This window comes from Marmota monax, unplaced genomic scaffold (genome assembly GCF_021218885.2).
Source record: "Marmota monax isolate L192 unplaced genomic scaffold, Marmota_monax_Labrador192_F-V1.1 WCK01_AAM20220418_F8-fsc00045, whole genome shotgun sequence".
NCBI classification, from domain to species: domain Eukaryota; kingdom Metazoa; phylum Chordata; class Mammalia; order Rodentia; family Sciuridae; genus Marmota; species Marmota monax.
The window spans coordinates 8,608,445-8,680,533 of NW_026692132.1; the positions used below are offsets into that span (position 1 = coordinate 8,608,445).

Below are 72,089 nucleotides of genomic sequence, written 5' to 3' on the forward strand. Positions count from 1 at the left end.
CCTCTGCTCCTCTCTTCCTCCTTCTTCCCTCCTCCTCCTCCTCCTCCTCCTCTTCCTCCCTCTCCTCCTCCTCCTTTATTTGGAGGTACTTGGGATTGAATCCAGGGGTGCTTTACCAGTGAGCTACATCCCCAATCCTTTTTATTTTTTTAAATTTTGAGATAGGGACTTCCTAAGTTGCTCATAGTCTCACCAGTTGCTGAGATTGGCCTCAAACTTGTGATCCTTCTGCCTCAGCTTCCCAAATTGCTGGGATTTCAGGTGTGCACCACTGTGCCTAGTCTTACAGTGCCTCACTTTCTAGTTGTCTTTAAACCTCCCCAATCAGTAGGGTTCATATACTGAGTGTAAGATCTGTGAAGACAACTTGGAGAAGACAGCATCTGCTTCTGCTGCTAGGAGGCACACCACATTCAAAACCATGTGTGTCACCTCAAAGTTTGACCCAATTCTAATCTTCTTTTCACATTGTGGAAAGTCCATAGGTCAATATTTTCTATACTTTTGGTGAAAAAATCAGTTTCAGAGAGACCACAGCCCTCCCAGCCTACAAATCCTGACCAATTTTCTGCTGCAACCCAAATCGCTAACTCTATAGCTCCTTTATACAGTCAATCCCAGCTCCTAGGCACTTTCACCCTTCCTCTTGGCCCCAATACTCTTGAAGCTCAGGGCTCAGATCCTGGATAATTTGGAACTAACAATGTCTCAAAGAATATGTTCATTTTAAATCTAGCTACTGCTTGACATAGTGGTACATGCCTGTAATCTCAGAGACTCTAGAGCCTGAGAAGGATGGCAAGTTTGAGGCCAGCCTCAGCAATTTAGCAAGACTCTGAGCAACATAGTGAGGTCCTGTCTCAAAATAAATAAAATAAAAAGGGCTGAAGATGTGGCTCAGTCATTAAACATCCCGGGTTTAAACCCCAGGAATGAATGAAAAAAAATTATATATATATATAATTTTATAATTCTATATAATTATATATATATATATATATATATATATATATACACACACACACACACACATACAAATCACTTAGGAATTTTTTTATATAGCCATAATCCTGAGCTTCTCCCTTGGAGATTCTGATTAGATAATCTAGGGGAAACCTGAGGGTCAATATTTTTTGAAAGTTTTGTCTAGCAGAACAATATAAACTAAGTACACATTTTAGAATCTAAGACTTGTTAAGCACTCAAAATAAAGTAGCTACTTTAAAAGAAGCATGTTAGTTAATATGACTTTTACTGAAAAAACTGTATCATCTCCCCATTGCATGTCACATCTGTTAAAATCCCTCACTGAGGCTGATTGTCACAAATCATCACATTTAGAATCCAGTATCTCTCTCAAATTTTAGATTCCACTCATCCTAAGCAAGCTCTCTTTGATTTAAGAAAAGTTATATTTCTAATTTACCCTTCCTCTCATGACTGTCCTCTACAAACATTTATATCATTCTCTCACACTAAACTGCACTAGTCTCACATCTCTACTTTCACAGATTAACTACAAACAAAAAACTTGATTTTTGGATAAATCTATCAAATTATATTTTGTATTCATGGATTCTGCTCTTGGAAAGGAGATATCCATTCTGAAAATTAACTTACTGATTTCAAAATTGAAGACCGATAATAATTTTCTAGCACTAATTGAGATGATCCAAGGAACCATCTCAGTACTCAGAACACAGAAATGTCTCAGCAGATTAGTTTCCTTCTCTATTCACTCATACTGGCCCAGATGCCATCCCTTTGACAGCTGCAGATTGTGTCCCTCCATCCTGGAGCAGCATTCTCTGTCTGATCCAGGCCATATATATTTGACCCTCCTCTGATATCTTATAGCGCTTTTGTCTATGTCCTTCTATTGTCATTATACCTATTATCTATGTGTATACTTTATGTCCTTCAAATTATCTTCAGTTTCATAAGTGCACATGCATAATCCTAACCTCTGCTTATACAGTCCATAGTACCTAGTGTGGTGCGAGTGGAAGAGTGTCCTTTCACAGAGGTAAGTGTCAGGTAAGAATGACAGCCAGCTTTTCACCCAAATTCTGCAACTTGTCCTAGCCAAATCTTTGAACCAACATTTTACTTAGACTTCTTATTCATAAATGGAATTAATACTTATTTAATCTATCTAATTTGCACAGCCATTGTGACAAGCCATGAAATAAAACATATGAAAAATGTAGATGCACTTCAGAAAGAAGTGCAATTTGAAACTGCCTTGCTTTCTGGCTCAGGTCTGCTATGGATGGAAGGCACTGTCATAAGGTCTCTCCACCTGTCATTTCACTCTAGAATGTAAGCATGATTATGGGCTCCCTCATAAAATAAGAGAAAAGCTCGGAGATATTAAATAACTAGCCCAATATCTACATCTAATAGGTAAAAAAAATCTATCCAAAATGTGAGAACTCACATTCAATTGAAGTGTTCATACATTTAACAGATTTCACTTCATACTGATCATGTAGATAAGCTTTATAGAAGTGAAAGTACTAGACACAGAAAAAATAAACTTTTATGAATGATTAGTTCTCTAAGTTGTATGAATCAAAATGTCTTATGAATTCAAAACAGATGATGAACATGAGATTGATAAATTGAGGCAGTAAGTGACATTCTAAGGGCTGAAAATGGCACAAGCTTAATTCCAGTACGTGGATCATCTGCTTTCTATGTCAGAGCTCTTCATTATTCCTATGAGTATTATTTAAAATGAGGATTTTTAATATCATTACTCTTCATTTAAATACAACTTATCACTGAACTGATACATTTACATATTTCAAGTTGCCTTTATCTATGTAAAACTATTTTCTAAAAAGTGACCCATGATCCCTATAAATTATTTTCATTGCATCTATAAATCTCAGTAGGTAGAGGTAACTCTATTTTAGTCATTGGAAGAACCTCTTCCTCTTTAGCAGAGTTTTGCCTGATATGAAGCCTTGAGTATGTCTAGAAAAAGAAAGAAAAAATCTTCTCCAGTCATTATACATATTGATCTTTTAGTTTAAGAAATTGATATTATTATAGCAAATGAGCTAAATATAATGTATCTTAAACACAATGCATTCTTTAAAAAGATACAATGAAATATTTTCTATTATTAATATCCAATTTCTTTTTCTTTATTATAGAGTGAAAATCAAAAATCACAAAACACAGTGCAAAATTCCATAATTTTAAGATTCTGCACCCAAACTTTTAGAATATGTCACCTATACCTCATTTAATGACCCATTTTTAAACTTTACCATAATGAATCTAGACAAGTATTCAATCAAAGTGTTCATAGATTTAACAAATTTCTTTTTATACTCATAAGGTTTATATGGATTTACTTAATATCTAATCAAATAATTATAAGAACTAGTATACCTGTTATAAAATGTTTGAAAATAAACATAACTGATCTGATAAACATAATTCAAGTGGTGAAAGTGGAAGTTTACGGGCACTTAGAATTACAACTTAGCCTACTGTCCCCAAGAACTTTACCTACCACAGGCAGCAATTGATATTAAGAAGAAACACATGAAATACCAGAAAGCTGGCATCATTATGCAGAAAAAGCTATACTATTGGGAAAATTTATAGAAATAAATATTTATATCAAACAAAATTAAAAATTTCAAACAACCTCATGATTTAATTCCAGGAATAAGAAGAGCAAGAACCAATGAAATTGAGTCTCATGCCTGCATTTTTTAATTTTACTTATCACAATTTTAAGTCTCAAGATTTCTGTTTATTACTATTCCTGATCTCTATCTCTTTGCTGAATTTCTCATTCAGATCATGAAATTAATTTCCCAATTTCATTGAGTTATTAGTTTGTACTCTTATCTCTTTATCCTTAAGATCATAATTTTCCATTTCCATGCAATTTCCCTTCTCTCTCCCTTTCCCTCCCACCTCTCATCTCTGTTTAATGTTAATCTTCTTCTCATGCTCTTCGTCCCTACTCTGTTCTTAGTTACTCTCCTTATATCAAATTTGGCATTTGTTTTTTAGGGATTGGCTAGCTTCACTTAGCATAATCTGCTCTAATGCCATCCATTTCCCTGCAAATTCTATGATTTTGTCATTTTTTAATGCAGAGTAATACTCCATTGTGTATAAATGCCACATTTTTTTTTTATCCATTCGTCTATTGAAGGGCATCTAGGTTGGTTCCACAGTCTTGCTATTGTGAATTGTGCTGCTATGAACATCGATGTAGCAGTGTCCCTGTTTACAGTGGAGGGGGTAGAGAGAGAGAGGAGGGGAGGGGAGGGGAGAGGAGGGGAGGGGGGATGGTGGAGGATGGGAAAGGCAGCGGAGCACAACAGACACTAGGATGGCAATATGTAAATCAATGGATGTGTAACTGATGTGATTCTGCAATCTGTGTATGGGGTGAAGGTGGGAGTTCATAACCCACTTGAATCAAAGTGTGGAATATGATATGTCAAGAAATTTGTAATGTTTTGAACAACCCACAATAAAAAATTTAAAAAAAAAGATCATAATTTTGAATTCATTTTCAAACAATTCAACACTTTATTTTTTTTGCTTTTAGTGGAGAAGTCCTTTGTTATAGAGTTATTATATTTCTTTAAATCATCACTTTACCTTGTGTTGACATGCTTCTTTTGTCCCTATGTTGATATTTGTACATATGGCAGACCAGTTGCCTCTACCAATTTTGCAGGGAGTCTTTCATAGTAAAATACTTTCTCCTAGATATATATGTCCTTGAGGATTGGTTTCATGGGACACATTGGCTTTAGTTCCAAGTGAGCACAGTAATGGAGGGTCCATATATCTTCCTTAGCTGGTAATCAGATTAAGCAATGTCTGTGAGTCTCTCTCTGGCTCAGGTTATGATGCATGTAGGATTTCTCTGCTAGCTGGGCTATAGCATTTGTAGACGTGGTAGATTCACTGGTGGCTCTTGGCTTGACACACTTGGCTACAGGTATGGTATACCTATCAATTTTCATGAATTGTGTCATGGCAGATACACTGTGGCCAATCTAATCAGGAAAAGTGTGGCTGTCACAACAGCAGAGGCAAGACATCCTTCAGTTTCCTGGGAATTTTTATATGACACTGAAATAAAAGAAGGATTAATAGCTGCATTTTGTATTTAGCCCATTAAATATATTTATAAAAAAATAGGCTAAATTTTTGGGTTTTATTCTGGGATGATCAATGAAACATGTACTTAAAAACAGTGATCTCTTTGGGTCTTCCTTATCTTCCCTGTGTATACTTTCAAAGTCTTCTATATGTCATCACCCACTTTCCAATTTTTTTCTCCTTAACATTTAGCGTCACTCTAACATTAACAATATTGTAGTTGCATATTGGATTCTATGTTTTCTTCTCCTCTTGAATATGAGACCATGGGGGCAGGAGATCAGGGCCAGGTTTGATGGAACCGTCAGAACCTAGAACAGTGTCAGGAATGCAGTATATGTTCTGTGTACATTTTCCAGATGCATGAATGAATGAGTTATATGAGAATCAACAGTCATAGAATTTGCAAATAATTAATTTTGGTGAGTCTTCTAATGGTAAATAAAATTAAAAGCATCATACCACAGATCATGTGCCAGGCAATGATCAATACAATTTGTTTATTTTCACTAATTTATGTTCAAAAGTGTGTAAGTGTGTACCATTAATATAGTTATTTTACATATAGAGAAACACATAAGAAAGTCTAATACCTTGACTAAGAAGAAAATGCTTAAATGTTAAATCCCAAATTCTAGTTCAAAGTATGAGCTTTATAAAATAAATTGGGGTTTATTCTGGGATGGTCAATTAAACATGTACTTAAAAACCAGTGATCTCTTTGGGCCTTCCTTCTGTCCCCTGCATCACTATGATACAGTGTTACACCAAGGAGAGCCATCTGAAAAGGAAGAATATTAGATAAGACAAGATTCAGTTTCAGTGAAAAATGTTTCCATTCCTAACAGCAAAACAGCTTCACAGGGACAAATAACTTATGGGACTTGCCTAAGAGCTTCAGGGTAGGGCAAGGAAAGAGTGGTTCAAAGCCTCCAAGAATAAATCACTTTTCTGGATATCACTACTTAATGATTGGGTGATAGTACATTGTGTGAGTCTAATTGTATAAGTACTTTCTCATTCCTTATTCTCCAAGCTTCAGTCCTGTCCTACTCTAAGCTAATCCTGGTAGTAATGAAAAAAAGTTTCGAGGATGCACACCCTAATGAAGTCTGAATTTCCGAAATCTGTGTTCTTTACAGAAGCATGTATATGCACGTATGGTGGTTATTTCTCAATATGTGTGCACACCCTGCTGAAGAGGAAGGTGGAATATGCTTTCAGTTTCATATTACATCCGAGGGTAGGAACGAAAAGACATGGCTGGTGAGTTTCTTTTTTTCCCTTTAAAACAACTGGTCTTGGGGAAGAAATCATTTTGAAAGAGACTGGCTCTATGGAAGCTTGCATTAGGTTTTATGGATGCTTAGTGAGCAAAATGAGGGAGAGAGAGAAGGGACAGAAGGAAAGAAGACAAGAAGATTTTCAAAGTTGTCAGAAAGGAAAGGCAAGAGTGAGAAAGGAACTAGTGCTTTACCGGCATCCTGCTGTCATTTTGCAATCTTAATTCTCAAATGCCATTAAGCCTTACAAAGGGAGCAGAATCAGAACAGGATGAGTAACAGAAGCTGTTTTCCCCCAAAGATACTGGGTTATTATTGTCTCATTGTTTTATTATTCAGATTTGAGGAAACATGGGACATGAAAGGATGACCTCTGCTTTTCAGGTACTAAGAGAGGGACAGTAGCTCTTAGTCTTCAGGCCACTCTATGTGCATATATGGGTGATATTGAAGGGGAAAAGTAGCACAGCAATAGAATAAGAGGCAAGATTGAAGTGTGTGGAGAGGGAGGTGTTATTGATTAAGTCTAGACAATTCTTCATTAATGGTGAAAATGAGGCTGTTTCCTTGACTTGTGAAATTCCTGTGCTTCAAACAGACAAAATTCTGAAGGAGAAGAGAAAGCTATTTATCCAGTCAGTGGAAGCTGGCACAATAAATGGCTTGCTAGATGAATTATTAGAGAAAAGAGTGCTGAACCAGGAAGAGATGGAGAAAGTAAGAGCTGAAAATGCTACGGTTATGGATAAGGCCCGAGCTTTGACTGATTCTGTCATTAAAAAAGGGCCCATGGCGTGCCAAATCTTTATCACTCATATTTGCAAAGATGACTGCTATCTTGCAGGGACACTGGGGCTCTCCTCAGGTAAGCGTAAATGACTCAGGCTGAGGTTTGTATAGTCCAAGTGTCTTTGTGCCCAACATCTGATTTCTTTAATTAGTCATGCTTGTTTCCAAGCAGCTTCCTTGCCTTTGACTTCATGCTCCTATTGCATGTCAACAGACTGTTTGTTTCTATTTCTCATGCCTTACTGGTCTTTTCCTGCTTGGAGTTCATTTTCTATCCTTAGTCTGTGGTTCACTCATTTGTTGAAGTTCTTGAGAACATTCTTAAAAACTTCATATTAAATGCTCCAGTCTGTAGGCAAGGCACATTTTTTTGTTGTTTGTTCATTTTCTTTAAGTCCAGAGCTCTCTAGGCACTAATGTACTTGTATGACATAAAGGCTTAAGATCTGTAATAAATACTTTATATACATTTTCTCCAAATTTTTGCTTTCTATGAAGAATAAAATATATCTGGGAAATGGTGGAACACTCTGAATAATTTGAATGTTTTTAGCAAAGTAAAGATTTTTAAGTGATTTTTTTCTTTCAATTATGTCCTTGAATTTTCTCTCCTAATATCCTTACTAGCACAGTGGCCACCCAGTCATGGATCTCTGTTGCACTTCCCAAAGCTACTGCAGAGGAGAAGTACTTTGAGAGTCAGATGCCTTTTTTTCTAGGCATTTGGGGAAGTCTTTGCCTATCTAAGCTGACATTATGTATTTCCTGTGTGTAATTAAATTATTATTTTTCTTTTAATATTTCCTTTTCATTTTATGTCCTCTTCTATCCCTTCAATTAAAGACAACCAGTAAATGCCAATAGGGTTCGGAAATGATTGTAGAATAGCCAAGATGTCATCTTCTTTGCTCCTATCCTGTCAACCCATAGTTCTTGAATTTCAGAGCTACTTGCATAACTCACTGTGACTATTCTGTTATCTAAAATCTGCTGCTCTCTTGTCTTCAAAGAGACAGTACTATGGATTCTGGTAGAAGTATGAACAATAGGTTTGACTGATTTTACAAAAACACAAATAATTAAATTGTAGGTTTCCAACATTTTCCTCCTCAGAGTAGTTAGTGCTAATGATACTAACAAGGAGATTTGATTTACCTGGGAGACAGGTAAATGTGTGCCACCCTTTGTGTGCCACCTGGAGTGGCCAGCAAGAGTGGCTTAGTGATGAAAGCCCCAGGATTGGTAGTGAAGACAGACGTATGTTCACATCCTGGCTCCACCACTTTTTACACTTAGGAAATGATTCAATCCTTCTGAAATAATGTGTTAATGAGCTATATGAGCTAATGAATTAAGGGCCAGTCCATAAAATCACCATATTACTTATTATTGTTTTTAAATTTATTCTTATTTTTCGTCACAGTGACAGAATATGGAGAATACAAAGAAAATAGAGAATAAAGTACAGAATGTAGAATACAGTTGGGAACCTAATTCTGAGAGTCAAGTTTGTAGGGTATTTTCCTGTAACTTTCATTTATATCCTTTCACTAAATTTATCAAATGCTCTAACCCATGTTTCTCCAGTTTCTCTGGACTATGGAAATATCACTAGTTCACAAGAGTTGATATTATTAATTTAAGTGATGAACACATTTGAAAGAGTTTTGAGAATTTTGTGACAAAATTTTATTGATTTTGAATAAAAATCTGTGATTCTGGGTTGATGAACATATCTATGAGAAAACTAAAATACCCTGTGAGTCCAAGTATTTCTCTGACAACCTTCTTCCTAGGATGTAAGTAGACTGCTGAGAAATTCACCAACTTCTCTCACACTGAAACTAGGGTTTGTTCTTCCCTGATTTTGACAAAGGGTCACCTCACCATTTTCTGCTGTGGTAAAACCTAACAAGAGTAAGTGTTCAAACGTTAACTGTCTAGCATCATATTTTTCTTTAAAACCATAGTCTACTCTCAGACAACTTTACTTTGCACTCATATGTAATGCAGTAGAGTTAACCTCAGGAGACATCTTGAAATACACACATCAAGAAAATTATTGATTCTACAGCCAATGATGTCTCATTTCCACTTTTACTATAGAGCCAAGATCAAGGGAATCAGTTAGAAACATTCTTATGTTCTGCCTCAAATGCTAAGGAACTATACAGCCATCTATACCTAGAGGCCTTTTTCCCCCCAGTGATGAGTGTGGTTTCAGGTGAGTCACATGTTGAAAAGGATTAATTATCAATCAGGTCTGTGAAAGGAATTTTCATGGGGAGTATTCAACACCTGGGGCAAAGTTCTTCAAAGATTATGAATTTTAATATCCTTTATCTTTCTTCAGGTCCACAAACTGGAGATTACTTTAGTATGCAAGATTCCCGAGAAACATTTCTTTCCTTCTCAGGTAATCATGTTTTCAAAGGAAGAATATTCTGTAAACCCCATTTTCCTAGTCATTGACTTAATGCCATAAACCCAGGGTGAGAGTCCCACAGATTTATCCTGTGCTTTTTTCTCTTCTTAATCTACTCCTTTTTAGCAGAAGCATTTCTTGCAACTTCTGTATCTATCTCTCTATCAGTAAAAATGTACGAATCTATGCCTCAAATTCTAATTTCCCACTTGTGTGCCATACCTCACTATTAAAGTGCCTATTAAAGATATTTATTCACATCTTTTCTGGACTTATTTATCTAAACTTTGCCAGAGCTGAACTTCCCCTTCTCCCATCCTGAACTGCTTCCAGTTAATTCTGCCTTTGCTAATTGTGTCACCATCACTATTTGTTCACATCTGAAATCTAAGATTCATCCTTGGTTCTTTCTTTTTCCTTACCTCTAATCAAGCAGTGGCTAACTTTTATTGATTCCTCTCTCAAATCTGGATCCGTTTCTGCTTTTTTTTTTTTTTTAACTTCCACTGCTGTATTTCAAAGTCCCTATTCTGAATATGCCCAGTAATTCTCCAGTCATTAACTCTAACTACATTTTTCCTTTCTCACTACATTTATTCTTTCACTCTTTTGGACTTTTTGCTTCTTGATGAAATAAAACTTATTTATTTTTTCATAGTTATAGTTCTATCTAACCTTGGTTGGCTCATAGTGTGCAGGCAATAAATGTTAAAAGACCATTTCGTTAGATAATATATGTCATAATTATGATCAGATACTAGTCAATTAGGAAAATATTTCTTACATTAATTCTGTTCCAGATCCTGTACTGTTAGAGAATAATGAACATGACTAATAACGTTTTTGCTTGGATTGAATTTGCATGGGTACATAAATCTCAAATGAATAAGTATTTAGGAATCTATCATCAAATTAAAGTTACCAAAGTTTTAGGAATACAAAAGATACTACACATACCTGTATAAGTTAAGACAACATAGGATACAATAATAAAGTCAAAATTTTATAATGTCTCATATAGATAATAGAAAATTGTTTTCATTCCTGACAATTCTGAATTGGCCATTTATTGATCAGCAGCCACTCCCTTCCAACTGTTAACCCAGATACCTAGATATCTTCCATCCCATGGAAGAAAATATCTGTAACATACGATGCCAAAATAATGTGGCCATAACCATCAAGTTTGTGCCATAGGAAAGAATATGGAAGGTCATCTAGGTTCAGCCTAGGTGCATCGTATCAAATGTGCTCACATTACAGTCAGTCACTTGGCTACACCTAACTTCTGGAGTGATTAGCAACATGAACCAGCTGGGTACCATGAGGAAGAGAAGAGCATCTTGTGGTCTCTGTAGATGCTCAGAGTGTGCAGTCTCTGCCACAAAAATTAGTAAAACCTCTTTATTTTACACAATATTAGAGGTAGCACAGAAAAAACTCAGGTCTCAGAGGACAAGCAACATCTTAAGTATTTCAGTGCTGTACCTTGAAAATGGTCTCAGCCTTAATGAATCCTGACATGGTCAACAGGCACCCTTTTGTTCATTGGTTAAAAAAAGAAAAAAATAAATAAACCTAAAAACAAAAAGACAATTTTCCTTTTGCATGAGTCCATCCTCTTAAAAAAATTTAGTGATTTTATGTGCTAGAATGGTTTTCCATTCACAATTCTAGACTAATTTAATTCAAAGGTGATTCTTTTCTCTTAAAAATGAAAGGAACTTATATTTGGAAGAAATTTAGAAACCAGGAAAGTAAGTATTTCAATAAATAAAAACATTGCTCTGCTGAATCAAATAATGGAGAGTATCTCACATATGTTTTCTTAGATGTTTCATGGGAAGGGATACTAACCATAACCAATGCACTATCCCACTACTAAAAAAAAAAAGTAATTCAAACATTTCTAGTTTTTCCTACTCTTCTGTAGATTTCTTTATGCAGAAACAGACCACTCATCCCACATAAAAATTATTTCTATGTGTTTTTTTTTTTTTCAAAACATCCATTCTATTTAGCCCCTATTCTTGGAGTCAACACACATTATGATACCTTGATTTACTTTATTGAGTATACAACAGTTTAAGTTCCTCTTTGAGATTAAATGTAATTTCTCATTGTAACATTTCTCTTCCGAACTACAACAGATTGCATGAATTTTTTTAGCAAGTGCATCACATTGTTGGATGGTATTGAATTTGTGATCAAATGAAAGCCTCAGGAATTTTTGCACATCAACTACTGTGAAAACCCTTCTTAATATATTTGTGTGATCAGTGCTTAGTGAAATGAATCTATTTAGTGTGTATTTTGATTTTAGCATTTATCATTCTTCATTACAGTCCTTCTATTCAATCTTGCCTCTCTACCTTACATCTGTACACATTGGAAAATGATCCTGAAGAATGAAACAAAGGCTCATTTAAAAAAATATATATATCCCTGATGTCTATCATCATGCCTGTTATGTAAATTAATAGGCAAATATCTATAGTTTATAAAACATTTTAATATAGTTCCTTAAGTCCTCTACCTCTAACTCCCCACAATTTTATTGTAAGCTTTAAATCTTTCAAGTAAATTTATACCTTCAATATTTCTAAAATACTGATTGTTTTCTCAGTATTTTTTAATCATTCATGGCCTTAAGAAACTTCCTTTCTATGTATTTATCAAAAATATTTTTATTATAATGCTGATCCTGACCCCTATATCAAAGTACTGGAAGTCTCTGGCTTGGAAAGTGTTCCATTAACAGTGAGCTCACTCCACAACATTCCTGACTAACCTAGGATTGAATTTCTGAGACATTTCCTCAAAATTAGACCATCAGGGATGTAATTATTCATAGCTTCTTGTCTCTTGCAGCTCCTCAAGAGGTGAAAAGCCACCAAGTTGAGCTCACATCCTCAGGCCCAGGAGGGAGCCTCAAGCTTTGCCCCTTAGAAACAGCGCAAAGGATTTGGAAAGAAAAGTCAACAGAGGTGCTGTGCTCAGAAAATAAAATGAGTGAACTGAAAGACACCCTTGAGACTCTTCTGAAGTGCAGTGGTTCTTCCTTAGAGACAATTTCCTTGAGATGTTTTGGAGAATAATCGGGCTGCTCCCCTTAAATAGATGATTTCCATCTCTAGAATCCAAGGCTTATATAGAATTCCAAGTTTGGATCAATTTCCTGTGTAAATCATAATATAATAACCATAACATCAGTGTCTGGTATTGGCTGTGAGTCACACGTTGCTCTAAATTTTTTGCATGTAACAATACTTTTAACCATCAAAATAACTCAGTTTAGAGTGCTGAAACATGCAGGGATTTTAAAGAAATTTTTTCCAAAGTTACACAATCAGAAAATGGACAAGTCAGTGTTGAAATTCAGTAATCCTGGCATTAAAACCTTTGTATGTTTCAAAATCTCATATCAAATTTAGAGTAAGATGCTGAGCTGCCTTTTAGTCACTTGCAAACTCCCAAATTAAGATTCAGTTGCCTTCCCTATTCTTAATCTGGAATTCATGGGATTTGTTTTCTCAATAGGATTAGGGTATGGGAGGCTATTTTAAACATACAGGTTGAATATTGAATTAAAGAGAACAAAACTATTCATTCAATCTCCTTTCTTACAGATTTATCCAATAATGGCTAGGATGACCCGCACTCGTCTTGCCCTCATTATCTGCAATACAGAGTTTGACAGTCTTCCCAGGAGGGCTGGAGCTGATGTTGATATCAGAGATATGAAAATGCTGCTGGAAAATCTAGGATACAGAGTGGATGTGAAAGAAAATATCACTGCTTCAGTAAGGCTTCTAAACTATAAAATCAATAGTCTTATACTTCATACTCCTAAATAATGCTAGCAAGCATGCTTTAGTACCAGGATACTTTGTCTCTTGGCAGTGTATAATCTCAATTTTTCCTTGGAGGGTGCTTGATATTACATAGCTCCTTCCAACTTAGGAGTCCTTTAGCAAGACCCTGGTGTAAATTTTAAATGGAAAGTGTTCCATCTAAACCGTGCTCCTATGTTTCTACTAGAAATCTCAGTGACTTCCTATAAGCATTTCTTTCTTTACTTTATCAGAGAATTGAGACATGAATTTTATTTTCCACGTCATTTATTTTCATAGAATTCCTCAATGAATTCCTTAAATGTCTCTGCATTAGATCCCCAAAGGACAATGGTAGTAAATCACATGGATTAAAATTCAGTGGTTTCTTTCAGGACATGGCTACAGAACTGAAGGCATTTGCTGCCCGCCCAGAGCACCAGACCTCTGACAGTACTTTTCTGGTGTTCATGTCTCATGGTATCCGGGATGGGATTTGTGGCACGAAATATTCTGAGAAAGTCTCAGATGTGTTAGAAGTCAACACCATCTTTCAAATGCTGAACACCTGGAACTGTCCAAGTTTGAAGGACAAACCCAAGGTGATCATCATCCAGGCCTGCCGTGGTGGTAAGTCCTGATGTCTCCTGGGACAGGAGTCATCCAACACTGACCTGTGTACAGCTTTATACATCCAATGTCTTTGTGTCTGTTCCTAATATCAAAGAACACCTGTTATTCCCACTCAATGAGAGTTGCTTCTGTGAATTATGTTTCTGGTTGGTAGTTACCTGTTTCATTTTCAACTAAGGATAAATCACTTTTAGTTTTGAGATTTTAATGCTTGGATGTTGTTAGTTTCAGCATTTTGTTAGGTAAGAATTATTGAGAAGATCTTACATGTGAATATGTCACAATAAATTCCACTATTGTGTATAATAATAATGCATGAATTGAAAAAAAGAAAGAATTATTGGAAAGGTAGCTATTGAGATGAATGCATGTATGTGTATGTGAATAAAAGACAAATAAGTGAATAAGTATGGTTCAACAGGGGTTTAGAGGAGGTAGTTCTCTTGGCAGTTGGTAATAAGCAGCTAGATAAACTTTGTCTTTCCAGAGAATCAAGGGGTGGTGTGGTTAAAAGATTCAGCAGGAGACACTGAAGGCAAATTCTTACTGGATTCAGAAGACCTTGAAGACGATGGAATTAAGAAAGCCCATGTAGAGAAGGATTTTATTGCTTTCTGCTCTTCAACACCAGGTAATGGGTTTATGTGCAGGATACCTTCAGTGGGGTGGTGACTAATAAAGAATTCAGTCACCTGTCAGAGGATAGTTACCTGTATTTAACTTTAGACAAGGAGTTTGAAGACCAGTTTTAGGTTTCATCCAGTAACACTTTCAGTTTCCCTCACCAAAGAGACAAAATGAATATATATATATATATATATATATATATATATATATATATATATATATATATATATTTTTTTTTTTTTTTTTTTTTTTTTCACTGAAGTGATAATAAGTAAATCCTTCCATGGAAACATATTTCTTCCTGAAATTGTGAGGGATAACAGAAAATTAAGTAAAAGTATATTTACACTGAAGTAAAATTGAAATCCAACTTCACATAGAAAAAGGTCCACAGTGTTGGCACCATCAAGAGTCCAACTGCCTAGACATTATATATTTATAGAAAAATAATGGGAACAAAAAGGTAGACAAAGCATAATTGGACCCTAAACTAGACTGAGTTTTAACTAGAAGTAAGCAGTGTACAAAACAGAACATACCAAATGATTCCAAGTTAAGCTGTGGAACAGTATTGTGACTATATTCTAACCCTTCTATTTAGTACTTGGTAAATTAGGTCTATTTATTTAGTTTCTCTGGGGTTCCTTTTAATTCCTTACCTATACATGTAAATATAATATCACTGTTCTAAAGATTAAAAAAGATATTATATGTGAAATATTGAGAATGCCACAGAGTAAAACACATTAAATGACTTGTTATTAAGGATGTTTCTTCTATAATGTAACTCATATGCATTCTTTTATTAAGGATTAAATAGAAATCATTGAGTCATTGAGTTCGTTTAATTACTGAATTTAGCAACTTTCCGGGACTTACATTCCCTTAGTCACCTCTGATCCTAAGGTCCTGCTTCTGCTCAAAGAGCTTAGTTTACAGATTATTTTCTGTAATGAGATGCCATCCCTCTGGAGATAGCTGGTTCTGTATTGTGCTAACCATGTCTTGATATGGAACTCAGTTATTTTTTTAATCAAAACAATAATGCCATGCAAAAATCCCATACATGTTTAGCTTAAGTATAAGGAGATTTCAGTATTATATGTAGTAGTCCTCTGAAATCCTTTGATCCCAGCCTTCCACAAGAAATTTACCTCTGGTAATAATATAATTCTTTGCAGGCTCTGGGCTTCTTGACACCTTTTTGTTGATTTCTGTCTCCTTCTTTTATTTGCTTCTCTCACTCCTCTTTTCCAGATGACTCCTGAAAACTCCCATTCGGTTATCTTCAGCTTAACTACAGAACCTAGTTCCATGTTCCCCAGCATAAATCCCAACACATTGTGATGTTTTCCTGAAGAAAATTGTCCATCCACTTCCTTAATTTTATAAAGGACTTGGCAGTAATACCTGCCTCGACCCTCTCCTATCCATTTTCTTTAACTGGAGAGAACAAGATAAATCAGTTGTGCTTTTAAATAGAATTTTAACTATTAATGTGCATTTTATCATGAATATTGGCTAAAGAATTTGGTCAGAGAATATAGCCACAATTTTATGCATACTTGCTACTATGGCTTTTTCTTTTATGCATGCATTCCTTTGAGTAATTTTTTTATATCTCTCCATTACTTCTCTGTGTCTCCTGTTACACATTTAATGTTGTTCCTCTTTAGAAATTCTTAACCCTGAAAGACCTTTTGTTATCCCACAGGATGTGATTTTTCCCTCTTGAATCCATTCTAGTTTGTATTTTCATTGTGCTGGTACTGTTTTCATTCTGTTATTTTCCATTATATATCCTATAACCTCTCAGACATTCGTGACGTGTTATATCATCTATTCCTCAAATATCTCTTTGTATCAGAAATTATTATGCTCCACTTTATAGTTGAGGCTGTGCATTTCAAAGTGAATAACTTAAATCAAAGTCATTAAGTAGCACCCCTGAAATGCACACTCAATCTTCAAGAACCAGTCAATCTTCTCTGCTCAATTCTGTCTTTTCCTCTCTTTCTGCTAGACTTTCAGCTACTTAAAATCAGGGATTATGTCCCACTATGTGCATTCTATACAGCTTTTTATTGAGTATTGGTAAAAATATAACCAGGAACTTTAAATACGTTAAAAAATTGGCAAATGGTGTGTAACAAAACAGAACCAACTCAATACCATGCCCCAAGGGGAGTGGAAATACTAGAGCTACTTCTCTATGTCTAATCAAAATCCTGTAATGAGATTTGGAATGTGATTTTTTTTTAACAGATAATGTTTCTTGGAGGCATCCCACACTGGGCTCTCTTTTTATTATGAAACTCATAAAAAATATTCAAGAATATGCCTGGTCCTGTGATCTGGAGGAAATTTTTCGAAAGGTAGGGCTCCAGTTGCTTCTTCCACTCTAGTCCCTGGAGTTGGCTATTCCACATGGAATCTCTGGACATGTTTATCTTCCAATAATTCCATTTTTTCCCCCAAAGAAACTCTATGAGGTTCTTTGGTATGTGGGTATACCTGAAAGCCAGATCTAATCTGTTATGGTCCACAATCCCTATAAAACAATCATGTATTTTAACTTTCATTCCACTCTGAGTAGACAAAGTCAATAAACTCTAATTTGCTATTTTTTTTTTGTTTATATCATTTATCTTACAGTTTTTCCATTGCAGTTTTTCCAGCTTAATTCAAGATTCTCCACTAAGGAAAAAAAAGTCTACAGAATTTCCCTTTTCTTTTAGGTTCGATTTTCATTTGAGCTACCAGATGGTAGGGCACAGATGCCCACCACTGAAAGGGTGACTTTGACAAGATGTTTCTACCTCTTCCCAGGACATTAAAATAAGTAAGCTGTAACATTATCTGTTTATGTTTGTGCACATGCGTGTTGGGGGGAGGGATTCTGAAGTCCCATGCTAGCCCAGGCTTCTAGGTCTGGTTTAATAAATGGGGAGACACCAAAGGGAGGTCTTTTCTTTTTCCGTTCAGGAAGGTTCTACAGAGTCAGATAGTCCTTTCTCAGGGTCAGCTGCTATCAATCAAAAGGTAGTCATATGATTACAAAAGCTCACTTTTGGATGTGCTTTCTTCACCTCCATATGACATAATATTTAAGCACAGTATTTAAGCATAGCATCTGGGCACTATCCTTTGGTAAGTGAGGACTCATGAGTAGAGTGACATCATAACTTGCATGGTATTTAGCAGAACACTTTCTTATACTTGTGTTATTTTCTTTTCCCTAGGAAGCCAGTTTTGTCTTTCTGTACCTGTTTTTGGAGTCATGTCTATTAAAAATAAACATTTCTTTAAACAAGCTAATAAACCTGAGAGAAAAAAAAAAGTTTGTCCTGCTTTTGTTTTGATTTTTCTATGCTGGAAAGACAGGAGGTGGAACTTAGAGCAGGTATCAGATTTCTTTTCTTGATTTGACCTACAACAGCTGCACTGGCTAATAGCACCATTCTTTCTTATAATATATATTTGCTTGGCTTTCTGCATTAGTGATGAAGATACAAAGTAGGTAAAGTAACAATGGGTACCTAACTTCAAAAAATCTAGAGTTGATCAGGAGAGGCACACAGAAGACAGAGAGTTATGACAGCAGCAGTAAAGCAACTTATCCCAAAATCTGATGTATACACTGTTGACAGAGTTATTATCAAAACTACTTATTTCTATTCTTTGTTAAGAAATTTGAGACACAAAGTACATTTTTATTTAACCTTAGGTCCCTAGTAAGCTACAGTCTCCTTGAGAAGACAAAACAGTCAACAGACATGAAACAAGCAGGAGACATATATGACACTATGAACAAACATTAGGGTATGATTTCTCTTTATGGTCCTGTGAAAATGAACTTCAAGTGAATCATTCACTCAGTAATGTTCAGTTTGGGAAGGGCTGGAAAAACATAACTTCTATGTGGAAGAAGGAGCCCTTTCTATTATAAACTCCTTAGAGTAAAGGTAAATTTTGACCTTTTGAAAAACCTTCAAAGTTGAATACCTCCCAGCCCTTTCCCTTGTTGTCATTAATTGTTCCTTCAGACAGACCTGTCTAGTACATTCAGGTGTTCCTTCTCCAGCCTGAGACCTCTTCTGCCTTTGGACAGAAGATTTCAAAAAGCAGAGAACAGCTACCCTCAATAAAAATTAAATGTCAGGGCAGTGTTAGGCAGTTCAAGAAAAGCATATTGGGGAGAGAAGAAAAGGGTTACTTCAGAACAATTTCCAGTAAAGATTGAAAAAACAGGGAGACAGAGAGAGGAAGATACTGTCATGAGTAACACAGTCTAAAGAGGAAACAGAAGCAACATGGTTAATGATATCTGGAAATGAAAGGACATTAGTTAGGTGTAAATCCTTTAAGATGTGTGCTTTTAGTGAGCAGAGGTAGAAATACTGAGAGCAGAGAAGGAAGGACTGAGTGCAGGTATGGGGGCTGTGCACAGAGAAAAGAAAAACAAAGAAAACACAACGCAGCTGTCAACTTATAGGATGATGTTTTGTCATGTCCACTTTATTTTTCTCCTTTCCAAAGAAAAGAACTAGAGTTCAGGACTAAGATTGTAGTTCAAAACTATGAGGCTATTTTGGAAACTACAGGGGACTTCCCGACAAGGAAACAAGAATTCCGAGCAGCAGTTTCGAAATCAATAAATAGATGTCCCGCCCTCTAAACTAAAGAAACACTGGGTGACTTTCTTTCGTTTTCTAGTCTGGCGCTCTCTCCACTGGAGAAGGAAGGGACCAAGGCTGTCCTCCATGGCTGGTGAGTGGGGTACCCTCCTGACTAGGACCTAGGGACTTGGATCTTAGAAAACACTATATTCATTGCTCTGTGACAGGCAGAAGTAACAGAAAGGAAGCAGACCAGCTGGGTACAAGCTGGGTTCTTCCCCTTATCACTTGTGTGCCACTGGACTCAAGATGTGGATTTAGAGACACTGAGTGTAGTCTCCAGGTATCTTTGAGTCAGACAGAAGTTTATTCCTCTCCTTCAGTTTCTGATGATCAAGGGGGAGGTAAAGACAGAGTAAGGCTTGAGAGTTGGACAATTCTCAAAGTTTGTAAATGCACTCTGAATTTTTTTTCTGCTTCCTGTAGACTTTGCATTAATCATCAGTTCATAAACAGTCTTTCCAGAAACAGATCTAAGAGGCTTTCAGTTTCTGCCCCTTTACTGTTTCTTATGTTGAATTATATCCTTGTTCAGTTTAAAGTGGCTCCATTTTTCTCCCCATTTTTCTGGTTCTTGTACTGAAAACCCTGGATGTCTTGGATTTCTATCACAGTTTTTCAGCTAGTGTCCCTGTCTCCAGGACTTACCCTCCAATCAGTCCATCCTGCACATGATTTCCAGGTTGCCTGTCTCATACCCAGAAAGGAAAGGCTTAATTCAGGAGTCATTAGGTATTGAGGCAGCTAGTCTTCAATCACATCATATCACTTCTTTGGCTTTATTCTCCTCATTTGAAAATGAAGAGGTTGGACTAGATCAGCAGTTTCTAAACTTTATATCTACATTTCTAATATTTAGGTATTAGACCTGATAAATCTTAATAATCTACAGTCATTTTAAAAATTCAGGATTTGTGCTTTCAATGAACAGAGATAGAAATGCTGAGAAATCAGAGGAGAAAAATGGACTAAGAGAAGGTTTGGGGACCATGGACAAAGAAAAGAAAAAAAGAGAAAAACATGAGACACGTCATAGATGCCAGCCTAAAGGACAATGTTTTGTCATTTTTCTCATGTTACCCCATTACCCTCACCCTGCATAGCTCATTCTTTTTTTTTTTTTAACCAGGAATTGAACCCAGTAGCACTTAATCACTGAGCCACATCCCCAGTACTTTGTGTTTGTTTGTTTGTTTTTAATTTTGAGACAAGTTCTCATTAAGTTGCTTAGGGCCTCGATAATTGCTGAGTCTGGCTTTGAACTTGCAATCCTCCTGCCTCAGCCTCCTAAATTGCTGGGAGTATAGGCATGTACCACCATGCCCAGTCACATAGTTCATTCTTAAATAAACTGTAGGCACATATAATCTTTCAGAGATCTACATAATTCTCATGTAGCTGGTTTTGTGTAAGTTTATCTGCAGATTTGCACTTTTGGCAAAGATGATCAGTTAGTTAATGCTTAGTTCTTACATTCTAGGTACGTATTTCTGCAATTTTCCAACTCAGGAACACACACTGGCTACTTATTGCCTTTTAAAATCTATCTGAACTTTTTAGACAAGTTTTCCACCTTCTCAATTAAGTTAATCATAATTTCATTAATCCCCTTCAGGCATGATTTCAGCTTCCTGCATAGAAACATAATGTATATACTACATTCACTACACTTACAAATTCTTGCTGTTGTTTCTTTACTTTTTTGAATCTCTCTGTAGGATAATTCTTTCCAGACCTTGTGTCTTATCTGAAAAAAATTAAATTAAGATCCAAAATATAAGGATTGATTATTTTCTTTCCTTGTCATCTTCTTACTTTAATAAGGAATTTTCTAGAAAGGAATAAGTTAAATTCATGCCCATGGCTGTGACTTTGGCCAGGCAAGTCTAATACACTGGTTATTGGATTGGAATCAGGGCGTCATTAGATAAAAGATATGAGAAATTGAAATGCACTAGGAAAAAAACATATGAAATGGCTCAATAAATAGAAACCATATAGTTTTTTTGGCCATTGTTAACTAAAATTCCTGAGGAATCAGGACCAAAATTGTGGTCTTGATTAATTTTGTCTTCTAAATTATTTCCTCCATTTTTATAATTACTATAAGTAATTTGGCAATTACTACCACAATAATAAATAACAACTGATTTTTTGGAAACAATCTATATGGTAGCTATTTTATGCTTTTTAATTAAAGATTTAAAACTATGTAATTAGATCTATATTATTGCCATTTTGTAGCTGAAGAAGATACTTAGAGATGAGTTACATAATTTGCCTTAGGTCAAATTTTTACTGAGCAGCGTGATCCTAGGTAGATCTGATTCTCAAAATGAAGATCCTGAGATACTGACATTACCTTAGTTTTCTGCAAAAGTCCCTAAATTGCTGCTTGCATCTGAATTCTCCCATTTCAGTTTTTGCTGTACATTTCTGCTTACCGTAGTATTCCTTCTAATGCGCAGCTCTCCCAGCTTCCAGATTACATCACATCTCTTGAGCCTTTCTGTTTCTGCCCACCTTGTTCCCTGCCAGAAGACAAGCTCCCAGGTTCTCAAAGGTGTAGCTTTCCACTTTCAGGTCTCAGTTCCAAGCCATTACTCCTCTGGGCAGCTGTCCTCTACCATGGGTTACAGTCCCCTCCCACACTCTGCTTTTTTTATTCATACACCCGTTACTTAAATTATTAGTGTTTGTATTTACTTACTTGCACATCCATCTCTCCATTTTGATGTAAGCCTTGATATGTAAGAATATCTTTCCAAAATGGTATCTCCAACCTTAGCAGAATGTATTTATAGGTAGACACCCATTCCATATCCCTGAATGATTAGAAGAATAAATGTAACTACCATCACTTGAAAATTTCCAGTGTGCTCTTATTACCAGTCAAATGTATCAAATTTACTTAGCTTGCTGTTAAATATTCTCTAAGTCAGGTCATGGCTAAATTCAGTATTTTTTACTACATTCAGTGATCAGTGATTCAGTAGAAAATTACTGTATGCCCTCTGAATGCCAATAGTGTAGACCTATCTCACAGAACCTGTACTCACGGAGCAAGCATGGAATATGATGGTGGGATGGCGATAAGTAGGTTTGGAACCACACTCATATGGAAAATAATGCTATCTTTGGAAGAAACAAGCCACCCTAGGATCACATACATTTGACATTTTTGTCTAGGAAGCATCAAGGAGCATTCCCCTAAGAAAGTGCTGTCACATCTGAGATATGGAGGATAAAAAGAGATGATGGGAAGACAGGAAGAAATGAAGGGGTAGGGGATTGAAAATGAAGGGATCCAGCAGCAGAGGTTTTCTAGAAAAAAAGGAAGGGCAGAATATTTCAAATGTAGTGAGCAAGGTGAAGACAGGATCAGAAGATGAGGCTGAATGATGACACCTAAATTAGGTTAAATTGAGAGGTTTGATGATCTCTTAACAGTGGAATACTCACTCTGCTTCCTTGTGAAAAATAGACAAGAAGGGGATAAAAAGTATATAAAGGCTCTTGGGGGTAATTAAGAAGAGAAAGATGTTGGTCTGAAGAGGAGAACTGAACAGTTAGAATTTTGCACATATTTAGCAGATGAAATCAGTATATGAACAGTGATAGAAAATAAGCTATAAATAAGGTAAAAGATGTGTACAGCACCAGGTTTTGCTAATTTCATACACTGGAAGTTAGATATTATTTAGTAGTAAGGAAATGAAAGAAGGGAATTAAAGTGAGTTCACTTTTAAAAGTTAATTTAATGAGTTTGTGGGATATGGAGAAGATATATCACATTGACTCTCAGACATCTGGTACTCAGTCCCGGGTTCCATGTCTAGGCTGACTCTATACATGTGAGAGCCATTAATCTACTCTTTAAAATCTACAATTGGTTCAATAAGATTATGTAAATTATAAAATAAATAATCCAAACCTCTTTATCTTGTTAATTGTAATTTATGTATTTATTTATTTTAACTGGCAAAATAAAATTAAATATGCTTATTATGTTTCAAAATACATGTACACTGTAGAATGCCTAAACAGAGATAAACAACATATGTATTGACTCCTATGTTTATCAGATTTTGTGTGAGGACACTTTAAATTTACTCTGTGAAAAAATTTAAATGATACAGTACATCACTATTAACTATAATCATCATGTTGCCCAATAGATCTCTAGAGCTTGTTTCTCTTACATAATTGTAATTTGGATTCCTTTGACTAATATCTTCCAAACTAATTTCCTTCTTGTAAGCACTTTCTAGTCTCCATTTCTATGAGTTTTGCTTTTTTAGATTCTGTGTATAAGTGAGATCATGTGGAATTTAGCTTTCTGTGCCTGGCCTATCTCATTTCACTTAACATAATATCTTTCAATTTTGTCCATGTTTTCACAAATGACAGAATTTCCTTTGTTAATGACTGAATAGTATTCCATTGTGTATAGATACCACATTTTTCTTACCTGTTTTTCTGTCCACAGATATTGACATTGATTCCATTTCTTGGCTGTTGTGACTACTGCTGCAATAAATATTATAAGTGCAAAAACATTCAACAAACTAATTTCATGTTTTGAATATATTCCTAGCAGTAGACTTGTTAGATCATACAGTAGTTCTACTTAGTATTTTTCAGGAAACCCCATATTCTGTTCCGTAGTGATTATATTAATTTTACATTCCCATCAACAGTGTCCAAGGGGTTCCTTTTCTACATATTTTCTGCAACATCGAATTTATATCTTTTTGATAGTAGCCATTTGATTAGATATTGAAGTGATGTCTCATAGAGGCTTTAACTTGCATTTCCCTGATGATTACAGATGTTGAACACTTTTTCAAATACCTGTGGGTAATTTGTGTGTCCATTTTTGACAACTTTCTATTCAAGTCCTTCATCCATTTAAAAATCATTTTTTTTTGTCTTGGTTTTATGTGATTTGAGGGTTTTTCTTGTTGTTATTATTGTTTTTTAACATATTTTGGATATGAACCCCTGACCAGATGTACCATTTGCAAATATTTTCTCCCATTCTGTAGGTCATGTCTTCACTCTGTTGTTTCCCTTTCTCTATAAAGAGAAAAGCTTTCTAGTTTGATGTAATCATATATATATACACACACACACACTTTTGTTACCTGTGCTTCTAGGGTCATATCCATCATTGCCCAGACCAAAGCAATGGAACTTTCTTTCTGTCTTCTAGAAGTTTTACAATTTCTGGTTTTAAGTGTAGATCTTTAACTTCTTTTTGAGTTAATTTTTGTATATGGCGTAAAATAAGGATCTAATTTTATTCTGTATATGGCTATCCAGTTTTCCCCAAAACCTTTTATTGAAGAGAGTACCTTTTCCCCTCTCTGTGTTCTTGGCACTTACGTTGAAAATCAAATGACTGTAAGTACTTGGGTTTATTTCTATGCTTTCTATCTGGTTCATTGGTCCATGTCTTTGTTTTAATGTCAGTACCATGCTGTTTCAATTACTCAAGTTTTGTGGTCTATTTTAAAATAAGGACATTGACTTCAACTTTATTTTCTTAAGAGTGTCTTTGCTATTTGTGTGTGTGTGTGTGTGGGGGGGGTTCACTTGAATTTTAGGATGTTTTTTCTATTTTTATAAAAATGTCATTGCAACTTTTAAAGGCATTGCATTGAATATTTAGATTACATTAGGTATTATGAACATTATAACAATATTAATTCTTCCAACTCATGAACATAGGATATAATTCTATTTACATGTCTTATTCCATTTCTTTCATCAGGGATTTATAGTTTTCAGTGCATATGTTTCCACCTCCTTGTTTAAATTTATTTTTGCAGCTATTTTAAGTAAAACTACCTTCTTAACTTATTTTTCAGATATTTTGTTGTAAGTGGCCAGAAAGGTTACTCATTTTTGTGTGTTGATTTTGCATACTGAAACTTTGCTGAATTTACTTATTTGTTCTAATAGATTTATGGTGGACTGTTTAGTATTTTCTGTCTATAAAATCATGTGGTCTACAGGCAGGGGCATTTTAACTTCTTTCTTTCCAATAGGTATGCCTTTTATTTTTTTTCTCTTGCCCAGTTGCTCCTGTTAGGACTTCCAGTACTATGTTGAATAAAAGTAGCAAGGGTAGCATATTTTCCCTGTTCCCAATTTTATTAAAAAACTTCAACTTTTCATTATTGAATATGATGTTGACAGCTTTTATTCAGACACTTATTCTTTTGTAAATCTCTTATTGCTTACCATGTTACTTTACATATCATTCATTTAGTCAATACTTCACTATTTCTTGCGCACACAAATAAACAAAACAGAAGCCCAGACCTCAGGCAGGGTGGATACTGCACACACTAACCTAAGTACTGTTTTCAACTCTTCAAAAACTCTACAACACTCATGTTCTGTATTTCAAGACCAGTGTTTTTCTGCCACCTCTTCTATGGAGCCTCAATAATCTCACCAGCTAGAATTTATGCATCTTTTCTGAGTCTCTGAAGTGATTCATTTGTTTTTCCCTAAGGGAATTTTCACCAAGTTCATGTAATGTCACTTGATAATTCAAGACTAGAGCCTCTAAATTCTAAAACCCTTGGTTTTAATTCTTGCTTCTCAGTTACTAGTTACCCTATATTCTTATCACATGACTCTGTGTATGAGATACAATATAGTAATATACCTTTGAGATAGTTTTTATTATATTTTAGTGAGATTTATGTCAAGCACTTGGCATGATGTGTGCTTAATAAATTTTGACTATTGTTGCTGTAACTGTGTGATATTTAACTACACAGAACACGGAATAAGAATGTAATTTGAACACCAATTTATGTACTTAGTGTAAAGTCATTACTTAAATTCTATATATTTTATAATTTATTTGTCACTTTATTATTTAAAAAAGGGATGTGATAACTAATCCATTAGTTTAGTGTGAGAATCCTGGTTTTAATTGATATTTGTAAACAACCTAATGTGATGACTTAGAAATAATGCTGATATATGTTGGTTTGCTATGTATTATTTTCATAACTAGTCATAACTAGTGCATAAGATTTCATTTTTCATTAAATTAATTGATATTACGAAACTTTTTTATGGTTTTCAGCTTCCATATGCCTTTCACATAATAATTACTCAATAAACATTTGCTGAAAATATAAGTCAAGATAGTATGAATGATGTGGCTGGTGCTTCTAGGCCAAAGTTCTTGTTCAATGTCTTGATATTTTCTTTAAATAATGTCATTTTGTGTCAAAGTCATCCTGACATCTAGAAAGATTGAATAACTATATTTATAAAGTTAACTGAGAACTTATTAGGTATCCTGCCTTCCTATTTACAAACTTCCCAATTTCCATTGATAATATTAAAATAAAGGATTAATTTAATACTTTGATATCTGTATCCTTTTCCTCTATAAAATTTTAAATTGTCCTAAGAAGTAGTGATACAGTAACCCAGTGACAAATAATTTACCATAATGGAAGGTTTGTCATTATAGATTTAATTCTGATTTTTGGTTGAGAATAAAATTTTAAAGGATTAGAACTTTAAGGGCATTCCTTTATTTGTTCATTAATTTATATATTCAGTAAGCATATGAGGTCTTTTACAATATTTTTAGGCTCTGAGGTGTGAGTATAGCAACTGTATAAAATGATGTGCATTCCAAGATAGCACTTGACCAAAGACACTCAAAACAGAGGAGCGGGAAAAGCCCATGCTCTAGTGGGAGGAATTAATTGCTAAACAAAGGCATGGAGTTTCCTGAGATCACATATCCCAGGAGGAGCATCATCACTACCCTAGGCTGTAAGTAAAAGAACAAGAATATGAGAACAGTGGATGACGTAACATTTGGCCCAATGCCACATTTGGGAGGAAAGAAACTCTGTAAAAAACAAACAAACCAAAAAAAAAAAAAAAAAGAAGAAAGAAAAAAATAAAAAAGAAAGAAAGAAAGACCAAACACTTAGGTAACAAGGAATCACTATAGTTTGTTCCAAATTCAAGGAGATGTGACATGTCCATGGGTACATTGAAGAGGTGAGCAGTTTGTTTTGGAGATGGTGATTGCATTTTCAAGGATATTTTATGTTAAGGCTGTGTCTAAGGTGAGAGTAAAACTCTTAAAGCCTAGCCTACAGTTGAAGGATTTTTTTCTATTTCTGACAGAAAAAAAACAAGAAATAGAACGACTTAAGAGGTTGGAAATTGAGAGCAAAAAAGCCATCACTGGTTTTTTGGACAATTTGGTGAAAAAAGATGTGATTAAATTACCAGAAGATGAAAAGAAAAAATTTAATAATGCCACACCTAGAGACAAGGCCTGGATTGTGGGGGACTTCATACGACAGAAGCCCCAAGAGGCAGTTCCCTCGGTTATCCAGAGTTTACTTAAGGCGGTCAAAAAGGCCAATGATACAGAAGGTAAGACTGGAATCATTGACAAAAGCTATCTCAAAATTTCCGGAATTTTTCAAACCTTGGGCCCATGCAGAATCTCTATGATCCTCCTATCATTTCATCATGAATGTAGTTTTCACAAAAGCAATCATTGTCTTTTCATAGGCCACTTTGCCTTTTCTCTGGTGAGATCCAGTTTCTAAATCGCTAAAAAGCTATCCTTATGTTTAGGCTGTTCATAGAAATAGTTCACTATTAGAAACATTATAGAAAGCAAAATCTACAATAAGATTCTGTCACCTTGTAAATTAGGTAATTTTGTATAAGTTTTTCCACCTCTTCAGTTATCAGGCTTAGTATCTGTTAGATGGGATAATATACTGCTTCTTTATATGACTTTGTAAGGCTAGGAGCATCTACTGACAGACACATAATTCCCAAAATATTAGCTCTTGTCCAAAATTTTCTCCAGAAGCTCCAAACTCATTTAGCTCTAACTGCATATTCAACATTTCTGCTCAAATGTTCCATTGATTTCATAGAAGTAACATATTTTAAATTAAAGACTTGCTCCCCTAATTAAATCTGTTCAATTTCTATTCCTCTTCCATCTCAGTAGACAAGACTATGTCTATCAAGTTTTTCCCACTAGGTCATGCCTGATTTCTTTTTCAATGAGTAACAGCAATAAGTAGAGTTCTTGACACACAGCAAACAACTAATTAATGTAAGAGGCATAAACAAATGAAAGATAAGCATGTGACAAATGTTAGTTATGATTATTATGTAAGTGTCAAAATTTAGACTTTTTCAATGCTTACACATTTCTGTTAATTACAACTATGACTAAGGAAACCCCTTTAAAATGTCCCAAATTTCATAACTTTTTGAAAGCATTTTACCCATATTGAATAAAGAGAATTGCTAGAGTTCAAAAGTTCTGAGACACAAGTCACCAGTGACAGACTTGATCTTCCAGAGTTCAAACTACTTGTCCAATATGGGATATTATACTATCCAATATGGTAGCCACTAGCCACATGTGACATTGAATTGCATCCAGTTACAAAGGTTGAAATGATAATTTTTTGAACATACTACACACTATTTTGGACATAGAAAACATACTATTAAAATTAATTTTCCCTGTTTATTTTTACTTTGTTAATACAGATAGTACAAAAGTTTAAATTGCACATGCAATTCACATTGTATATCCATTGGAAAGCACACTGATAAATATTTACTTATAATGTTCTTGCTCAGAGACCACAGAAGTCTATGTGAATGAGTAAAAACCATAAAGTAAAACCACTGGAAAAATCATTGTTTTTGCAGAATGTGAAAAGGCCAAATTTGACTTGAAAACTTGGAGGTATTTCCCTCAGAATTATGAGAATCTGTTCTTGCATTTTTTTAATGGATCAGTTTTCTCTATCAAAAACTTCTTTCTTCTTCCCCAGTCACAATACATCTCCATATACCTGTGGTTAGATGTGAGTATAGTCTTTAGTTATTTAAAATTCGTCTTAGGATTTACCACTCTCTCAAATTTATCAGGTGATAAATAGGGTCAATGAGGCAGAAATGAAAATTTATATAATGTAATGCATCCTACAGCTTATTCAGGAACTAAGGCCGGAGCAGTTGAGCCAGTAGAATCAACTAATACCCTCAAGCTTTGTTCTCCTGAGCAATTCCAGAGACTGCATAATGAAAACACCAAAAAGGTACTGTGATCTGTGCATGAAAAAGAGGAGAAATAAGCAATTGCTCTCACTAAGGATATAACACCAACTTCAGGGAGGAGGGACAGTTACCTTTATCATAGATGATTTGGAGCAAGGACAAGATCATATTGCTTCAGTTAAAGTCCAGTTCTCTTTTAACTGCATAGTAAAAGGCATATGAGTCATATTGTTGATTTATTAACTCTCATATTTTGCGGTTATGAAATTTCAGCTGTGCACATAGAATCAAAATATTTATCAGATAACATGACTGAGTATTTATTATTTGTACTCTAGTTGGGAAGCCTAGACTTGCAGGATATTTTTTTTAAAAACATTAAAAAATCATTAAAGCTTCTAAAGGATTTTAAGCTGACATGTTAAAAGTAGTGTCAAAATAATGCAGTTGCCAAAAGATATTTGTTTCATTCATTTTTTTTTCTTTTTACTGGAGTCAATGACAAATATATCTTAGATTTTATGAAATTTGATCAGAACCTTGAATACTAAGAAAGATTTACTGGATGAACAGAAAGAGGAGGAGGAGAATGTAGGAATTATTCTAGTTTCCTCCAGATTCTTGAGTAACCATTCCAGATGTGTCCTGATTCTGGATCTAGAACCTTGAGAGATGAAGACGTATCTTTTTTTAGAATTTAGGGGAGAAAGAAGTTAAATGAGACCTAATAATGTATGCTCATAGGTGTATGGATACTTAAAAGGGCTCAGCTAAATCAAATTTGCTATATATCCATTTCATACAGATCTATCCAATAAAGGAGAAAAATAATCGCACTCGTCAGGCGCTCATTATATGCAATATAGAGTTTGAGTATATTCCTGTGAGGAGTGGGGCTGAATGTGACATCACAGAAATGAAGGGGCTGCTTGAAAGCCTGGACTACACTGTGAAGGTGAAAAAGAATCTTAAAGCTGAGGTAAGAGCCCCTCACCAACTCCAAACTAATACATATTTAATGTATATCCTTCTACTAACAAAGTAGCTCTATGATAGACAAAAATTTTAATAACTTTATATAGTATGTGTGACCAAAATGAAAGAATTAAATTTATGTCTGTTTATTTATTTTTTTAATTTATTGGTGCATGATGATTATACATAAAAATGAGATTTGTTGTGACATATTTGTACATGCACATAATTTGCTCAATTTCATTCCTCATCATCTCCCTTTGCCCTCCTCTCCCCTCGGCCTCTATCCTATTGGTCTCTTTCTATTTCCATGAGATCCCTTTTCTTCCTTTTCTTTCTCTCTCTACATATGAGATAAAACATTAAACCCTTGAATTTTTGAGTCTGATTTATTTCACTCAACACAATGCTCTCTAGTTCCATACATTTTCATGTGAATTATGTATTTTCATTCTTCTTTATGGCTGTGTGTATGTATCTCATTTTCTTTATTCATTTTGCAATTGATGGACATTTAGATTGGTACCATAATTTGACTATTGTGAATTGTGCTGATATAAACATGAGTATTAATATATTTATATAGTATGCTCACTTTAATTATTTTGGGTGAATAGCAAGGAGTGGTATAGCTATATCTTGTGGTGGTTCCATTCTCATCTTTTGAAGAACATTCATTCAGATTTTCATCCCTACTAACAATGTGTAAAAGTTCCCTTTTCCCCACATTCTTACTAGCATTAATTGTTATTTGTATTCTTGATGATGGCCATTCTAACTTGAGTTAGATGAAATCTCAGTGCATCTTTTATTTTTATTCCTTTGATTGCTAAAGATATTTGACATATTTTTCTTCATGTATTTTTGGCCATTTGTATTTCTTCTTTTGATAAATGCCTGTTTGGTTCACATGCCCATTGATCAATTGGGTTATTTGTATGTTTTGTTTTAGTTTTAAATTTTATGAATTATTTATATATTGTGAATAGAGATCCTATGTTGGAAGAATGGATGGCAAAGATTTTCCCTCAATCTGTGGGCTCTCTATTAAGGCTGTTAAATGTTCATGTTGCTGTACCAAAATTTTTAAACTTAATTCTATCCCATTTTTCTTTATTTTTAAAAAATTATTTTCTGAGCTTTAGGAATCTTGATGAGAAAATTGTTGCCTGCATGTATGTGTTGGAATGTTGCCCCTGTTATCTTTTAGCAGTAGCAATGTTTCAGGTCTAATAATTGCAAGTTATTGATCCATTTTGAGTTGCCTTTTGTGCAGGGAGAAAGATAGGGATCTATTTTCATTCTTTTACATGTGGATATCCAGTTTTCTCAGCACCACTTGTTAAAGAGGCTATCTTTTCTCCAACATATGTTTTTCGTGCCTTTGTCAAGGATTAGATGACTGTATCAGTTGGGGTTTGTCTCTTGGTCTTCTATTCTATCCCATTGTTATATATTTCTGCTTTTATTGCTGTACTGTATTGTTTTGTTATTACATATCTATAATTTGAAATATATAATTTGGAATTGGGTATTATGATGATTCCAGTGTTGCTCCTTTTGCTCAGTGTCATGTTGACTATTCTAGGTCTATTATTCTTCCATGTGAATCTAAGGAGCAGGTTTCTAGTTCTGTAAAAAGTTTCATTGGTACTTTAATGGAAATTGCATTGAATCTGGTAATTCAATGCAATTTGGTAATATAGCCATTTTACCAATATTAATTCTGTCCATTCATGAACACAGGATGTCTTTCAATCTTCTAGTGTATTCTTCAATTTTTTTCTATATATGCTAAAGAGGTTTTTCTCATTTTTGTTTAGATTCATTGTTAGTATTTTTTGAGATTATTATGATAGGTATTATTTTTCTTATTTCTTTCTTAGCAAATTCACTCTTGGATTATAGAAAAATTCTTGTTTTTGTATGTTAATTTTGTATCCTATTAGTTTACTGAATTTGTTTACCAGCTCTAGAAGACTTTGGTGAAGCTTTTAGGATCTTCTAATTATAGAAATGTATAATCTGCAAACTGTGATATTTTGACTTTTTCCTTTATTATTTGTATCATTTTTATTTCATTTTCTTGCCTAATTTCCCTGGCTAGAATTTTAATTACTGCACTGAATAAGACTGGTGAGAATTAATAACTTTGGCTTTTTCGGATTTTAGAGGAAATGCTTTTAGATGGCCCCAATTCACTATAATGTTAGCTTTGGGCTTGTTGTATAGAGCCCATATAATGTTATTTAAGTTCCTTTTATCCCTAGCTTCTACATGTTTTTGTCATTAATGGATGCTGAATTTTTTGAAGGTTTTCTCTGTGTCTATTCTATTTTAGGGTGAATTACATTTATTTATTTGCATATGTTGAACCACCCTGTTTCCTTGGAATGAAGCCAACTTGGTCATGATGTGCGATCTTTTTAATGCGTTCTGAATATGATTTACCAATATTTTATTACAGACTTTCTGCCTATGTTTAACAGGGTTATTGGTCTCTAGCTTCCTTTCCTTGATATCTGGTTTGGGTATTGGAGTGATACTTGTTTCATAGAATTAATACAGAGTGTTCCACCAGTTTCTATTTCATGAAATAATTTGAGGAACATGGGCATTAATTTTTCTTTAAATATCTGGTTGAATTTAGATGGGAAAACATCTGGTCCTGAACTTTTCTTTTCTGGAAGACTTCTTATTTCTCCTTCATTTACATTGATTGTTATTGGCCTATTTATTTTTTCCCCCTCTTGGGTCAATTTTGATAGGTCATATGTGTCTAGAACGTTATCCATTTCCTCATATTTTTTCTGTTTATTGGAATACACTTTTTTGATGTAGTTCCTATCGCTTTTCTGGATTTCAATGACATTAAGAGATTACAAATATTATTTTCTTTTCAAAGAACCACACCTTTGTATTTTTGTTTTCTACTTCATCAATTTTGGTTCTGATCTTTTTTATTTCCTTCTTGTTGTTGGTTGTGCAATTGATTGTTCTTATTTTCTAAGACCTTGAGCTGCATCAGTAGGTTATTTGATTCCTTTCTGATTTTTTAATATAGGCATTCATTATTATGGACTCTATTCATAGAACTGCCTTTCTAGTGTCAAAGAGGTTTTGGTATATACTATTTATATTCTTATGTGATTCTAAAAATGTTTTAATTTTTTCTATGCCTTCCTTGATGACACATTCATCATATAAAAATGTTTCAATCTATTTTCATGGATTTATATGCTTTCTTTAGTTTTTTCTTGTGTTGCTTTCTAATATCATTCCATTATGATCTGTTAAAATTCAGGGGATTGTTATCAATCAGTTTTATTTGCCAAATCTTGTTTTATAGCTTAAACTGTGGACTATTTTGGAAAAGAATTCCAAAATAGCATCTGAGAAGAAAGTAAATTCAGCTATTGTTGAATCACATGTTCTATAGATGTCTGTTAATTTTATTTGATTTATCATGTTTTAAATTCTTGCTCATTTTATAACTGATGATCTTTCTATTGGTAAAAGATGTATTGAAATTATCAAATTTTATTCTATTGGAATCTATCTGAACCTTTATGTTGAAAAGAGTTTGGTTTATGTAAGTAGGTACTTCAAAGTTTGGGGCATAACTTTTTATTATCATTATATCTTTTTGTTGGACTGTTCCATTTACAAGTTTGTAGTGACTTTCATTTGTCTCTTCAGATTTATTTTGGCTTGAAGTCTATTTTGTCAGATATGAGAGCTTAAATTAAGTACTGTTTGCTTTTGGGTTCCATATGCATAGAATATAATTTTTCATCCTCTCACTTTTAAACTATTAATGTATTTGCTTGTGAGTTACGTTTCTTGTAGGCAATACATAGTTTGTTCTTTTTTAAAAATCAAAACTTCAAATTTATGTCTTTTAAATGAAGAGTTGAAATTATTAACATTCAGTGCTATTATAGGAAGGCATTTATTATTCTCTACCATCTTGATTTACTTCTAATGTCTAATTTAATCCTAATTAGTATTTGCCTATCTAGTCTTTTAACAAGATTTATTCTTTCATGATTTTTTTTTGGTTGTTAATTACATCTACTTATATGTATAGGATTTCTTTAAGCATCTTTTTCAATGTTGGTTTAGTAGCTATGAAATTCTTTAGTGAGTCATTATCTCTTTACAATCTACTCTGAGTTGAGGGGTATATCTTGGCTTGAGAACATCCAATTGGCATAATCAATGTTCTAAGTTCAACCACCAGTGCTCTGAGAGAAAAGAGTAACTTACAGTAACAGTGATAGCATAATAGCAAACCATATGTCAACATATGTTTAAAAAAACTAATTACCAATAATCTCTACAACTCCATTAAGCAATGAAAGAAGTAGGTAAGACATAATATAAAATAAACTGACAGGTTAAATATTAATGGTAGTATACTTAATATCAAATTTTATACAAAGAAGGGACAAAAACAAGAAAGAAAAAATGGTGGAGGAAGTAAGTGAGACAGAATTTAAAATGAGGACGGAAAAAGAGTGGCAGAGAAGGGAATGGAAATGAAAAGAAGAAAAGGTCTATCGAGAAAGAATATAATTTATTGACAATATAAGTATATTAGATACAACTATGAAAAAGAAAATAATAATGAGGGAAAACACTAGAAATCACTTTGCAATCATAAAAAAAACATGTTTTCTTCTTACTGAGGTATTAAAAAAGGAGAAATTTCTTTCCAATGTTTCAAGTTTAGAATTATCCAGCTATAAGAATGTTTGCATTGCACACTTTTCATACTATTTGTTAGTTCTCAGCTCTTTCTCATATTAGCCAAACTTGGTAAGAACATCTGTATTCTAAGCTTTACCCCCTCCTTACCCGGAAAAAAGTATTGGAGGGAGTGTGAACTGTTGTGAACAGATTCACTTCAGTATGACTATGTTCTTCCAATTGGGGATGGGATTGCAACTCTGGCAGGTGCTACTGGAAAGGCCTCTTGCCCAGTGAGTCTGTGGAACAATCCAGATTGTGCTGCATCCATTGTTCTGAGAACCTCTGTTTCTGTCCTGGGAAGAGGTGTGTGAAAAGTCTCCAGATTACTTTAGCAGTTTCTTCAGATCCTTGTGGGCATAGGAGATGTAGTAGAGCTGGTAGCAGGACACTGCAGGTCACCCTTTCTGCCCAACCCTGATTAGTCCCGGTTCTATCCCTCTAGGACTTGCTCCTTATCACAGAGTTCAGACCACCAATTTGAAATGAAAGTGCCCCTTGTAAGTACTTTCCCAATATGCAGACCCAGAACTGTTGTTCTTATTCAATCTAAGAATAGCTACCATACAGAGGGATCCCTCTAGTCTACTATTTCCCAGGATCTCTATGTCTCTTTTCAACTTCAAATATCCTTAATTACATGCATCTAGACAAAAAAAAAAAAAAAAAAAAATGATTGGCATGGGTCCTGACCCCAATAATTAATTAGAAATTGAAAGGGCTAAGCTGAGAATAAATATAGTATAGGAAAGAGACCAGCAAGACAAGCAAGGGCAGGAGTATAGCTGGAGAGTGGAATACAATCAGGCCAGAAGCTTTCTATTTTAGTTTAAGCGTATAGGAAGGAGTTAAGAAGGAAAGTGGTATGATGCATTTAAAACATAAGACTCCAGTTATTTAAGGAGAGAAAAGATAGAGGGAGAAAGGAAGAAATATTGTGAGTAACATTCATGAATATATAATACATTAAGAAGACAGTTTATAATATGTCATCAAGATCAGAAAGTTTGAACCTACTGTCCTATTGAGAAAGAAAAATAAAACAATTATCATTATTGAGTAACCACTATGTAAAGATACCATGATAAAAAATATGTGTGTTTCCTTGAATGCTTGTAGTGAATCTAGGAAGTCAGATTGACTTTAATATCTCTTATTAAAGTATGAAATTGGCCTTTTCACAGGATATGAAGTTAGAGCTGAAGAAATTTGCTGACTTACCAGAGCACAAATCCTCAGACAGCATGTTCTTGGTGCTTATGTCTCATGGCACCCTTCATGGAATCTGTGGAACTATGCATAGTAAGGAAAATGAAGATGTGCTACCTTATGACAGCATCTTCCAGATATTCAACAACTGCAACTGTGTCGCGCTTAAAGACAAACCCAAGGTCATCATTGTGCAGGCCTGCAGAGGTGGTGAGTTCTGAGATGGAAGATAAAATAATTTTGAAGGTGTGCAGGACACTATGATGGATGTTTTATGTCTACAGAAATAATCATAGGCCTTATCTACTGCACATAAACTAAATTTAATTATTAGAAAATCCCATTTACAGTGGTATTATGAGAATTTTTCTTGTCAGTTAAGACAGTTTGTTCACTTTTTTCCCTTTGTTATTTTTTTAGTTATACATAACATTAGGATTCATATTGACATAATTATAAAAGCATGGACTATAATTTGCTCTGATTCAGTGAAGACATTTTTATATAATTTTAATTGAGTGTAAGTGATGAAAGAGAATTCCAGAATTTCTAAGTCTGTTAAGCATAAATATTAAAACTCTGGAACAGAATCATTTTAATGAAATGCATTTGAAAGTAAGGAAATTCTCTAATATAATAATAGTGAGTGACTTCACTGACCCACTCTCACCAATACATAGCTCTTTCAGACACACACTACCTCCACCAAAAAGAAAAACCAGGGAAACATTATAGATCAAATGGACTTGACAATTATCTATATAATATTTCATCCAACATTTGAAGAACACATTCTTTTCAGGAGCACATGGAACTTTATTCCAAAATATAACACTTATTAGGTCATAAACAAGTCCTTACAGATTAAAAAAAAACTAAAATAATTTCTTATATCTTATCACAGAGAAATGAAACTAGAAATTAACAGCAAGAAAAACTAAAGATATTATGTACATGGAGGTTTTGAATGAACAGTGAGTAAGTTATTGAAGAAATCAGGGACGGGAAATGTAAAAATATAAAAACCAAGTGAAAATGGACACACCACATGCCAGAACCTGTATGACATCGCAGAAGCAGTACTAAGGGGAATGTTTATGGCAGCGAGTGCCTACATCAAGAAACAAACAGAAACATTTGAAATAAATAACACAGTCATACATCTCAAGGGCTTAAAATATCAAGAAATCAAACCAAGTTTAATAGAAGGAAACAAATGATAAATATCAGAGGAGAAAAAAATGAAGACTAAAAAGATAGTACAAAGTATCAACAGCAACAAAAAAAATGAATTGTTTCTTTGAAAAGATAAAACAAAATTTTAGCTAAACTGACCTCTGCCCCCCCAAAAGACAAGATTGAACTAAATGAAGCTAAACATGAAAAAGGAGACAAAAATATCACTAAAATATAAAGGATAATTAGAGAACATTTTTAAAACATAAGCCAATAAATTAGATAATCTAGAAGAAATGGGCCATTTCTAGTCACATATGACTTGATAAAACAAAATCAAATGTGTATAAAAACCTAAATGGATCATTATGAGTAGTGAGATTAAAGCAATAATAAAAAGACTTCCAACAAAGAAAGGCCTAGGACTAGATGGATTCATTGCTCAGTTCTACCAGATTTTAAAAAGAATTAACACCAATGATTTTCAAAATATTTCATAAAATATAAAGGGAAGAAACCCTTTCAAACTTTTTATGAAGCCAATATTATCCTGCTAATAAAACCTGATAAAGACACAACAACAAATAAAACTACAGATGAATATCCCTGATAAGCATAAATGCAAAAGTCCTCAATAAAATAATGCAAATTGAACAGCACATTTAAAAGATCACGTACAATGATCAAGTTAATTTATTCCAGAGATGCAAGTATGGTTCAAAATATCCAAATAAATAACTATAATAAAGCACATAAATCAAATCCAGTATGAAATCACATAATCATCTCAATTGATGCAGTAAAAGCCTTTGATAAAATTCAATCTGCCTTCCTGATAAAAATTCCTGAATAAATTAAATACAGAAAAAGTATATCTCAACATAATGAATGCTATATGACAGACCCATAGTCAACACCATACAGAATTGAGAAAACATGAAAGTATTTCCTTTAAGATTAGGAACAAGAAGAGGATATCCATGCTTACCACTCTTATTCAATATGGTACTGTAAATTATAGCCAGAGAAATTAGGCAAAAGAAAGAAACAACAGGGTTGAAAGTTTGAAAGGAAGAAGTCAAATTTTCTCAATTTGCAGATAGAAAACCTTCAAGTCTTCACAAATACTGATAAACAAATTCAGTAAGGTAGAAGAACACAAAATCAACATACAAAAATCGGTCCTCCTATACAACAATAAGAACTTGCTGAGAAAGAAATCAGGAAAACAATTGCATTCACAATGGCCTCAAAAGAAATAAAATACCTACAAATAAACCTAGCCAAGGAGGTAAAAGGCCTCTAGAATGAAAAATAATAAAACACAGAAAAAGTAACTGAAGAAGACACTAGAAGGTTGAAAAATCCTCTCACACTCAAGAATGTGGAGGATTAATAATATGTTAAAATGGCAATATTACCCTGAATAATCTATAGATTCAAAGAAACCTCCACCAAAACACTGTTGCTAGTGATGGACATGGTGGCAAAATATCTATGATTTCGGTGACTTAGGATCCTGAAGTTGGAGAATTGTAAATTCAAGGCCAGTCTCAGCAACTTAGTGAGGACCTAAGCAACTTAGCCAGACCCTTAAAATAAAAAAAATAAAAAGGGCTGGGGATATAGTTCAGTGGTAAAGTGTCCTTGGGTTCAGTCCCCAGTACTGAACAAACAAATCAATAAAAACAAAACAAAATTAAAATACTAATGATATTATTCACAGAACTAAAAACAAACAATCCTAAAATTCTTATGAAGTATGAAATATTCCAGATAGGGAAAGGAATCCTGAGCAAAAAGTAAATAAATAAATAAATAAACAAGCAAAATATTAAATAAATAAAAGCAATGCTGGAAGAATCACAATACCTGATTTCAAATTATACTACAAAGCCACAAAAACAGCATGATATTGGCATTAAAACAGACATATAGAAGGATGAAATAAAATCAAAGACCCAGAAATGAATCCACTCATCTACTACCATCTGATTTTCAACAAGGGTGCCAACAACATACTTTGGAAAAAAGATAGTTTCTTCAACAAATGGAGCCAGGAAAATTTCATATCCACACACAGAAGTATGAAACTAGATGCTTGTCTTTACCCTGCAAAACATTAGCTCAAAATGAATGGAAGATTTTAATGTAAGACATGGACTATGAGAGGAAAATATGGTAGATATACTACAAGATAATGTCAGAGTCAATAATTTTCTGACAAAAGCAAGAATTGACTAATGGATAGCAGCAAATTAAAAAGCTTTCTGCATAGCAAAGGAAACAACAGAGTGAAGAGTCAGCTTATAGAATGGGAGAAAATCTTTGCCAACCACTCTTTTGAAAAAGGATGAATATATATCCAGAATATATAACGAACTTTAAAAAAGTAACAACAAAAGAACAAATAATTCAGCCAATTAATGGGCCAATGATCTGAACAGATACTTTTCTAAAAAAGTACAAATGAACAAAAAGCCTATAAAAAAGTTCAACATCTTTTTCTATAACAGAAATGCAAATTAAAACTACATTGATATTCCATCTCATTCCAGTGGAATGGTTATTACCAACAAAGCAAAAGAACAAATGGTGGCAAGGATGGAGAGAAAAAAGAGCCTGTTATGATTTAGAACTAGAATGGCCCCCAAAGCTCATGCATTAGAAGCGTGGCCCCAATACAGTAAGGTTCAGAGATAGGGATTTTAAGCAATGATTAGGGCTCTGATCTCATTAGAGGATTAGTTCATGTGCTAGATTCATCCACTGATAGCTGAATGGACTACAGGGAGGTGGGACCTAGTTAGAAGAAGTAGGTCATTGGAGGACACCCTGAAAGTGTTTACCTGCTCCCTGGTCCCCTCCTCTCTTCCCCTCTCTGCTTTCTGGCTGCCATGAGCTGAAAAGTTTTCCTCTTCTATGCCTTTCTGCCATGATGTTCTGGTCTTGGGAGGATGAAGTCCTGAGAATAATGAAGTCAGATGACTGTGAAGTGAACCTCTAAAGTTATGAGTCCAAATTCAAGTTTTCCTCCTCTCAATTGTTCTTTCCAGGTAATTTGCTGTTTTTCACAGTATGTAGATTTCTCCAAAATTAAAAGTAGAACTACTGTAGGATCTAACTATTCCAGCCTCTGCTTATACCCCAAGGTAATGAGGTCAGCATACAAAAGAGAGAATGCTGCTTCCTGTGTTTATTGCAGCATTATTCATAATAGTTAAGATATGGAATCAGCCTAGGTGCCTATCAATAGATGAATGGATGAAGAAAACATGCATATATACACACTTTCATATATGTATACAAAAACACATATATCCACACATACAAAGGAATATTATTCAACTATAAAGAAGAATAAAATTGTGCCATTTGCAGGAAAAGGATCCATCTTGGGTACATGATGTTAAGCAAAATAATCAGACAAAAAAGAGAAGTATCACATGTTTTATCTCATAAATGAGAATAAAAGAAAACAGAACTAAAAAAAGAAGAGGGATCATCAGGGAATAAGGAGGGATCTGGGTGTAGAGCAGATAAAAAGAAATGGTAAGAGGGTAGAAGGGAAATTGACATAATATATACATGTGTAGAAATGTTTCAGTGAAATCAATTAATTTGTACCATTAATATGTTAATAATTATATATCAAAATAATTTTTAAAAAGAAAGTGGAACCATTATATAACAGCAGCACCCTGTTTATATATAATATTGATGATGAAGTAAGTAGGTTTTTTAGGGGACATGAGGGATAGCAGTTAAATTTTAGTTTCCTGGTAGCTATTGGGAGCTACTGTTGCTTTTTTTTTCTGGGTACTGGAGATTGAAGTTATGGGCATTGTTCTATTGAGACACATCCCCAGCACTATTTTGTATTTTATTTAGAGACAGGGTCTCACTGAGTTGCTTAACACCTCGCTTTTGCTGAAGCTGGCTTTGAACTACTGATCCTCCTGCCTCACCTGCAGAGCCACTGGAATTAAAAGCGTGTGCCACCATGCCTGGCTCTTTTTTTCTTTTAAGCAAAAATAATTTTACTAAAAACTGATAGCTGTACTCTGAAACTATGCAGATAAGGCTTTAACTCCTTCTTTATTCTTCTTAAAAAATGGTTTGTTTTCTTTTTGTGATATGTTAATTCTTTGTTGGTATAATGCCCTCTCTCACTCTTCTTTCTCTGGAGACAGTGGTGTGTGTAACTAATTGGGTGAACATTCAGAAGAACAAGGTGGGCAATTGTGACAGTCATACTGAGGGGGGCACAGGGTGAAGATAGTTGATGTCTCTACAGGAAACAGAGGCGAAACATGGGTTGGAGACTCTCCAGCCCTGGAAGACAGCTCTTTATACTCTCAGATGAACCTGGATGAAGATGGTGTTTACAAGACCCATGTGGAGAAGGACTTCATTGCTTTCTATTCATCAACCCCACGTATGTCTTTCAGTTACAGACAGACATTTATGGTCCTAAGGCTACTTTTCAATGATTGTAGGAAATCAAGATAGGCCCTGTGCAGCAATAGTTTGAGAGACATTTTGAAGGCTTTTGATATATTTTACATAAATCTTATCTGTGCTGGGGGTCAGAGATTCTTAGCCTCAACACTAAAAAATGTTCTTTTATTTTCAATATTACACTTACAATCAAAGATATGCCCAAATATTAAAGCAACCCAATACAAGGAATCCCCTTAACTACACACCACTTAAGCACATATGACTGATATCATTTTCTACTAAATCTATTTAACATTTTTAATGGAGATTTTATGAGCCCCAGAACTGGTCTCCCCATCTCATGTGATCAACTCCAAGTCATTTTCTCCATATTTCCAATTTGATTGTCCATGTATGATGCTGTTACATGCTCCAGTAGGAAAGTGGATACCCTTTTAAAAGAGTAGATAATGTCATGGGGAGGCTCATTCAGTCTAATAATAGGTAACAGCAGTTAGTAGTTTGGCTGCAGATAAACATTTTAGAAGCCTTACATTCACATTCCCTAAATTGCAAACTCTCAATTCTTATTTCTAAAATATTTTCACTGATGCAAAATCGACATACAAAAACACTGTGCAGATTTGATGTATAGAACTTAATGAATTTGGAGATAGTATGAACTTATCACCACAATCTATGACATAAACATATACCTCCCATCCAGAAACTTTTTTTCTCTATTCATTTTAATATTCTCTGTGTTTATGGATTTCCTGTGATGTTAATGTGGGATGATAAAGTCTTCCCCTAAACCTGTAAAAGGTAATTCCTAAGCTATGTTTTAAAAAAGAAAAAAAAATCTAAAACACAAAAAAAATTGAACAGAGCAAATAGCGAAAGCCCTCAGACCAAGGCATGACACCATAACACCTAAATCTCCACAGATAACATTTCCTGGAGATACAAAACTGGGGGCTCTCCCTTCATCATAGAACTTATCAAATGCTTCCAGAAATATTCCTGCTGCAATCACCTCGAGGAACTATTTCTGAGGGTAAGCTTCTCTTTCCTTTTCAATTCAGCCATTTATTTATTCATAAAGAACAATATCGTTACTCAACTTTCACATGTCAGTGACGTACTGTATCAAGCAAGAAAAAGTACCTGTTTTCTGTCATTCAGGTATTTAAAATCAGGTTTAGAAAAGGGAGCTAGTGTGCCACAGTGGGAGATCAAAGTACAACAAAATGACATAAAATCTAAGCTTTATATTATGGAAGAGGAAGCTATGAGTTCTTAGAATTCAGAGAATGAAAAGTATTTGACATTAACTTTCATTGCTTAATTTATTAATAAATGCATACTGGGTGGTCTACAAGGGGATGGGTTCTCTCCTGTTGATGTTGGGGTAAATGAAACCTATTGTGAGCTTAAGACCACACAGGACTTAAATTGCTGTCAGACATATGGGTATTAAGAAAAGTAGGTCAAGAAGGAAGTATGTGATTACAGATTACGATGATATCCATAAAGAGAAAGACCTAAACTTGTGGAAGAGAATAAATCCATTCTTTAAATGGAATGATCAGGAAAGGGAGACTTAATACTTCTTCCTTGATTTGGGACATTCCTTATTCACCCTTGTTCCTAAATTATTTTTCTTTATAGTACTTACCACCATCCACTCAGTATATATTTTATTTACGTGTTTTGGCTTTTTTAATGTGTATTTTCTCACTCACATGAAAGCTTAATGAAGGCAAGAATTTGCTGAACATTTCAACATGCACCAAACAGATCTTCAATTAATATTAATTGAATAAATAGATGAATGAATGAATGAATGAATGCTCATTTTTTTTACAGAGGAGGGACTGGTATTAAGAACATAGGAGAGACTGGAGTTGTGGCTTACTGGTAAAGCGGTTGTCTAGCATGTGTGAGGCACTGAGTTAGATTCTCAGTACCACATATAAATAAATAAAATAAAGGTCCAACAACAACTAAAAATAAATAAATTAATTAAATAACACAGGAAACTGTGGTTGTTTTAAAATTTAATACTGTAGAGGACAGTAATACTTCCCTGGGAAAAGAGATGTACTTATGAGAATATTGGAGAATATTCTATTGTAACAAGTCAGGGTTTCTGCAAATAGGAACCTAGAAAGTTAAGACCTGTTGGATGAATAAAAATTAGAGATAGTACTTTCAGGATGCTCCTAGAAAAAAGACCAAAAATAGTGTGTTTGGGGTAAGGAAGATCTCACTGATCAGTTCCAGACAAGATTTCAGAGGTCAGCTTGTTGCAGAGGTGGAAGTGAAAGCTGTTCTGTATTCAAGTCTTGAAGACAATCCTGTGAATCAATTCTCCTCATATTGAGGAGTCATCCTGTGTGAGGGTTAAAAACAGGGACTCTTCTAAATCCAATCCTCATTAACAGACCTCCAGGAATAATTAAAGGTGAGGTTTATAATTCACAAATAGAAAGGAGAGGAAATGGATATAGAAAGGGCTTGGATGAGGCAGTTGTTATTTTTTAAGTAAAGATTACAGTCCTAGATTGGTTCTCAATTCTGAGAGGAAGATTAGAAGTATCAGCAAGGTAGAATATCCATGGGTTTGGTCTCATCAGCCCCAGGAGTGTCCTTTCCACTCCTGGAATTTTCTGGTTTATGGTGCAAAATATTTTCTGTGAATTTATAAGGCTTATCTCATCTAGAGCTGTTTTTGGTTTTAGGTAAGAAGTTCATTTGAGGAACCAGGTGTTCGAGCCCAGATGCCCACTGTTGAGAGAGTAACCTTGACAAAACCTTTCTACCTCTTTCCTGGCTATTGTAAGTCCTGCATTGGTGTTAGGAAGTGAAATAGGTAGGAGGGTCATATTGGTGGTGAGGTTTAGTGACCAATTGCACCTGATTGCTTCAATGCTCAACCTAGGATTCTTTGTTGACATAGTTGGTAATAATTTGCTAGTTTTTATTCTCCTTGTATGCATCTGAATCCCCTTTACCTCCACAACCAACACAGCAATCAATCAATCAAGGAGGCAAAACCAAGGCAAAAAATGATAAACAATGAAAGATCCTGGATAGCAATTATTAAAATACAAATGTACTTATGCTTAAATTGTTACATATTCATTTCTCTCTCATTAGCCCTCCCAATTCCCTTTCTCTCTCTTGAGCTGTCTCATACACAGAATGCACATGCACACACATATACATACATGCATTCACACACACACACACACACACACACACACAGTGTTGCCAAATGTGATATCAGACCTTGAAAATAAACAGAAAACAAAGGAGGGAGCTGAATATGGAAGAAACAGCTCTTTGGTCCACAGAGTGGACCAAAAGTATCACATTGGTGGCATTGAGCTACTTTACCAAACAATATAAAATACATCCTGGAAATGTAATTCCAATAACTCAGGAGGCTAAAGCAGGAGGATTATAAGTTTGATATCAGCCTAGCAATTTAGCAAGACCCTGTCTCAAAAAAATTTAATTAAAAAAACCCACTGTGGATGGGTGTTGCTCAATGGTAAAGCACTCTTGGGTCTAATCCTCATTTCTGGAAAACAACAACATATATCCTTGACTTGTACCCTGTGTGCTCTGGTTCTTGTGCTGTTCTCACACTGTAGATGACAAATCACTCACAGTATATCTCAGATCCTCAATTACTTCTCAGTAATTCCTTCAAGCTTTCATGTTAACCCTCAAACATTTTTCGATTAAAATATTTTAGAGTGGATAAATTAATTTAGACCCAATGATTACTTTATTTACTCACAACAGCATTATATCATCACACCCTATCATATGATTGATCCCTCTGAAAAACATACTTTAAATTTCACATTATTTTAAAATTTATTTCAACACTGAAAATATGTAGTGAATTCATCTTTTATCTCTGCTTTCTGACACTTTAGTCATAAAATTGCATAGATATTTCAGGACAGGCTTTATTATCTAATTCATCCAATAGGACCACATTTGAGAACTGAATTATTTTTTGACTAATATTTGTCAGCACTATCAGGTTCTGTTACAGATGCATGAAACATACCAGGGAACAAAGTAAATGGAAGCTTTACCCTCAAAGATCTCACAGTCTAATAAGTAGAATCAGGATCTGAATTCATAAACACACAAATTTATCATAAGTCACAGAGAGATAAGAGTAAAGTAGAAAATAAAAAAAGCGAAGGGGGACACCAAGAGGTAGAGGTTGTACTGCTAATGATAGGTTATTCAGGAAAGCATTATTTGAAATGATGAAATCAGAACAAAGAATGGACAGAGAGGGGAAATAAACCTTGTGATTCTTACCCAGGAAAAGTGTCCCACCCCAGGATAAAAGCAAGTAAAAATGCCCTGGTGCAGAGATGTGCTTGCTATGTTTAAAGAGCTGCAAGAAACCAGTGTCGCCAGAGAAGAATGAGAGTGGAAAAAATGGCAGAGACAGATTCAGAGAAATGGGGATGAGCCTGAGCCAAAGGCTTTGGTGATCCCATAGCAAATATTAATTATGTTTTGTCCTGAGTGAGAACGAAAACCCTTCAAGTACTTTTGAACAGAGAAGTGATATACTATAACTTAGGTTTTGCAAAGTTTATTTTAAGTGCCATTTCCTGACTAGAGTACACAGGACACAGGTGGATATCAAGGGTATCAGCAAGCACATGGGAGAGAATGGAAGAGTCATGGTAACAAGTGGAACAAAGGCTGCAACCTCTTGACCTTCTCTCCTTTATTTCTTCTGCAGGAAACCACAGGCAGCCCAGCCTTCCTTTATCAACTTTATGAAGCACTATTGTACATGTATTTAAACATTTTTATTTCAATAAAAATGAAAACAAATGAACAGTGCCTTTTGGTATTCCTTAATTGACAACAAGATTTCAATTAACATGGTGAATGTGTGAAAATGAAGTGGGAAAAGCGGACTGGATTTTTCAGCTTATGGCTCATAAAATATTTGCACTTCATTGAGGAAGAGAACCAGCTGTGACTAACCTCCAGCAGTAGGATAGAAAGAGATGGTGCCTAAAACTGTGATGAGAAGTCTGTATCCTCTGGACTCTATGCAGATGTCACCTCACACAGTAAGTTGGCTACTATAAAACATGAAACCCCCTAAGAACAGAAAATAACAATTGGTGTTCAAGGATGTGGTATAATTACAGCCACTGTGCACTGTTGGTAGGGGTGTAAAATTATGTAGCCACTGTGAAAAACAGTATGGTGGTTTCTGAAAAAATTAAAATTGAATCACCATGCAATGTAGCAATCCCACTTCTGGGTGTATACCCCAAAGTATAGAAGGTAGAGTCTCAAACAGATATCTGTATACCCATTTCATAGGCAGCATTATTTACAATAGCTAAAACATGGAAGCAATCTGAGTATCTATTAACTGATGAATGGATAAGCAAAATGTGAAATGTGTGTGTACGTATATGTATGTGTGTGGATATGAATATGTGTGTGTGTATGCATACTATTTAGCCTTAAAAATGGAAGGAAATTCTGACATATGCTACAGATGAACTTTGCAGATATTATGAGAGGGAAAATAAGCAATCCACAAAAACAAAACAAAACTGTATGATTCCACATTTATGAGATACCTAAAATAGTCAAATTCACAGAGATCAACGGATAGTAGAATGTTTGTTGCCAGGGGCTAGGAAGAGGAAGAAGTGGGGAACGTATTAGTCTTTTCTATGTTGCTATAATGAATACCTGAGCCTGGGTACTTTTAAAAATAAAGAGGTTTATTTGGCTCATGATTCTGATGTCTGGAGGGTCCAAAAAGTATCCTTGCAAGGACCCCATGGCTATATCACAACATGAAAGAGAAACTGAAAGGGAACCAAGTACTTGGCATATTCTTGCTTTATAACAACCAAAATACTTGCCAGAATCAACTCACTCCATGATATAAACATTCATACCTTACAAAGGTGGGCCCCCAATGGTGTAATTATTTTACACTTAGGCCCCACCTCTTAAAAGTTCTACCATTTCAATCCCACCACACTGGGAACCAAGTTTCAGGCACATATGTCTTTGGAGGAACATGCTAAAATGATATTCAAACCATAGCAAGCATTTATTAGTTAGTGGGTACACATTTTCAGTTGTACAAAATGAAAAAAAAAGTTTTAGAGCTCCCTAGTGCTGACTGTGGCACAATACTATGAATGTGTCCAATGTCACTGGACTAAACACATAAAAATGGTGAAGATGGTAAATTTTGTGTTATGTAGTTTTTGCATAATGAAGGTAATGAAAAACAAGATGATGACATTATTGGAGGTGTTAAACGATGGAGAAAAATGGCATGGGACAGCTGCCATCAAATTACATACAGAAGATTTAAGTTAATGAGCAATACTGCTGGAAGAAAAAGGAAGTTTGAATATATTATTGACTATTTTCTAAATTAATCAAGAAAAAAGCTGAGAGTCATGGTAACCAACAAGATGGAGACACATTTCATTTTTCATACATGGTAGTCAGTGGCATTATTTTACTTAATATATCAGGAGATAGAGTGATAGAATAGGCATTATTAAGTGTTCTAAAGATTATCACTGGAAAAATAAAACACTATCAGAAATAACAGAGAAATTACAACTAGAATGTGGGACTGAGGGTAAAGGGGAGAAGATGGTTTTTATTATATGCTTTTCCATTCTACTGAATTACTTGCCTTTTAAACATATTAACCGAACAAAACATTTTAAAATTTTAATACACTGATATCTATTTTATAACAACCATTCGAAAACTAGACAGTCCTTACTATGACTTTTTAAAAATTTTGTCATACATTCTGAAGTTAAAAACAAAATTATTGGCTCAAAGATGGTGAATTAGTGTGAGGCAGCATTTCTCTTGGCTCTCCTACCTAGGACTCAAACAATAGGAATAACACATCTCAATAAATGCAGAGAAAGCATTTAACAAAATATAACACCCCTTCATGTTCCAAACACTAGAAAATCAAGGGATAGTAGGAACACATCTCTACATTGTAAAAGCTATCTATGCTAAACCCAAAGCCAAAATCATTCTAAGTGAAAGTATTCCCTTTAAGAACTGGAACAAGACAGGGAAACCCCCTTTCACCACTTTTATTCAACATCATCCTTAAACTTCTAACCAGAGCAATCAGACAGAAGAAAAAATTAAAAGAATATGAATACAAAAAGAAGAACTTCCCACAAAATGATTCTATATTAACAGGATCCAAAAAATTCCACAGAAAACTTCTAGAACTAATAAATGAATCCAGCAAAGTAGCAGGATATAAAATTAATACCCATATATCAAATGTGTTCCTATACGTATGTCACTGATGAATCCACTGAAAGAGAAATTAAGGAGACTCTTCCATTCACAATAGCTTCAAAAAAAATAAAATAAAATAAAACACTTGGGAATCAATCTAACAAAAATGGTGAAAGACCTCTATAATGTAAACTACAGAACACTAAAGAAAGACATTGAAGAAGATCTTAGAAGATGGAAAGATCTCCAATGCTCCTGGATAGACAGAATTAATATTGTCAAAATGGCCATACTACCAAAAGAGTTATACAGACTTACTGCAATTCCTATTAAAATCCTAATGACATTCTTCATAGAAGTAGAAAAACAATCATGAAATTCATTTGGGAAAAATAAGAGGCCCAGAGTAGCCAAAACAATCCTTAGCAAGAAAAGTGAATCAGGAGGCATCAAAACACCAGAACTTAAAATATACTACAGAGTCATAGTAACAAAGACATCATGGTATTGGCACTAAAACAGACCCATAGACTAATGGTACAGAATAGAGACACAGAAACAAACCCACATAGATACTCATATCACATAAATACCCACATAAATCTAATACTATACAAAATCTCCAAAAACATTAATTGGAGAAAAGGTAGCCTCTTCAACATATGGTGCTGGGAAAACTGAAAATCCACATGTAGCAAAATGAAGTTAAAACCCTATCTCTCATCCTGCCCAAAAAATCAACTCAAAGTCTATCAATGACCTAGGAATTAGACAAGAGACCCTGCTCCTAATAGAGAAAAAAGTAGGCCCAAGTTTCCACAATGTTGTCTTAGGAACTGACTTCCTTAACAAGACTCCTAAAGTGCAAGAAGTAAAATCAAGAATCAATAAAATGGGATGGAATCAACTAAAAAGATTCTTCACACTATAGGAAACAATAATAACCTAAAGAGAAAGCCTACAGAATGGGAGAAAATCTTTGCTGCATGCACCTCAGATAGAATATTAATCTCTAAGATACATACATACCTCAAAAACTTAACACCAAATAAACAAATAACCCAATCAATAAATGGGCTAAGGATATGAACAGATGGAAGAAATACAATTTATCAACAAATACATGAAAAAATATTCAACATCTCTAAGGATTAGAGAAATGCAAATCAAAACTCCACTGAGATTTCATCTCACTCCAGTCAGAATGGCAATTGTAAAGAATACAAGCAACAATAAATGTTGGCGAGGATGTGGGGAAAAAGGTACACTCATACACTGCTGATGGGGCTGCAACTTGATGCAACCACTATGGAAACCAGTATGGAGATTCCTCAGAAAACTTGGAATGGAACCATCATTTTTCCAGTTATCCCACTCTTCAGTTATACCCAAAGGACTTAAAAGAAGCATACTACACTGATACAGCCATATCAATGTTTATAGAAGCTAAATTCACAATAGCTAAACTATGGAACTTACCTAGGGGCCCTTTAATAGATGAATGGATAAAGTAAATGTGGTATTCATATACAATGGAATGTTACTCATCCTTAAAGAAAAATAAAATTATGGCATTTGCTGGTAAATAAATGGAATCATGCTAAGCAAAATAAGCCAATCCCAAACAACCAAAGACCAAATATTTACTCTGATATGCAGATGCTAATTCACAAAAAGGGGGGGTTGTAGTGGTTAGGAAAAAATAGATATACTTTGGATTAGACAGAGGGGAGTGAAGGAATGGGAAGAAGTTTTGGGGTTGAGAGGACAGTGGAATGAATCAGACATTATTACCCTATGTGCATATTATACAACTAGCATAATTCTAGCGATTACATAACTAGTGTATTTCTACATCATGTTTAAACAGAATAAGACATTATACTCCATTTATGTATGATATGTCAAAATGCATTCTACTGTCATGTATAACTAATTAGAACAAATAAAAAATGCAAAAAGAAATGATTGTTAATTTGATTATACAATACTAGTACTAAAAGGAAAACGCTACAGATCAATATGTGCCTGTCAGTCATCTATTGTTAAGTCTCAAAACATCCAAATATTCTATGGTCTAATGAATAACCATTTACTATTGCTCACAAGGCAAGCAGTCAGCTGGCTGGTTCTTCTTGTGTGCTGGTCATCAATGTTTTTGAGATCACCTGCACATAGGTAGGCATCTCTAACAAAAAGACGAAGATCCTTCATATTTGGAGATTCAAGGCTGATTCAAGGCTGGTATAAGATGACAATGGCTGGGTCACTGGGCTCTCCTCTATTTGTTGGCTTTTTTCCTTTATCAAATTAGCCCAGGTTTATTGACATAGAGATACAGATGTCCAAAAAGTAAAAGTGCACAAGGTTTTGTAAAAGCAGGACTCAGAACTTCAAGAAGTCCATCTAGGGCATCATGGCAGCCAAAACCAATTCATAAATTCAGTTTAGAGTTAAGGCAAAGGACATAAAGAGACTAGCCTAGCATGGTGGCACATGCCTGTTATCCCAGCAACTTGGGAGGTTGAGGCAGGGGATCACAAGATGGAAGCCAGCCTTAGCAAGACCCTGTCTCAAAATCAAAAATAAAAATTGAAATGAAGATCTATGACAGAGAACCCCTGGGTTCAATACCCAGACTGAAAAGAATATGCATGTATGTATGTGTGTGTGTATGTGTGTGTGTGTGCCAGTGATAAAATCAGTGTTGTATTAAGTCATTGGGTTGGAATTCTTTACAAAAGAATATGGGAAAAAAATTCACAAAGATGCAAAGTAAATATATAATTGTGGTTACATTGTACTGTGAAACTAAACAAAGTGGATAATCCCTTCTCCACAGTGTAAGCTGCTCTATTATTTCATTTTAATGACCATCATTAGGTACACATTTTTGAAAATTTAAGTAAAAAATTTCTTTAATAAACAAAAATATATTTATGAATCTCAAAGGTAAATAGCACTCCAAACTAACAAAAGAACAGGAGAGACTGAAAAAAAAAAAAAAAAAAGAGATCACTCATATGGGCTTTAAACAGTGGTAGGAGTTTCACCTTTGGACACTTCTCTGTCATTCTCCCTCTCCCCTAAAGTGTTCCAAATTCACAAGTCCTGGGCTGAAGTCCTGCTCCTTAGAGGCTGGTAGTGGCAGAGGCAAATAGAGTTTAACTGGATCTATTGATACTGCTGAAAATAGACTGGAACACAGAACACAGAGACTTTTATCTGCATGTGAATGTGTATGTTTTCATCCCGGGAACTGCTGTATGAAAGATGAAGTTCGCATACAAGAGCAGAAATTTCACTCTATCCTGACAGGGAACAAAATAATTTGGGAAGCTGGAATTCCCCAGTTAGTCAGCATGGACACACTGTTCCCAGAGGAAAGGAAGCAGATTTTTCAGCCTGAGTTCACTTCCACTGCTTTTGTTGTCCAGGTTCCTGACTGGGGTGTGGCTTGTTTTTCTTTGTTTGTGACTATTTTAAGGGAGCTACAACTCTGCTGGGTGAAAGAAGGATGCTTGTAGTAAGGACTCACTAGACACAGCTGCTTTAGTCTAGGAATAGAGGAGGCTATTGTGGCTTGGAGCACGGCAATGAGCACACAAACAAAGTATCTTAGTTAATATTTCACAGCTTCTTGAAAGAAAGAAAATGTAAACAATCCAGACCTATGTTAAGATTTTTCCTGTGATTTAAGTCTTTCATTTTGGCTCTTACTGACCTGAAATTCTTACCCATTTCATAGGTGTTCTGTTTCCAGGGTAAAAGCCATGCATTGAGCATAGTAATTTGCATTTCTTCCACATTTCTGCTCTCGGTATGACCTTTCATTTGTAACAGCAAGTAAACCAGCCATGGTTTGTACTCTAAATCTCTACAAGCAGAACCACTTACCAGACTTAGCAATTGAAACAAAAATGTATTATTTTATAGGTGTAATGTGTTTATGTTTTATTGCTGCACATATTGAATATAATGTCTTTTTAAATAAGTTATTCAGAAAATGACAGAAAGGGAAGGGATCCTGGGTGGTACAAAGACTGTAGCTTAGCTGTTGCTAAGCTTTTTAGTGAAGTTGCTTCCCTTCTCTGAACTCAGTATTTCCACTGTGAAAAAGGAAAAGCCTTGACAAGATAGGTGTTATTTTGAGTGTGGTTCTTAGAGTGGCAGCTTGGGCATCACCTGAGAAATTGTTAGAAATAAAAATTTGTGGGTTGGGATTGTGGCTCAGCGGTAGAACACTCGCTTAGCAAGGGCAGGTCCCGGGTTTGATTCTCAGCATCACATAAAAAAATAAAGGCATGTGTTGTGTCCATCTACAAAAAATAAATAAATAAATAAATAAAGATTCTCTCTCTCCTCTTCTGCTGAGAGCCATTGCCAAGTAGGAATGACACATGGAAATTTCTTTGTCAGCCTACCCAATGTTGCTTAGAGGAAGGACTCTCCATATTGACCCAGGTCATTTGCAGTGACATTTCATGTAAGGTGACCTTGCTCAAGGACCAGGGCGGATCCGGGTTTAGGGCGGATCAGGGTTTAGGCCTCTCCTTGGGTTTAGGGCTGTTCCAGGTTTAAGGTGTACCCTGCTGGGAATAAGGCGTATCCTGCTGTCTCAGGCGCACCCGCTCCTTGAGTTCCCGTTGAGTTCTCGCGGGATTCAGAGAGAACGTGAATTTCCCCAGAACATGTGTGTAAAGTTTGAGAATAAAGAGTTGCTGTTTGAATCTACAAGGTGTGTGGTGGCTGACCACACCCAGCCAGACTGTGGCACTCTTCCCTCCCTCCCTCCCTCCCTCTCCCTCCCTCCCTCTCCCTCTCTCCCCTTTCTCCTTAAAAAAAAAAAAAAGAAAGAAACAAAAATTTGTGAGCTTTCTCCTCAACTATCAAATTAGAATATCTGGAATGAAGTGTAGGGATTTTTCCCAGGAAATTCTTTGGTCCATTAAAACTTGAGGACAACTAGTTTTCTAGATTAGATGTCTTCTGTCCATATTAATAACCTATCGTTCCACAGCTAAGGGAACACTTTAGTTAACATGATAAAGTTCATTGCCATGAACCTGCTTGATGGCATTTTTCATGACTTGATGGAAAAGAATGTGTTAAATTGTGATGCTGAACAGAAGATTGTGAACTTCATTGAGAACAATACTGAAAACCTCGCCATTGATATCATTGAGAAAAATGAAATGGCAGGCAAAATATTTAGGGAGAAATCTAGGCCAAAGTGTTAGTATCTTCTTTTTCTACCATTCTTGTGCTATTTCTGCCTTTATTTCTCCCATTTGCAAGTGAAGAATAAATCATCCCCATCTCTAAAACCTGTTTGGTCTAATTATTTTACTTAATACCACAAATAGCCCTGGCCTACTCCAATCACTTTAATACAGCTGAACATTTTCTTTAATAATTATCACCCTTACATAATCATGATAGTAATTTGTTTTATAATTCTGACTCTGTCTCCTGAAGTATAAGCTACATGAGGTGGGGATCTTTTTCTGTGTGTTGACAAAGACATCCCAAACACATCAGAAATGGCATCTGACACATGATAGGTGTCTGTAAAGTGAATGAATGGTTTGGGGGCCAAATTAAATTCATAGTTAGCCTTTAGGGAGTCTAAGCTTCTGGCCATACAATGGAGACTGGCATCATTCCCAGTATGGAATGTTCACTGGGGGGAAATCCAGCATCTTCTGCTGAGCTGTGGCATAGCCCCTGGAAGAAATCTCTGAGAATCTAGATTTCTACTAGTTAAAAGTGCACACAGGGAATTTGAGGCTCAGTGAACATAAAATATTCTTTCTCTATAGAACACAGGTCAGCACATTCTTGCTTCGAAAAATAGTAAATTTTTAGATGATATCATATCTTTCACAGCTCAGATTTGTAATTGCAAAACAGTAACAATGGACAGAGAGTGTGCAATGAGTGTGGATGTCCTCCAGCCAAATTCTGTTTACAAAAACAGGTGCCAGGGCTGGTGAGGCAGCTCAGTGGGAGAGCACTTGCCTGGAACATATGAAGCCCCCGAGTTCAGTCCCTAACACCCCCCCCAACACACACACAGGGATTTGTGGGGAGAGAAGCAAAAGAAAGAAAAGGAAAACAGCAAAAAACAAAGGTGAACATTAAACAGGTGTAAGACTGATTTTGGTGTGCAGGGCATAATTCACTGACCTTTGTTCTAGAATATAACCTGGAAATGAGCCATGTCCCCAGTTCTTGGAACATTCATCTAGAATTTTTTTGTTGTTGTTGTTGAAAGATTATCAAACTTTTATACAGAGATGTGCACCTCTTTTTCAGAGTAATCAATGCTATTGAAGAAAAGCCTCGATTAAATATTTTGATTACTTTCACTTATATAAGGAAGAAGATAATGCACTCTTTTTTGTTTCAGATAATCTCTGTCCTCTTTTTCACCTGGCAGAGGATAAAGTTCTCTGAAACAAACATGGAGTTTGGAAAATGGGCTAAATTTTCATGTTTCATAGAGTAGCCCCATGGAAGGGATGGTCATTTATTTATCAGCTCAATGGAAAGAGTTTGAAGTGTGTAGATTCCAGAAATTTAGTTACGCTAAAAAATATATTTTTCATATTCTTTCAGAATTTCTTCATGAATGCGAGGATAGTAATTCTGAGAAAAACTGCAGCATCTTCCTCTTTGTGTATTATCTATATATTATTTCTATGTTATCTATATAACTGCCCCAAACCCCAGATCACAAATGTAAACTCTAAGACCTCTATTGTCATGAGAAGTAATCCCAGTAAAGATTTTCATCAAATTTCATCACTGGAAATGACTTTCAGAGGAGAGCACTATATCTTAAATTTGTGTTCACTCCACCTCAGAATGTGAAGATGAAAGTAAAGAAAGTAGAACTGAAGAAAAAAAAACTACATCAGTTCAGGAATTGGCTGTCTCTCCAACAGATAACTACCATCAAACCCTCATATATCACTTGGAGTGAGACACCTGTACAGGAGCCATAGAAAGACCACTGTTTTGACATTCGGATAATGTGGGTTTCTCTCACCACTGCCTCTAACAAAGGTCCTTCAAAAGCAAAGTTAACATTCACATCCCTGATCCTCAATTCTTCTTAGGATTTTAAAAAAAAGAAAGTAAAGATGAAGACATGGAGAACACTGAAGTGTTCCAGGCATCAGTTCTAATGTGTGACGGTACCTTCTATCCCAAGTTACATAATGACCTTACTTGAGCTAAAGCAGGTTTAAAAGGGCTTTATGGAACAGTGGAAAGAGAACTGAAGTAACACAAGGAAACTATATTCACCAAGCCCATCACTGCCACTTACCATTCTGCTCTGGCGTATAGAACTCACCTTTATAAGACATATTTATAACATCTTTGAATAAAATCATAAAACAATAAAGACATAAAAAATAACAACTTACCAAAACAGAATAATGTGGTTAATAAAATTATACACACACACCCCGCTAGTTGTGAGTCACACATGCTATGTGGTCATCCACAATACTGAAATTTCAGAGAATGAACCAGAGTAAAGAAGAGGATGAGGCCCAAGAAGGAGATGGTGTTTTGAGGGTGGGAGTAAAGAGAGTCACAGGAAGGCATGTTCATTGGGTGATTAGTTCTGACCACTTCACCAAGGTGATACGTCAGTACATACCTGGAAAATGGGGAGGGAATTGTGACAAACCCTAAGGCAAAATGAGAAAGGAGGGTAAGGGGCCTGAGACAGGAATGGCCTTTCATGTAAGAGGTGAACAAGGAAAGCTAATCTGGTATGAGAGAGAAAATTAGGGGGTGTGTGACAGAGAGAACTGTTATAGTTAGATCTGAGACATACCACACAGAGGTTTTTTTTTTTTTTTTTTTCTTTTTGTTTTTTGCCAGTGGAAAATAATTTAGATTCTATTTGCTGTGGAAATCCTTAGAATCGTCCTGGCTTTTTTTTTTTTTTTTTTTTGAAGAAAAAAGCTTTATTAATCTTGTCAATCCTTACACATTCTAGACATGTTGTCCAGCCTCTGCTCTGCCCAGCCACCTATTAACCTATTACAGTTAACATCCATCATTAAAACAAGTGTCTAAAGCAGGTACATGCAGTAAAGAATACTTTCATGAAAGCTAAGTTTTATCTAAGCTTTCACAAAACAAATTGACAGAAACATGTAGAAGCTATGAGGTATAGATCTCTCTTAAGAATCTGGCAATCCCTTTCACTAAAATATAGAAGGAAAAGCCAGCTAAAAGCTTATAGAGATTTTTTTATTCTCTTATTTTTTTCTTCTCTGCCCTTTCTCCATTTTTCTTTCCATCTGCTCTGTCTCTTTCACATTGACATTCGACTGTTCTTTCCTGTTTTTTTTTCTCCATGCTTGAATTTATCTTCTTCCCTACATACTCTTTATTCTCCCTTTTTTCTTCCTGCCAATGTTGAAATCATAACATGTTAATAGAGTTAAGTGAATTGCAATGGAAAGTAGATGACTTGATGTCTATTGCAGAAGATTTATAAAGATTTATTTGCTACCTTAGCAGTTTTTAAGCAGAGAAGTAATTGGATAAACATAGAATCAAAGAGTCCAGTTGAAAGCTGTTTAAATATTTCAGTTGAGAGATATCAGTTTTTAGGCACATTGTTGGTAGAAGGATAAATTAGAACAAACTTTATGGAAGACAGTATGGATGTTCTACAAAGAAGTAAAGCTGGAACTAACACCTGATCCAGCTCTCTCACACCTGGGTATATATTCAAAGGAAATGAAATCTGTATGTCAAAGAGATAATTTGCATTCCCAGGTTCTTTACAGCACTATTCACAATAGTCAAGTAATGAAAACAACCTAAATGCCTATCAAATTATGAATAAAGAAAATGAGTGCATTTACATGATGGGATACTATTCAGCCATAAAAAGAATAAAATCCCGTTTGAGGAGATAGATATAGTTAGCCTGATTTAAATGTTCTGCAATGTACATTTATGTATTGGAATATCACATATCACCCCATTAATATGTACAATTTTTAGGTTTTATACATTAAAATAAATTCGATTCCAAAAAGGGATAACGGCTTTTGCAATAATTATCTCTAAGAGATGAAGATGACAAAATCATAGAATTTACAGGGAAATGGATGGCATTAGAGCAGATTATGCTAAGTGAAGCTAGCCAATCCCTAAAAAACAAATGCCAAATGTCTTCTTTGATATAAGGAGAGTAACTAAGAACAGATTAGGGTCGAAGAACATGAGAAGAAGATTAACATTAAACAGGGATGAGAGGTGGGAGGGAAAGGGAGAGAGAAGGGAAATTGCATGGAAATGGAAGGAGACCCTCAGAGTTATACAAAAGTACATACAAGAGGAAGTGAGGGGAAGGCGAAAAATAATACAAGGGGGACAAATGAATGTCAGTAGAGGGGGCAGAGAGAGAAGAGGGGAGGGGAGGGGAGGGGAGGGGGGATAGTAGAGGATAGGAAAGGCAGCAGAACACAACAGACACGAGTATGGCAATATGTAAATCAATGGATGTGTAACTGATGTGATTCTGCAATCTGTATATGGGGTAAAAATGGGAGCTCATAACCCACTTGAATCAAAGTGTGAAATATGATATATCAAGAACTATGTAATGTTTTGAACAGCCAACAATAAAAAATTAAAAAAAAAAAGAGATGAAGATGAGTGGGTAAGCTTACCAGTGGATGCAGTGCAGGATAAGGGAAAAAGAAAACAGCCTCTTATTTTTGGTTTGGCAACTGGATGAATGATGTCACGTCCTGAGTTAGGGAAAAGCTATGTTGTGCAGGAGGGACAGAGTTATAGGAGAAGACAAATGTCAGGTTTCTCACATTGTATATTTTTAGTTAAAATATATGTCATCTCCAAGGGTAGATGATAAATAGGTCGGTGGATGTTCAACTGCAGAGTTCACAGAGAAATCAGCACTGGTAATGAATCTTGGGATTCACCAGTGTTAGAGTGTATTTAAAATGATGAGACTGGAAGATGACAACTGGGGAGAAAGCACTGGTAGAGCATATCACAGGGCCCAGTACAGCACAGCCCAACCTTTGCAGGTATGACAGGAGAAAAAGAACCAGCACTGAAGTCAGATTTAGGGAGAATGACTGGAAACTAGAAGATCTCAGACTCTTAAAGAACCTATTTCAAGAAAGGGGATATTTCAACCATGGGAAATACTAAGAAAGCAGTAAGTGGTCAGTGGTACCCTTGATAACAAAGACATCATTTAAATGATGAGAGTAATGGGCAGTTTGTAGTGCATACAAGGAAAAATAAAGGTGAAAGAAAGAGAAATAGTGAAAACAGAGAATGCTTTTAGGTTGTTTCCCACCTCCCCCCAAGAAATGAAGCAGAGATGTATGATATGTGATGACAGCTGGAGAAGAAACGGGGCCAACAAAAAAAACCTTTAAAATGATGCTTGATGTTAAGGTATGTTGATGGGTTAATAGGAATAACAGAGTAAGAAGAGAGGGAGGAAGAAATTTATGATGTAGAACATTTGTGATATAGAACGGGGGCAGAATAAATGCTCAAGTAAAACCCTTCTGGATGAAAGGGTAGGGAATTCAGAGCATAAGTAGAGATATTGCCCTTAGATAGGGGAAAGGCCATCTTTCTTCTCTAAAGATGAAATAATTTTCATGCAAATCATATAAGAAACATGGCAGGGGATGTGGCTCAAGCAGTAACGTGCTCGCCTGGCATACGCGGGGTGCTGGGTTCTATCCTCAGCACCACATAAAATAAAGATGTTGTGTCCACCGAAAACTGAAAAATAAATATTAAAAAATTCTCTCTCTCTCTCTTTAAAAAATATATATATATAAGATACAGAAGACTTATTGCCCTAAGGATAAACAAGAATCCAAGTGTAGGTATTTTCATGTATTTGAAGATATCTATTTATTAACAATAAAAAACTTTTAATCTTGGAAAATATCATTCTAGATATTGTAAATATAATAATGGGAGACATTTGTCAGTCCTAATTAAGCTTACAGTACAGTAATCATAAATAATATACAATAAAAATAATTGTTCACATGGGAACATTTACATTTAAGATTCTAAAAATAGAGAAAGATGTCAATGTGATAAAAGAATTCACGGGCTTTTGCTGAGAAAGAGATTACACATGTGCTGCATGATCTCCATGTGTCAAATACATACCAGTGCCTAGAAGTCCACATTTTATGATTCATAGAACTGCTGAGAATATTTCAGAATGTTGAAGGTTCCTGGTCAGTAGAATGGTCAGAATTATAATAAGAAAGCAGGGATATTGTAAATGGAGTTTGAACCCCTGATTAATGATTTGACTAAGCTAAATGAACATTGCCCTTCCTTAAAAATTTTAGGTTCTCTCTTCATGTGACCATAATGTGTTGGAAATGAATGATCAGTAAATGCTTTGAGCACTAGAAAAACACAGAAATTCATCGTGAAATTAATAACAACAAGAAAGAAAACAGGGTTCAGGGAGGTCAATTACTCAAGACTTTTGTGTTAGTCATTTTAAATATAAAATAATTTTCTTATTTTATTAATACTTTTCAGTGGTATGATAGTAAGCATTCCTGAGAAATGGGAGCATAGCCCTCAGAAGTTCAGGACTATAAGGCAGCAGATGTTACTACATAATGAATTGTTTGGTTTGTTTGTTTGTTTGGTTGGTTTGTTGATTGGTTTTCTCTTTTAGCTCCTCAGAGAACTCAGGGTACCCAACCCAGTGATATATTAAAGCTTTGCCTTCCTGATCATTTTCATAAGCTGAAGACAGAAGAGGCACACGAGGTGATGTGATTTAGAATAGAGAGACAGGACATTTTCCACTCAAGGCCCTGGGGACATATTAGACATTTTACTTCTTGTCCCAAATGACTCAGATCAGGGCAAAGGGCATCAGAGGTTACTTAATTGAGTGTTGATCACATTAGATATTCTTTTTTTTTTTATTTTCTGCTTTATTCTAGACATACTCTCAACTCGTCTCTACCACCTAACCCAACCCAAGTTCCTAGAGTGAATAATTACTCAGTTTATGAACCCAGTTTATTTTTTTAGTTTCAGATACTATCTCTTTCTTCACTTTATAATTACATTGAACTCTTCTGTTTGGACTCTAGAGGCAAAAAGGAGGGTCCTGGGGAAAATCACTCTATATCTGTAAATTTCAGATATACCCATTGATGGAGAAAGGCCAAACATGCCTGGCCTTCACTCTCTGAAACAAAGAATTTGACTATATTTTTTTCTGAGTTTGGTACGGGGGATTGAACCCAGGGACATCCTACTACTGAGCTACATTCCAAGTCCTTTGCATATTTTACTCTGACATACTGTCTTACTAAATTGCTGAGGTTGGCCTTAAACTTGAGATCCCCCTGCCTAAGTATCCCAAGTGGCTGAGATTACAAGCTTGCACCACCATGTGCTACAGACTTTGACTATCATCTTTCCCATCAAAAGGTGCTAAATTTGAAATACCTGCTTGAAAACTTTGGATATTCTAGTTATAAAAAGAATTTCACAGCTCAGGTAATGGTGCTAGAGAGTGGGACAAGCTTTCTTTTTTTCTTTAAACATTTTTTTCAAACCTCTTCCTTAGCAGCAGCAAGAACAATATATATCATAGTACAGAAATTATGTTTGCTTCAAAATAAGATGCCCTGGATTTCAACTTCTCCAAATGCACTATTTCATAGCAAGGGCGTGGAGTATTTCTATATAGGGAGGTATTTCACTAAAAGAATTGTATCCTTCTGAAGTCCCAAGATGGGAGACATTTGCTACTTAATGGTCTGGGAAAGACACAATATCTGGGCCCTGAAACTATATGATGCAACAGAATGAGTTCATGAGACTTCATGATGTGAAAATCAGTTGTGGCGACATAAAGACACATGGAAATAGATGTTATCCTGGCTTTGCCAAAAGTACTCTGGGTAATTTTTGACAAAGTATTTTAAACCAAAGTTTCTACTATTCCTTGATGAAGGAATTTGGCATGTCTAATTTTTGTCAATAGAAAAGTTTCTGTCTATCTCTTCTTTTATAATGAAAAATTTCAGGAACTCATTGTATTACAGCTGAAAATAAATGGCCTCATGTCATCTTGCTTGGTTGGCCCTTATTATATTCCATTTTTTATCATCTTCAGAATCCAAGCTTCTATTGAAAACCACTGGGCTATATGCTATATAAAAAGCCTATTAACTTTAAAATTCTATACACATAATTTTTCTGGTTTATATCAGAATACTAGTTTTCTCATTATCCTGTGTAGTCAAAATCATCTGATTCTTTAGTTCTTATTCATTTTTTGTGAACTTTATCCACTATTTGAGTATAAGACATGTGTGAAGAGTTCCTCCATAGTGCCATTGGGGTTTCTTCAGGAAATGCAAACAGAACAAAGGCAGATTGCTGTCCACGGTTAGACAGCATCAATCCCCAGAGAACATATTCCTGGTCTTTATGTCACACAGCATTGTGGATGGAATCTGTGGAATGAATCAAAGAGACCAACAGCTAGATGTGTTTTATTTTTGTTTAATTTGTTCAAATTATACATGACAGTAGAATGCATTTTGACTTATCATACATAAATGGAGTATAACTTTTCATTCTTCTGGTTGTGCATGATGTAGAATTACACCAGTTGTGTAATCATATATGTACATAGGGTAATAATGAGAAATTCACTATCTTTCCAATTTTGAATGACCATAATCACCAGAGTCTGAGAAACAAACACAAGGTTCTCACATGCAGGCTGGTGGAGGCAATGAGTCCAACATGGGACTTGGGCAGTGTTCCTGCACATTTTTCTATTAGCCTGGTATGTAAGTTTCATTTACCCAGGGATGGGTGAGGAGAAAACATTTTAGTATTACTCTTAAGTCCAGTTCAAAAATAAATTGTATTGTTTGTATCATTTACAGAAATTATCAACAGCCTAGAATAATGTGAAATATCCCATTCATTTGGGAGAAGGCTGTTAACATGGTTGTTCTAGCTTAGGTGGGCTCTGAGTTGTTTTGAGTCAAGGAGGTAGTTGTTCTAGTACCCAGATATCTCTGGTTTTTTAAACAACAAATGGGGAAAAGTACTAAAATCAGGGTATAATGTAAGGGATTATGATTATGTGTCTGTGTCTCTCCCAAGAGATGTTGGAATTGATTGGGAATTGGACCAGCCCTTGCAGTGCTACAGCTGGAAGGATGCTGTTGCATGTGGAAATGGCCTTCTTTGATTTCAAATCTTCCACTTTTCTGACTGCAGAAAGAATATCTAAATCTCCTTTTAATTTATGTATAACATTCATAAAGGTGATCATATCTTATCACTGAACAGTTCTTCTCTAACTAATGGGATAGTTTACGCAGAGGAGATATTTAAAATCGTGTGACTTTCATAATTAGCCACTAATCTTGATTTGAGGGAAAACATTTAAAGTAAACAGGAATTCAGTGAGGATTCAGACTTGAAATAGTCTAACTATAAAATTGGGAAGAATGTATTGTTTTTAAAATATAACAATGGCAGAGAAATGCATCATCTTCTCATGATTTGGTTCACCTGACCACTTGCTAGCAATTAAATGACCAATGAAAATGTTGGGCCTGCTCTACACATCCTAGTACTTCTTTGCCTATTATTTGTATCTAGCCTTAGTAAATTTGTTTCTATTTAAATGCCTGCTTTCAGGTTAATGCAGCCAGTGAAAGAAAGTCAATCCTTCTTTGGCAGGAAAGTCACAATAGAAGGTAGAAATAGAGCATAGAGATAGAGAACATTCTTGGTAATAGAAATAGCAATGACAGTCAGAAATGTTAGTGCTTTAAAATGTATGCTCACATTTGAAAGATGAAGGAGTTAATCACATCAAGAGTAAGAGAGGAACATTCTAGACAGAAAAAACAATTTGCATGGAGCACCTAAGAAATAAAGGGGCTCAGAAGAGAAGGCCAGAGGGCTGGAGCATGGAGCACGGGAAAGTACCTGTATAGGGGGTGAAGAGGGACACAGTGACCAGATAATCAGAGGCTTTATGTGGTCTTTCATATTAATAGCAATAGGGAATTTTGGTGGGATTTAAGCAATGATATGGTAAAATTTTCATTTTTAAATGATGTTTCTGAGGCCTCTGTGGAGGATGAATTGCAGTACAGTAAGTGTGGATATATAAAAACAGGTTAAAATGCTATTTCAATATTGTAAGTCAGAGGTGATAATAATGATAGCTGTAGAATCAGCTAAGTTATTGGATTCAAGAAGTGAATTACTATATAAATAGGTCTGGTGGTTTAGTAGATATGGAAGTGAATAGATAGAAAGTAAAGATACAGGTGACTCAGTGTTCAAGTATATGATTGTGGTGCATTCAAATAGTAATCATGCAAGAACATTTGAGATGGCCTTGTCATATTTGAAGATGAAATAGAAGAGAGTCACATAATTATATATTTTGGATAAAATATCTGCATTAAAGGTAAAATTTTGGGAGATGTTAGTGTACAGATGATATTTAACATACCAAAAACTCATGAAATCATCTAGGAATTGAGATTACTGTGAGGTGAAGGGCTAGACAGAGGCTGGAAGAACTTTAGGGCTCAACATCAGAGATGAAAGATTCAGCCAGTAAGTTTGACTCATCAAGTAATCAGAGAATAAGAAAAAAAAACTGGAATTATGCATTTTCAGAAATACCAATAAAGAATTCATTCAGCTGCCAAGAATTTCTGATATGGATGACAGTTCAGGTAAAGTTGAGGCCTGATACATGATTTAATGACTTGGAAGTCATGGGTGATCTTGAAGAAAGGCTATTTTTTAAAGTTGATATGAGGAAGAAGAGGGAGAAGCCAGAGAGGAATGAGAAGAATAGAAGGAAATAGAGATGCGAGGATAGACAAACTAGAAAAAAAAATTGACAGCAAAATGGAAGGATAAATAGGATACTAGCTGCAGGAATATTATCTAATGGGAAAGTTATGTTCAATTTTTAATGATAGAGACTTAATTACACTGGAGTAATAAAGAGAAATAGTCTTTCAAAATATCTTTACACCATATAACATTAAGTGCAAGCAATTATAGTATGATTGAAGTCTGGATGAGTGGAATGCCAGAATCAAGGAACAGCAAGAGCTGGATTATTTCTCTTTCTTTTGCAATTCTTTTTTTTTTTTTAATTTTTTATTGTGGGTTGTTCAAAACATTACAAATTTCTTGACATATCATATTCCACACTTTGATTCAAGTGGGTTATGAACTCCCACCTTCACCCCATACACAGATTGCAGAATCACATCAGTTACACATCCATTGATTTACAAATTGCCATACTAGTGTCTGTTGTGCTCCGCTGCCTTTCCCATCATCCACCCTCCCCCCTCCCCACCTCTCCCCTTCCCTCCCCTCCTCTCTCTCTACCTCCTCCACTGTATAACCCTGAGGGTCTCCTTCCATTACCATGCAATTTCCCTTCTCTCTCCCTTTCCCTCCCACCTCTCATCCCTGTTAAATGTTAATCTTCTCCTGCTCTTCGTCCCTACTCTGTTCTTAGTTACTCTCTTTATATCAAAGAAGACATTTGGCATTTGTTTTTTAGGGATTGGCTAGCTTCACTTAGCATAATCTGCTCTAATGCCATCCATTTCCCTGTAAATTCTATGATTTTGTCATTTTTTAATGCAGAGTAATACTCCATTGTGTATAAATGCCACATTTTTTTTATCCATTCGTCTATTGAAGGGCATCTAGGTTGGTTCCACAGTCTTGCTATTGTGAACTGTGCTGCTATGAACATCGATGTAGCAGTGTCCCTGTAGCATGCTCTTTTTAGGTCTTTAGGGAATAGACCAAGAAGGGGAATAGCTGGGTCAAATGGTGGCTCCATTCCCAGCTTTCCAAGAAATCTCCATACTGCTTTCCAAATTGGCTGCACCAATCTGCAGTCCCACCAGCAATGTACAAGTGTACCCTTTTCCCCACATCCTCGCCAGCACTTGTTGTTTGACTTCCTAATGGCTGCCAATCTTACTGGAGTGAGATGGTATCTTAGGGTGGTTTTGATTTGCATTTCTCTGACAGCTAGAGATGTTGAGCATTTTTTCATGTACTTGTTGATTGACTGTATGTCCTCCTCTGAGAAGTGTCTGTTCAGGTCCTTGGCCCATTTGTTGACTGGGTTGTTTGTTCTCTTATTGTCTAATTTTTTGAGTTCTTTGTATACTCTGGATATTAGGGCTCTATCTGAAGTGTGAGGAGTAAAGATTTGTTCCCAGGGTGTAGGCTCCCTATTTACCTCTCTTATTGTTCCTTTTGCTGGGAAAAAACTTTTTAGTTTGAGTAAGTCCCATTTGTTGATTCTAGTTATTAACTTTTGTGCTATGGGTGTCCTATTGAGGAATTTGGAGCCCGACCCCACCGTATGTAGATCGTAGCCAACTTTTTCTTCTATCAGACGGCGCGTCTCTGATTTGATATCAAGCTCCTTGATCCATTTTGAATTAACTTTTGTGCATGGCGAGAGAAAGGGATTCAGTTTCATTTTGTTGCATATGGATTTCCAGTTTTCCCAGCACCATTTGTTGAAGATGCTATCCTTCCTCCATTGCATGCTTTTAGCCCCTTTATCAAATATAAGATAGTTGTAGTTTTGTGGATTGGTTTCTGTGTCCTCTATTCTGTACCATTGGTCCACACGCCTGTTTTGGTACCAGTACCATGCTGTTTTTGTTACTATTGCTCTGTAGTATAGTTTGAAGTCTGGTATCGCTATACCGCCTGATTCACACTTCTTGCTTAGCATTGTTTTTGCTATTCTGGGTCTTTTATTTTTCCATATGAATTTCATGATTGCTTTCTCTATTTCTACAAGAAATGCCCTTGGGATTTTGATTGGCATTGCATTAAACCTATAGAGAACTTTTGGTAATATCGCCATTTTGATGATGTTAGTTCTGCCTATCCATGAACAGGGTATATTTTTCCATCTTCTAAGATCTTCTTCTATTTCTCTCTTTAGGGTTCTGTAGTTTTCATTGGATAAGTCTTTCACCTCTTTTGTTAGGTTGATTCCCAAGTATTTTATTTTTTTTGAAGATATTTTGAATGGAGTGGTTGTCCTCATTTCCATTTCAGAGGATTTGTCGCTGATATACAGGAATGCCTTTGATTTATGCGTGTTGATTTTATATCCTGCCACTTTGCTGAATTCATTTATTAGCTCTAATAGTTTCTTTGTAGCGCCTTTTGGGTCTGCTAGGTATAGAATCATATCATCTGCAAATAGTGATAATTTAAGTTCTTCTTTTCCTATTTTTATGCCTTTAATTTCTTTCGTCTGTCTAATTGCTCTGGCCAGTGTTTCGAGAACTATGTTGAAGAGAAGTGGAGAGAGAGGGCATCCCTGTCTTGTTCCAGATTTTAGAGGGAATGCCTTCAGTTTTTCTCCATTCAGAATGATGCTAGCCTGAGGCTTAGCATAGATTGCTTTTACAATATTGAGGTATGTTCCTGTTATCCCTAGTTTTTCTAGAGTTTTGAACATAAAGGGATGCTGTACTTTGTCGAATGCTTTTTCCGCATCTATCGAGATGATCATATGGTTCTTATTTTTAAGTCTATTGATGTGGTGAATAACATTTATTGATTTCCGTATATTGAACCAGCCTTGCATCCCAGGGATGAATCCTACTTGATCATGGTGTACAATTTTTTTGATATGTTTTTGTATCCGATTCACCAGAATTTTATTGAGGATTTTTGCATCTAGGTTCATTAGAGATATTGGTCTGTAGTTTTCTTTCTTTGAAGTGTCTTTGTCTGGTTTAGGTATCAGGGTGATGTTGGCCTCATAGAATGAATTTGGAAGTTCTCCCTCCTTTTCTATTTCCTGAAGTAGCTTGAAAAGTATTGGTATTAGTTCTTCTTTAAAGGTTTTGTAAAATTCTGCTGTATACCCATCTGGACCTGGGCTTTTCTTAGTTGGTAGTCTTTTTATGGTTTCTTCTATTTCCTCAATTGATATTGGTCTGTTTAGGTTTTCTATATCCTCCTGACTCAATCTGGGCAGATCATATGACTTAAGAAATTTATCTATGCCTTCACTATCTTCTAATTTATTGGAGTATAAGGATTCAAAATAGTTTTTGATTATCTTCTGTATTTCTGAAGTGTCTGTTGTGATATTGCCTTTTTCATCCCGTATGCTAGTAATTTGAGTTCTCTCTCTTCTTCTCTTCGCTAGCATTGCTAAGGGTCTGTCGATTTTGTTTATTTTTTCAAAGAACCAACTTTTAATTTTGTCAATTTTTTCAATTGTTTCTTTTGTTTCGATTTCATTAATTTCAGCTCTGATTTTAATTATTTCTTGCCTTCTATTTCTTTTGCTGTTGTTTTGCTCTTCTTTTTCAAGGATTTTGAGATGAAGTATGAGATCATTTATTTGTTGGTTTTTTCTTTTTTTAAGGAATGAACTCCAAGCAATGAATTTTCCTCTTAGAACTGCTTTCAATGTGTCCCATAGATTCCGATATGTTGTGTCTGTGTTTTCATTTATCTCTAAGAATTTTTTAATTTCCTTCTTGATGTCTTCTATAACCCATTGATCATTCAGTAACCTATTGTTCATTCTCCAAGTGATGTATGCTTTTTCCTTCCTTCTTTTATCATTGATTTTCAGTTTCATTCCATTATGATCAGATAAGATGCATGGTATTATCTTGACTCCTTTATATTGTCTAAGAGTTGCCCTGTGACATAATATATGATCTATTTTTGAGAAGGATCCATGTGCTGCTGAGAAAAAAGTGTAACTGCTTGATGTTGGGTGGTATACTCTATATATGTCAATTAGGTCTAGGTTATTAATAGTGTTATTGAGTTCTATAGTTTCCTTATTCAACTTTTGTTTGGAAGATCTGTCCAGTGGCAAGAGAGGTGTGTTGAAGTCTCCCATGATTATGGTGTGGTGGTCTATTAGACTCTTGAACTTGAGAAGAGTTTGTTTGACGAACATAGCTGCACCATTGTTTGGGGCATAAATATTTATGATTGTTATGTCTTGTTGGTGTATGGTTCCCTTAAGCAGTATGTAGTGTCCCTCTTTATCTCTTTTGATTAACTTTGGCTTGAAATCTATTTTATTTGATATGAGTATGGACACGCCTGCTTGTTTCCGAAGTCCATATGAGTGATATGATTTTTCCCAACCTTTCACCTTCAGCCTATGTATGTCTTTTCCTATCAAATGCGTCTCCTGTAGGCAGCATATTGTTGGGTCTTGTTTTGTGATCCATTCTACTAGCCTGTGTCTCTTAATTGGTGAGTTTAAGCCATTAACATTTAGGGTTATTATTGAGATATGGGTTGTTCTTCCAGCCATATTTGTTTATTTCTGTTACTAAACATGGTTTGTTTTCCTCTTTGATTATTTCCACCCCCCTTTACTGTCCTACCTCCACACTGTTGGTTTTCATTGTTATTTTCCATTTCCTCTTCCTGTAATGCTTTGGCGAGGATGTTTTGAAGAGATGGTTTTCTAGCTGCGAATTCTTTAAACTTTTGTTTATCGTGGAAGGTTTTAATTTCATCCTCCATCCTGAAGCTTAATTTCGCTGGATACACAATTCTTGGTTGGAACCCGTTTTCTTTCAGTGTTTGAAATATGTTATTCCAGGATCTTCTAGCTTTCAGAGTCTGTGTTGAAAGATCAGCTGTTATCCTGATTGGCTTACCCCTAAATGTAATCTGCTTCCTTTCTCTTGTAGCTTTTAAAATTCTCTCCTTATTCTGTATGTTGGGCATCTTCATTATAATGTGTCTAGGTGTGGATCTCTTATGATTTTGCACATTCGGCGTCCTGTAGGCTTCTAGGATTTGGGATTCTGTCTCATTCTTCAAGTCTGGGAAGTTTTCTTGTATTATTTCATTGAATAGACTGCTCATTCCTTTGGTTTGGAGCTCTGTACCTTCCTGTATCCCAATGACTCTTAAGTTTGGTCTCTTAATGTTATCCCATATTTCTTGGATGTTCTGCTCATGGTTTCTTAACAGTCTTGCTGAGCTGTCTATGTTCTTTTCCAGTTGAAATACTTTGTCTTCATTGTCTGATGTTCTATCTTCTAAGTGTTCTACTCTGCTGGTAGTATTCTCCATTGAGTTTTTAAGTTGGTTTATTGCTTCCTGCATTTCTAGGATTTCTGATTGCTTGTTTTTTATAACCTCTATCTCCCTGTATAGTTGATCCTTTGCTTCCTGGATTTGTTTGCGTAATTCGTTGTCGAAGTGATCTTTCATTGTCTGATTTTGCTATTTAATGTCTTCCTTGATACTCCAGATCATCTGAAGCATGTATATCCTGAATTCTTTATCTGACATTCCATCTGCTGCAGCTGTTACCTCTTCTAAAGTTGCGTTGACCTGCATTGCTTGTGGTCCTTTCTTTCCTTGTCTTTTCATACTGCTTGCGTATCTTTCCTGCAGGTGCGGGCGGCGGCTCTGCTCTCTCCTTATTCCAATTGGGGTGTCGTGGCTACCACGCCGGCAGGTCACTGGGCCTGTTCTGGGAGCTGGCGGCGGCTCTGTTCTGCCCCTACTCCAATTGGGGTGACGAGTGTACCACGCCGGCAGGCCACCGGGCCTGATCCGCCGGTCGGTTGCAGGTTTCCCTACCCTGCAGGCGCGGGCGGCGGCTCTACTCTGCCCCTACTCCAAATGGGGTGACGTGTCTGTCGTACCGGCAGGCCACTGGGCCTGTCCCGCTGGTCGGTCGCAGATCTGCCCACCTTTCGGGCACGGGTGGAGGCTCTGTTCTGCCCCTACTCCAATTGGGGTGTCGTGACTACCCCGCCTGCAGGACGCTGGGCCTGTTCCTGGCACGGGAGGCGACTCTGCTCTGTCACTACTCCAATTAGGGTGGTGTTTGTACCACGCCGGCAGGCTCCTGGGCCTGATCCGCAGGTCTGTTGTAGGTCTGCCTACCTTGGAGGCGCGGGCGGCGGATCTGCCCTGCCCCTCCTACCACGCCTGCGGACCCCTGGGCCTGATCTGCAGGTTGATCACTGGTCTGCTCACCCTGCGGGCACGGGTGGCGGTTCCGCTCCACCCCCACTCCAATTGGGGTCACGTGACCACCACACCGGCAGGGCCTGATCCGGGCGTGGGAGAAGGATCTGCTCTGCCCCTACTCCAGTTGGGGTGACGTGTGTACCACACTGGCAGGCCACTGGGCCTGACCCGCCAGGCTGTCACAGGTCTGTTTACCTTGCAAGCGCGAAGGGCGGCTCTGCCCTGCCCCTCCTACCACGCCCATGTACCACTGGGTCGTGGGTCTGCCCACCTTGCGGGTGTGGGTGGCGGCTCCGCTCCGCCCCCTCTCCAATTGGGGTCACGCGGTCACCACGCTGGCGAGCCGCTGGGCCTGCTCCGGGCGCTGGCGGCGGCCCGGCTCCTCCCCTCTGGCTCGAGGACAAATTGAGGAGACTCGGGTGACTGGGCCTCACCCCCCCTACCAGGAGACCAACTGCTTATGTCACCGCTGGTATTGATGAAGATCTCTCCTCCGCCGCTTTCTGCTGACATCAGATCTCTGCCATGTTGGTATCCTATGCTAATGGCAGCATTTCGTTCC

The 72,089-nt window shown here is 35.7% G+C and overlaps 2 protein-coding genes and 1 long non-coding RNA gene across 8 annotated transcripts; 2 read left to right on the forward strand and 1 right to left on the reverse strand.

Annotated features, from left to right (window-relative positions):
* Nucleotides 1-4,604: 4,604 nt before the first annotated feature.
* LOC124108176 (uncharacterized) lies at nucleotides 4,605-23,940 on the reverse strand. 2 transcript variants are annotated; one of them, XR_006856631.2, is made up of 4 exons: nucleotides 23,892-23,940; nucleotides 22,131-22,245; nucleotides 21,095-21,167; nucleotides 4,605-5,932 (listed from the first exon to the last, which is right to left on the reverse strand). It is a non-coding gene; the product is annotated as an uncharacterized LOC124108176 (long non-coding RNA). The 2 variants fall into 2 exon arrangements; XR_006856630.2 differs by lacking the exon at nucleotides 4,605-5,932 and adding an exon at nucleotides 10,289-12,826.
* On the forward strand, nucleotides 6,315-19,511 carry LOC124108162 (caspase-1). 4 transcript variants are annotated; one of them, XM_046466490.2, is made up of 10 exons: nucleotides 6,315-6,417; nucleotides 7,033-7,299; nucleotides 9,577-9,639; nucleotides 12,520-12,635; nucleotides 13,278-13,451; nucleotides 13,877-14,111; nucleotides 14,602-14,745; nucleotides 17,007-17,116; nucleotides 17,480-17,583; nucleotides 17,984-19,511. In XM_046466490.2, exons 1-9 carry the CDS (start codon nucleotides 6,411-6,413, stop codon nucleotides 17,576-17,578), a joined length of 1,215 nt encoding a protein of 404 aa, XP_046322446.1. In that variant the 5' UTR covers nucleotides 6,315-6,410; the 3' UTR covers nucleotides 17,579-17,583; nucleotides 17,984-19,511. The 4 variants fall into 4 exon arrangements, 3 of the variants coding, with proteins under 3 accessions (XP_046322446.1, XP_058442583.1, XP_046322456.1); XM_058586600.1 differs by lacking the exon at nucleotides 6,315-6,417 and adding an exon at nucleotides 6,799-6,818; XM_046466500.2 differs by lacking the exon at nucleotides 6,315-6,417 and adding an exon at nucleotides 9,330-9,447 and having other exon boundaries at nucleotides 7,109-7,299.
* On the forward strand, nucleotides 19,393-46,964 carry LOC124108170 (caspase-13). Of its 2 annotated transcripts, XM_046466519.1 has the most exons (9): nucleotides 19,393-19,511; nucleotides 27,602-27,856; nucleotides 29,453-29,562; nucleotides 30,327-30,500; nucleotides 36,433-36,667; nucleotides 41,931-42,071; nucleotides 43,024-43,133; nucleotides 44,821-44,917; nucleotides 46,866-46,964. In XM_046466519.1, coding segments are annotated over exons 1-9 (1,131 nt in total). In that variant the 5' UTR covers nucleotides 19,393-19,504; the 3' UTR covers nucleotides 46,868-46,964. The 2 variants fall into 2 exon arrangements, 1 of the variants encoding a protein (XP_046322475.1); XR_006856629.1 differs by lacking the exon at nucleotides 43,024-43,133.
* Nucleotides 46,965-72,089: the final 25,125 nt, after the last annotated feature.

Bases quoted from the DNA above. Each gene is read 5' to 3' on its own strand.
- LOC124108162 (XM_046466490.2), top strand. The intron at 12,636-13,277 runs GTGCTGTGCTCA...CCTTTCTTACAG, and splicing joins GGAAAGAAAAGTCAACAGAG to ATTTATCCAATAATGGCTAG. The intron at 14,746-17,006 runs GTAATGGGTTTA...TTTTTTTAACAG, and splicing joins TTTCTGCTCTTCAACACCAG to ATAATGTTTCTTGGAGGCAT.
- LOC124108170 (XM_046466519.1), top strand. The intron at 29,563-30,326 runs GTACTGTGATCT...CATTTCATACAG, and splicing joins ATAATGAAAACACCAAAAAG to ATCTATCCAATAAAGGAGAA. The intron at 42,072-43,023 runs GTATGTCTTTCA...AAATCTCCACAG, and splicing joins TTTCTATTCATCAACCCCAC to ATAACATTTCCTGGAGATAC.